General features: G+C 42.0%; 2 protein-coding genes and 1 long non-coding RNA gene across 5 annotated transcripts; 1 reads left to right on the top strand and 2 right to left on the bottom strand.

The window, feature by feature from the left end:
* The first annotated feature begins 18,993 nt into the window (after positions 1-18,993).
* Positions 18,994-64,143, top strand: LOC6538399 (ABC transporter G family member 20). The gene is made up of 9 exons (XM_002098887.3): positions 18,994-19,628; positions 32,674-32,921; positions 50,590-50,749; positions 51,294-51,556; positions 51,780-51,873; positions 57,740-58,167; positions 58,347-58,566; positions 62,718-62,895; positions 62,963-64,143. Exons 2-9 carry the CDS (start codon positions 32,686-32,688, stop codon positions 63,715-63,717), a joined length of 2,334 nt encoding a protein of 777 aa, XP_002098923.1. The 5' UTR covers positions 18,994-19,628; positions 32,674-32,685; the 3' UTR covers positions 63,718-64,143.
* LOC26536272 lies at positions 22,771-32,696 on the bottom strand. Of its 3 annotated transcripts, none has more exons than XR_005561423.1 (3): positions 32,607-32,696; positions 30,906-32,539; positions 22,771-30,835 (listed from the first exon to the last, which is right to left on the bottom strand). It is a non-coding gene; the product is annotated as an uncharacterized LOC26536272 (long non-coding RNA). The 3 variants fall into 3 exon arrangements; XR_005561424.1 differs by having other exon boundaries at positions 22,771-25,809; positions 26,025-30,835; positions 30,906-32,666; XR_005561422.1 differs by having other exon boundaries at positions 30,906-32,666.
* On the bottom strand, positions 45,775-47,540 carry LOC6538400 (protein phosphatase 1A). Its single transcript, XM_002098888.4, has one exon. The coding sequence runs from the start codon at positions 47,085-47,087 to the stop codon at positions 45,828-45,830; it is 1,260 nt and encodes a 419-aa protein (XP_002098924.2). The 5' UTR covers positions 47,088-47,540; the 3' UTR covers positions 45,775-45,827.
* Positions 64,144-72,089: the final 7,946 nt, after the last annotated feature.

Below are 72,089 nucleotides of genomic sequence, written 5' to 3'. Positions count from 1 at the left end.
AAAACACTCACACAAATGATTTCCTAAACTATTAAATAAGTAATTATTTTCTTTATTCATTCATTTTTAACCCATTTCTTAAGTGAAACATTTAAATTTTAAGTGGTTTTTTGATATGATTAAGGCATATATATGCTAGCTGTACTAAAGAGCATTAAATAGTCGCTTCAGACAATGCCCATCCGTTGCACTGTTCGCTTGGTCCACAGGCACTTAGTCGGCTGTCTGGGCTGCGTCTTCAAAGGCATTATATTCAATCATGGGGGTTAATCATTAGACAACGCTCTGCACAATCTCACTGACAGGCTGGAAAACTAACTGACTAACTGACAGATGGACGGACTGTGTGTCGGATAGCCAGTTAGCTAGTCCGTCAGTGGTTGTTTTGCTTTGCGAATTATGCATAAGAAATGCAGCAGTTGAGCCATTAGATTGAGTGGTCCACGCGGCGTATGATTGATATTTCAACAGGCGGATTTGCTTTGTTCGCCGATGGCGAGGAATTTGCTCGGCTCACGCTAATGACTAACACGGCTAATTATAATGGCCTTAATACCACCTACGCACACACACGGTGCTCCTTAATTGGGTGCTGAAAAACGCTAATTATTTCGTTCAGTGAATGCGCCTTTTGATAAACACCTTGTAGGTCCTTTTTGTGCTCACTCATCCTAATTAGTTGGCTGTGTTTTAGCCATACGTTCTTTATAAATAATACAAAAGTCAACGACCAAGGCGACGCCTGATTATCAGGAAAATGTCTTTTTTTGCCAAAAGGCGAGAATAAAACACATTTAGACCTACTTTGTCATAGTCAAGGGTTGGGAAAATCATTACTTGCTCGTTTAGAAGGACAACTCTAAGTACTTTTGTTTGTATAAAACTAATCAGGCTTAGCATTATACTTAAGCTCAACTTACTGCACTTTTAGTGCATTATGTGGGTGCCTGGAAAAGAATAGTGTAGTGAAAATAGAGGATTTGAACTGCAACGACTAAAAACACATGCTGTCTGATTTCAGTTACCTTTTTGGCTTGGTTGTTCATTTCTATTTGCTTAATTAGCGGTCCGCATGACAATGAGTCAACCCACTCAACCTGCTAGAGAAACCCACAAGTTTCAAAAAAGTGGTAGCTAAAAAGCTTATACGGAAAATGTTTTCCCTTTTGATATCCATTAGTTGACTAATGACATGGAGTGTAGAATAATGTTATGCATATGTACTTTTTTACTACGACAAATAGTTACATTACATGTAAGTGTAAGTCACTTTAATACAATCGTCATACATGTGCAGGAAAATTGTAGTATGGAAATATTAGTATAATAGAATAGGTTAATAGCAAACTGAAAGCTAGAACTAAGAAATTATATAAATAATATTATTCTTTTTCGTTTAAATTATATAAGAGGATACTTTTAAAGTTGAGTTTATTTGCCCACACATTTATAGATGTTTATGCTCTGCCATTTCTAGCCATAGTTGGCATTTGGTGCTCGCAATGCCGTTGTTGTTCTGCCATTTTTGCGGCTTTCGGCCAACACACATGCAACAAACAGGCAAACAGGCAAGCAAAACACAAAGAAAACCAAACAAAACAAAAAAGTGGCCCAAGGACTGATGGAGGATGCGACTGCTGCAGCCCATTGGATGCGACTGTGAGAATTTCTCTTGGCATTTTATTTAAGCGGATTATTTGGCACATTTGCGCTTGGGTTTTATTTTTTTTGTATTTTTTTGTTGCTCCATTATTTTGCTTGGGTGTATGTATGTGTTTTTGTTGGGGCTTTCTGGTTGGCATTGGAATGCCTAATGAAAGCATACTCGTCGTAGCTGCCGGGCATGTGTGTGTACGTAAATTCACCTAAATGATGTGCACCCCAAATATGAGGCTTATTTGGCATTGTGACAAAAGTTATTTAATTATGATTATGCCGGGTCCTTGGTTCTTAGCCCGGCACCTAACTGCTCGTCCGTGTTCACCCGACTGCCCATTTGCACTAAAATTTACTTAGTTCCGTACGAACGCTGCACAGGCTCAGCAAATGTAGACATAAAACTTAAACACGCACAACCAACTGCATACAGTTGCGGTCAAGACAATAGTGGTGAACATATTCTTTCGCGCTTTAATGCTGCCAAAACCTTTAGTTATAAATAAATGTGCATGCTTATGAACAAAAAGCTCAGCTAGTTTATGATTAACAAAGGCACCCACTTCATTATAAGCATGGTTAGTTTCAACCCCAACTGTTCAAAGGAAGAACTAAGGCAACTCTCGGCCTGTTGAGAGTGCTTATTTTGGCCCGAATCTAGTTACATGTTAACTTTGGCGCCAATGTCAAACGCTGGGCTCATGTCGCACGCAAACTCCTACCCTCAACTCAACTTCATCATTTCATCCGAATGTCCTTGCTCTTGTGATGTGCTCGGTGTAAGGACCATAATTATTTCCAAAATGAAGTAACAACTGAGTCAGTCGATTAAGATTTCTGAACCAAAGTTCTCTTGTCCTTGCCAAATATTATTTCTGTTAACACGATATTGGAATTCCTCACACAAGTTGTATTACCTTAAAAATCAACACATGCGTGCACTCAAGATCTCCTTCTAATTAAATGCCAATTAACCTAATTTTTTGTGGATTATGTTTATGTTTATAATATAGGTATGATTATAAATTGTTCAGTTAAGGCGGTTCATAGTATTCAATTGAAAATTACCTTTATTAAATTCCAGTAATATGACAACTCATTTCAGAAGAGAGTGGCCGAGGACTCTGTGGCTGGCAAGTTTATCCTCCATTCATATATTTATGTATAATTCAGGCGGACAGTTATTAAGCCTCCGGTCCGAGTTGCAGATATCTGAATGGCCATTGTCGACGATTCTCTGACGGTGGCTAAAACACTAGTGTTTCTGTGCTTATCCACCTAATGAAAATTAATGCTTGATTTTCTAGCATTCTAGCATTCTCTTTGCGAGGCCGTCAGGTTGATAATCCCTGGCAGGACGATATTCTGCACAGAACGACCATTTGATTCATTTTAGGTTAAGCCCCACATTTAATTAAGTAAGCAATACTGCATGCCCAAGTATTTCCCTCCCTAATGCAGCAGAAGTGCGTGTGAAATGAGTGTTAAGCCGATTGAAGTACACAATTAATTAAAGAGCCATTTTCTCGTGAGAACAAGAGCGATTTGGTATGCTTGTGGGTTACAGCTAATAGCTTTATGGGATTATAAATTAACAAAATGCCATAAATGGGGCGTCTATTTTTTTTACTATGGTATGGAGCTTATGGGATATATATTTTTTCATTGTGCCAAATTCATTTTATGACAATTGAAAGCCTCCGCTGGGCTTAGTTCAATTATAACAGCTTTTGCCAACTGCCAAGAGAGAAAGGGCGAACTGCGAGAAGCGTAAACAAATTAAACTCTGACAAGTCGAGAGCAACGGGGAATGGGGAATGGGAATGGGAAATAGGATGCAATTGGAGTTCCCTGAACAAATTGCACTTTGACTGCAAAAGGCAAGTTTTAGTGCCCCGCTGGAGGGAAAGGACGATGCCGACAAAAGTGCCCTCCAATGCATTTGACGGTCGTCCCGGGCGACCAACTGACAACGCTCTCTCTCTGACCTTCTCTATAACTCCATTCTCTATCCCTATCTACTTCGATACAGTGAAAACACAATCCTTCATATCCTAGCATATGGCGAAATTTGAATCAATAGTATATATGATCTTCATACACATATATTTCAGGGGAATATTATGTTTATTTATTTTTTATTAACTTATAACCTCTTTTGGTTTGTTGAAAAAATATTTGTTCTCCGATATTTTGCGCAGTGTGTCCCCCTAGATTTCACCAGTTTTCGGAGCAGTCTAAGGCCAAGAACCGAAAATGCTAAACCAACCTGAAGACGGGAGATGGATGAGTGGTAGCCATTTTATGGGCAAAGCAACAGAAACAGCCATAACAAAAGTCAAGAAAATGAAAACAGAGCTGAAGATGGAAGATGGAACAAGAGGGGGGCGTGGAATAAATAGGGGTAAGTCGTGGGAAAGACAGTAGAAATGAATTTCAAGTAAAACGAAATGAAATGAAACAAGGGAAATTACAAAGTTTTAATTCAAACATTCGCATTCGTTGAAAATACTTAAGCTGCTGCTTTTCCGAGAGATGGATGAGGGGCGGCAAAGGAGCTGAGGGGCGTGGCACTGCTGCTGCACTGAGACTAAACGGAATGTTTTCCTTTCCAGATGCAACCGCCACCTTGGCTTTCTCCATCGACCGCACCTATACCTTTCTCTCAAAAACAGAGACACACTCACCTGGTTTTTCCACTCACTCCCCATTTTGGTGCTATCCCTGGCCTCTGTGTTTTTGGCCCCCCTGGTTGGCATTTTGATGCAAAGCTGCTTGTGGGCTGCATTTAATTGCAAATTAAAATTCTGCGCACAAGACTTTGTATGTAAAAGACTGGCAGACGCAAAGGATCCAAGTCCTTTGGGGTCTTCCACGGCAGTAGCAAAATAAATAAATGTTGCCGGCTGTTTTTTGGGTTCAGCAGAAGGCCCTTTTTCCCCAGCATTTACCCAGCACTTGCCGCTTTTGTTTTTCTTTTGCCGAGCGCTCGACAAAAACTTAACACAACTTTACTCTTAACTCGTTTGCCCGAATTAAATGTTGAGCGTTAAAATTTGCCAAACCCAGAAAAAAATACAGAAATAAAAGGCAAAGAGGGCGGCCCGAAGGAAACATGTCAGCTGCGCCAGCAACAGCCGCAGGACTCCAAAAAACGCAGGATGAGCAGCGCAGGACGAGAGACCCAGTTGCACATGGGCAAATTAAATGGTTTCCGACTTCCGGCTGACGACAACAGCAACAATAACAATAACAGCCGGAGAAACGGCTATTTTTTATTTTTTTCATTTTGCTCGTTCATTTTGGCGAATATATGCAACTTTATGCTTTTATGGCCTGTATTTTTTTTTCAGCATGTTCGCTGAATATGGAATTATTGCTGACTGAGCGCAAGGAGCGACCCACAAGCGACACATAAACTGTCACCAAGTTATAAATTAGCCGCCACATAGACAAATGCCTAGAGGAATTTCCCGACGTCTGCATTAAGGAAGGGGGATCATTCCGAGGTCGGAGTCCCGGCGGGAAAATCCATAAAAAATTAAAAGATATATTTTGGAGCATGCAGAACACTTCCAATTAGTGTAATTCAAAGGAATAATTAAGTGGCTTTAAAAATACAGATGCTGTAAAATAATCCACTTACTAATTGTGCTCATGTTTTGCTTCTTAGATCATTTAAATTCCTGAAATTGTTCAAAACATTTGGCATATTATCTAACATAGAAATTTGAACGGTTTTCTTGACCTCATTTAATTTAATAGATTTAATTCGCTCTTATTGTCTGAGAAAATCAAACTCATATTTTTGTTGTTTGCTTTGAACTTTGCCCCTTTGTATATGGGTTTATTATATTTCACTGTTCACAGCTTTGAACCCTTTCAGTGTTTCAGGTTAAGCCCCAATAGAGTAGCAACCAATGAATTTTGTCAAACTTTCAGGGAATATTTCAAATGTCACAAACATTTAATTGTTGACCTAATGCTCTTATAGAAGTATATTTGAACGGAAACCAAATTGAGTTTATTAAAAGAAGATTCGTTTCATTGTTACTATTATACATTCAAAATTGAGCTCCAAATTGGTAAGGGGACATGCAAATTGTTTTAGTCCCGTCATTGATGGACAAATTGAATAAAATATTTTGCGGTATTGTATATTTTCCATTAAAATCCTTTGGCAAATTGTTGCCACATCTCCACCTAGCTGACTGAGCTCCAAAAAAAAGGCCACTGAAAGTCAACTAAAACCGCGGCTAGAACTAAAGCCACGTTTGCATATTGTAAAAAACTGGACAATAAAAAATTGGTGCTTCGTGGTGGGCAAAACTAGCTTAGAACTGCATTTATGCGCTGACAAACTGACCAAACTGCAACTCCATGATGGGAAAAATTGCTGTCACAACACAAAAACTGGCGCCCACCTGCGAATTTGTAGGGCGAGTATGTGTGGCTGAATAAAACCGCTTAAGTTTTCACTCAGCGAACTGTAAAACTGCATTTGAATGGGACAAAAGAAGGGGTTCAGCGCTACCCATTCTAGAAAGAAAAAATAAGGTACCATGAACTTGGTCTGCAGTTGGCTTCAATGTTTATAATAAAAGTGCGCGACTTGTCACACATTCAGGATGTAGCTCGTTTAGATTTTTTCCATAGATTATGTTTTGATGGAACGCCAGCTGCAACGGCAGCATCTGCCGCCGCCTGATGATGATTTTAGTGGCTGCCAGATGTTGTCGAGCCGCAAAAGAGAAAATACAAAAAAAAAAGAAACTCAAAGAAAGATTAAAAAAAAGTTGCAAAAATAGAAAAAACATCAAGCCAACGACGGGAACTGCTGACAGCGGGAAACGAACGTGTAGCTGCGGCAATAAAAAAATAAAAACCCCAAAATCCGAATAAAAATGCTGCCAGTGACGTGACGCCGCCGCAGCGCAACTCTCAATTTTGATGGCCACCGCCGAGAACAACTAAAATCCTCGAGCTGGCGCTCTAGTTAGTTAGTCGAGCCACTGCCGGGCAAGAAATTCTAAATCAAAATTCCATCCAGCCAGCCAGAGGGATCCAGGTGGGTTAGTGGGCCGAATCAGTGCTGTGCGCTGTGCCAAAGTATAACCTGGCATAGAAAACGTTAGAAAATAGCACAGAAGTATAACCAGAAATATTTATTGAATTCAAAATAGAAAAATAGGAAATACGGTATAGGAGTTAAATTGCTAACAAATGGAGCACAAATTGTAAGAGGCATTCAGGTACTTAACTAGACGTCGTTTCCACTATTTTTATCCGCAGCTGCTTTATAATCCCCAGTGGGCAGCACTGGTAAGTTGGTTAGTGGGTTTCTGGTGCTTTGCAACGGTGCGGGCTGCCTGGCTAGCCATTCAGTTTGTAAACCGCGCAGCGCGTATAAATAAATATTTACAACTCGTTTGCCGCAGCCAAAGGTAAACGCAGGAGCACGGGAACGATGCGTCCGGAGACGGAGGTCTCCGGAGCCGCTCCTTTAGGTGTTGAAGCGTTCAAGGACCTGCCCACCTGGCCACCTGCCGCCTGGCCACCAGGTAAAGCTCCGAGCTGCGGGCTTGAACACCTTTTGCGACTGACGCAGCCGTTGCCGCGTTAACAATGCAAACTCATTGTCAGTTGTGTTTTCTTATTTTCGTGGCTGCAGGATGAAAACGGTTTTCTTTGGCAGTGGATTTCAATGAATTTCGGCGACTTGTTTAGCGGTCAGATGAGAGTTTTGGGGGCGACCGGGGGATTTGCCAGGGAATGAAGCTAACTTTTAAAGCAATCAGGAAGACTCGGGATTATTAAACCAAATTAAGTACTGCAGTAGGGCTTGACTTTAAGTGCAAGGAAGCTGCAAGCTAGAGTAATAAAATATTCTTTACGACTACTTTTATTACACTCCATTTTAATTTCGTACGGCATTTTCATAACTAAAGTAACGTGCAAGGGGTTCACTTTTATATAAAGAAAATATTTCACAAGCCGGAAAAAATAGCTATGATAAAAATAGCGTTGGGTTCTTTATTTGTTTGGTTATTTAAAAAATAAATTTTGATTATTATCCGATAGAAAAGGGTCGTTTTCTTGCAGCAAGCATTTGGACTAAAACAAAGTTATTCAGCTACAAATAGGTTTCCTACACCAATGAGCTCTGCTGAAATGTAAGCTTTTAAATCATATAGAGTGAACGCGTCGACGAAAAACGGAAGCGGAATGCATGAAGCAAAACAAAAAACTGGGCTTCATGAATTAAAGATGACTTTGCCACGCGTAGTGCCAGGAAAGGGGGCGTGGCATTCGGCACCACTGACAAGGACATCGACTCTGCGAACAAAGCGAGGTGCAAGTGGAGGAGTTGTATCCCCGGAGTGAGTCCTTCAAAGGGTCCTGGGACGGAGGGATGGAAGGGGGGCTGAAAGCAGCTATGGGAGATACCTAGGCAACCGAGCGTGACCAAGAACGCCCAAACCCTGTTTAATGTAAGGAAAAACGCAATCAAAATGCGACACTTTTTCAAACACTTGGGGCGCGGGAAACAATGAAAATTTCATTTCTTCATTTCAACGCATGCTCCTTAGTCCTCACTCGCAGTCTCAGTTTTCTTGTCTCTGCAGAGCCAGCCCCTCGCCGTTTTTTCATTTGTTCGTCAGCCAAGAACAATGCTTAAATAAACTATTTATTGTGCTCGCTGCTGGCAAGGACAACGCAAACGAAAGGACACAGCTCCTGGCATCTGAGCAAACGCAATTAAATTTGTGTGTAGCGCATAAATAAATTTTAAGTGCCAGTTTGGGGACCTGCACTAGCTGGGCTTAGCCAAATTCCACACAGATTGCATAAATCCACGAAATCCACACGAAAGAGCAAATCGAACAAATCAATAGTCCGCAGGGAGCCTGGCCAGTTTTCTAACCAACCTATTTAAATGTTTATGCAGTTTTTAATATTTTGGCATTTCCTGCACGCCAGTTAAGCCAGTCGGACGAGGATTGTTTTTCGCCATTTGACATTTTAAATTATTTACCGGACTTTTATGCCAGGCAATAAATATTGAAATATTTGTGTGTGCTTTGCGTGTACTGTCGAGGTTCTTTTTGCTTGAATTTAAATAAATTTCTGCCGCAAACACCCATGCCAAGCAGTTTAAATAGTTTATGTGCAGCATTTGTGCACTTCTATTAGGTAAAATGCATAAATTTCGTTTTCATTGCATACTTTGCAGCGCCCGTGCAGAACAAAACCTGAAAAAAGGAAAACAAGTTCGCATAAGTCCCAGCCCATATGTAAATGTGACAGCCCGCATGGCACAACCTTGGCTGGGGATCTGTGAAATCAGTGCGTGATGAGGGGTCTTGGGGTCTGGGGGTCTAGAGGTCTCGAGACTTGGGGCTGAATTATAAGCCCAAAGTAGGCGCGCTGCTTTACGAGCCCATAAACAAGATGAGTCGGAGTGAAGAGGGTTTGGGTGGCAGCGTTACGAGCTTTGCAGAGGATGGGCCGCCCTTGGGAGCCTTGTCATAGATTGCTAAAGTTGTTCCCAACTCCGGATTCTCGAGTTTCTCAAGGAGGACTTCAAATGAAAGAAAACGTGTGCAATGCTAGCAGGCGATTCAGAAAAATTTCAACTTGGCAGGCTTATTAAATGCAATGCTGTGTATATGTGTATACTTTTAGTCAGCATAGTAATTAGCTATTTTAAAAAATCCCTCATTTCGTATATGAAATATATTATAAAGAAATCCGGAACAAGGAAAATGTGTGTTTCGTATTTGCACTCAAGCTAAATTTATTAAAGTCCCAGCAAATGAAATTTGATGCCTATGCTAGAGCTTGGACCAAAGGCGAAGCTAACACCAAAACTAAAGCTGCTGTATTGCATGTATAAGTCAGGACAGCTCGGCACTAATCAAAAACATAAATTCACATAAAAATATCAAGGAGCAGCATCCACATGGACGTTGATGTAAGGACACCTGCATAATGTCCTTGCCGATGCTAAAGTTGAAGGTTTATGAGCTGCACACAAAAATGGAAATTGTCTACCGTCGCTGTCACTGTAGATGTACCCAGTTGTGCATTCATCTACACAGAGAAAGTTAAGATATTTTAATTTTAGGTACGTATTTTCCTGTTCAAAGCTAGTTTATCTTATTGAGTGTTATAATTACGAATATGCACCACATTTTCATAACAAATCAAGGATCTGCGAGTATAAATGCTCGGAGAACCACGTTGTAGCGTGTTCCTTGCTAAGAATTTGGTGACGCAGAGTCCTACATTTCTTATATATTATTTTCCATTTTAAAGATATTTTTTTCCTGAGTGTACCAGCTGTAATAGTTTGGCGCAGACACCTCAGCACTTAAGCAGACTGCTCAGAAATGGGCCTAACTGCCGGAGACACCAGACACGACTGTTGACTTCTCGTCTGGTCTCTGGTCTCGTTGTTGTGAGTTCCCTTGAGTGTGTGCACATGTAATAAGCATAACAACACTAAATGGCTACTTATGCATGCAAAGGCAAAACACTCGGTGCAGTGACAAAAATTGAGTGCATACGAGCACCACAATTACCCACTGCACGATCCCAAGTGCAGTTGTCTGAGCCAATTTCCCCATTTCCCAAGAAGACTGGCGGTTTCAGCCAATGGTCGCGTTATGGCTCATTCCCTAAATGGTCTGCAGCAGCAGTTAGCTGCGGTTTCCGGCCTATCAAGTGCCAAACTAGTTTCGGAAAAGGTGAAAACGACACAGCACTAGTGCGCCATTATTGTACCTGATTCCTTTATTTATATATAATTATTCTAGAGTTGAACCAGATCATACCAGATCAATGAATGTGTCTTGTTTTAAATATAATAGAAAATATTTTGGGCCTACCTAATTTAGCTAGAAAATTCCTTTTAAAGTAATTTTTTGCCAAATATTTTATGCAACATGAAAGTCAGCAAGAAAAAGCTGGGTCCTCAATTTGGCCCGCAATCATCCGAAATATCCTTGTCGCACTGCCCGCTTATCTTGCAGCTGTAACTCTCTGACAGAGCAATTATAACCACATCTCGCCTTGTGTGTGCTGTCCCTTTGGTCGCGGTAATCGCTGGAGGAGATCTGCAACAGTTTTTGGCAGCATTCCGGCTGCAATGGCCATGAAATGGAGCCGGGTTACGGGTCGTTTAGTTCGGTCAATGCGTGTGTAATTCCAACCCATTGGCTCTGCGGCCTGACATCTATGCGATTATACGGCGGTACTCGCAATTCGGGTAGTAGAAAGTAGCAAAATCGGAACGGGGTTGCATGTGTCATCTGAGCCCATTGTGCAATTGACAGTCGGTCAGATGAGGGGCAAAGCAGCCCGGCGGGCATTGGAAGCGGGGTGGCAAGTGACGGTGCCCCATTTGCTCTGAATTGCTGTTCTTGTTTTCGATCGCGAACACACATTGCGCATTTCAATTCAATGTTGCTGACTGATGGCCAAAAGGAGGCGTCGCTGCTTTTGTGGCCAAATGGCCCACGTGCCACATGGCCCCCATTCGGCGATGCTTTGACTGAATGCTCCACATTGTTTGGTTCCCCGAGTGGCAAGTGAAACAAGCTGGAGCTGTCACGTCGGAGCTGCGTTCTAGACACTCTGATCCACGGAGGTGCAGTTAAATGCAGTGGGGCAAACTAATAATTTTAAGAAGACTCTTTAGATTATGAATGTCGATACTGAAGGCCAAAAATTCATTCTAGTTATCGTATCTGCATTCATCTTGAATGATGAAATGAATGATATTTTTTATATCGACATCACTGCAGCCGAGCTAGTTATTTCGAAAGTGATAGAAATGAGTTCCATTCTGCACCCAATGGCACTGAAATGAGCAAAAATTAAATTTGCTTTCTCTAGCAGAAATGAATACTTTCCTTGAAGGTATTTGCTGAAAAGTCCCTCGCTGCGTTGCGTAACGTTTCGCTTTTCTTTAGATATCTTCAACCCCCATTCGCAGCAGTTATCTCATTTGTGCCGTTAACTTTCTGAATGCATCCTCTTGCCAGACAGCTAGCTGCCCTTTTAGCATATTGCCAAGCACTTGGCTACCTGCCCAAAGTACGAGTATCACTTGACACGGGATGACCTCCCTTTCGACCCCAAAACAACACCTTATCTCGCACAAAAACACACACATGACAGGTGCACGTCTTCTGGATTCGAGGAATGCTAAAATGAATTGCCGCTTTTGTTAAGATTTCTTGTATGCTGCTCCTTGGAAGCGTTGCAAATGCAGTTGCCGAGTGTTCGTCTTCCTTCGCCTTTGGCAGGAGTTCTTGTGTAACAAGTTTCACGTGCATGTTCTCAACAATGTCGCCATTGCCAGTTGCATTCGTCGTCGTCGTCGTCGTCGTCGTCGCCATCGCTGTAGCCATTGCCGTTTCCGTTTCCGCTTTCGTCCTTGGCATCAGAGAACGCTCGGACGCGCTTCCATGGAGAATGTCATGCAAAAACATTAATGCTACCTTTCAACTGCTCCGCACTTGCTGCCTTTATCCGGTAGATAAATTGTTGCTCACACCCCGAGACATTTGGCTACAAATTTTTCCCATTTCTTCACCTGCCAAGCGTTTGTGCATCGCATTAGCCCAGATAAGTGTGGTCTAGCGTTTTTATTTATTAATTCGGTTTGTTTAAGGATATTTATGATATGCTGTGGATTTTCCCAAGAATTTATGATATTACACGATTTACCAATGGTGAGGATAGTACATAAACATCACGTGAGATCTTATTTTCTTCTAATGAAGAAGTGGAAAACGCTGAAATCGAAGTGCTGTCAATATCGTTATCCGACCCTCAACCCAATTGCGGTTTAGCTTTTCCCCTTTCCTCGGCGAATGCATTTTAAAAATAAATTTTGCCCAACGGTGCAATTTCCGTGCTAACAAATTTATATGCTCAACAATTGATTTTCCAGTGCAGCAAAGGTAGCAGCCATTTTATACAGGTGAAATAAAAGGCGTCAAATTGGGAGGCGGGGCAGCCGCAAACGGTGCGGCACTTCATAAAATATGAAATTAGATTTGCAAGCAGCTCAAACCGTAGTCCACTGGCCATCGCCCATTGCCCATCGCCCCATCGTCCATTTTTGCTCCCGAGGATGTCGATGGCCATATATACATATATATACTTATATACATATATCCGGATGCTGGTCGAAAAAAAGCTTAATGCTCGCGCGCGGCCAAAGAATGAAGGAAATTGCTGGAAAGGAGGGGACAAGCTGAAAAGGATGGGGTGTCCAAGTGGAAGTGGATGCGGAATGGTCATGGCAGAGTCAACCAAGCGACCGACATTGACTTGAATGACTTAACATTCGATCAAAAAGTTCGACGGCGAGCACCACGAACAGAGGCGGAATCAGCAGCCGCGTCGTAGAAAAAAGGAGCAGAAAAAATTGCCTGGATTGGGTAACAGAGAATACTGAGTCACCCTGAAGTCAATATATTTTTACAAGATTTTTAATAAGCTGAATTGCACTTTATACAGCACGCAAATGGACTTAGGGAAGAAAAATTATTTAATTAAAATTATATTTATGAATGAATGCAGAAATTCAAATGGTTGTTGTTTTATTTATTATTTTGGGTTTATTTATTTTGCTATTTTTCTCCAAACATTTAGTCAGCTGCGTGCAAGTTGAAAACGAGTAACTGGTGGAGTCGACAATGCCTGACACTGTGTCCGTGATTTGTAGCGCATTGAATCCGGTTAAAGGGGATTCCCAATTCTGAGGGAAATATATATTTATATATACGAGTATATCTAGAAAAAAGTAAAAGGAGAAGCGGCGATGGGGCGTTGGAAAATACAAAGCGCAACGCGCGGCTAATGCCGCTTAATAGTTTTTACATTTTTTGCCCTGGTCTTTGTTCGCTCGCTTGGCCAGAGACCCAGAGACATGCTGACTTAACTGGTTTGCCCCCAATCCTGCCGCCCAGGACTGAAACTCCGTCTACCATCCGATGCTTTAAGAGCCAGCCACCGTGTTCAATAGCTGGAAAATGTAAATCTCATTGAGTTGGTCGCTGGTTTTTTGTACTTCCCTTTTAGCCCACTGCTTTTTCCATTTTAGCCAGACTGAGGGGTTAAATGCTGAGGCTAATGCAACAAAAGGGGGCGTGGTCAAATGTCTTCATCGGTTTGATTTTCAATTTGATTGCATTTAAGCGACATCCGGCATAAGCTTCAAGTCGTCCTTTGTCCTCCTTATATATGAGAGAGTATCGTAAAAATTTATCACCAGTCCAAAGAGTCCTGCATTTGCTATTCTTGCCTCGTCCCGGTTTGACGATTTATGCGATGATTGATGATTGTCGCCGACACATCTTGAATGCAATTTACTCGCTTATCACTCGACATAACCATATATGAATAATAGCCACAGCCGAGCATGGATTAAGCAGTGCAGAACAGGTAGAAGAGAGGCATTTATTCCGTATTCGAGCTGTCTGGTACATTGTCCAAGCTAATAAACATAAATTTGCAGCTTTTCCCTTCCATTTGTTATTGCCGCTGCGAAAGCCACAATTGTTGACATCCCAGACAGCTGCACGGGGAATAAAAAAGTTACAGGTTCTTAAAAGCTTATTGATTTGTGAGTCATAAGGCGGAAGTATTCAATATTCATACCACTAATATTCAATCCACTTTAAATTACGTAAGTATTTATATGTAACATTCAAGTGTAGCATTCACAAAATTGGGAATCACATTTTCCCGCTGTGTACCATTCACAAGGTAAACGAGTCGGCAATGGGGACAACTCTGCTGCTTGACAACAATCGATCAATATTTATGTCCTTAGGCTGGTTTGTAGGTAGCTGTCAAAACTTGCCACACTCTTTATATAGACGTAGGTATATCTGGAAGATGCTTTTCCCCCCAAACCAGCAGCTGTGATTGTTGGTGGCTGTTGTGGCACTCTAATGATAATGACAATGGCAATAATAGTCAGAACAACAAGGGCGGCCAAGGACGCGAAATCTCCAGCAACCTCCTGCCAAAGGGGAGCGTCTTGTTCCCGAACTTTTGTCATTTACACTTTGCAGATTTATGTTTATCCGCTCGACGGGCTTTGGCATCTGCACCCCCTCTCCACCTCCTTTCGTCCTTTGAAAAATCCTTTGATTGATGTCCAGACTAAGCTAATTACGTGACTCAAAAAGTGCCCGGCAACTGAGACGAACTTAAGCTGAGGTGCTCAAAAACTTTCGCCCTGGCTAGTGGCGCGATTAATTGATTATTTTCAAGGGTGCCAAACAAAGCACTCAGCTCGAGGGTATAATAACGATAATAGCAAAAATAATAGTCTTGAGGTGCTGTCATCATAATGTTCCTAACATTTCCCTCTTCTTCTCTCGCCTGGCAGGCGTTGGCAGAGATTACGCATTAAATAAATCATCGGCCTACGGAGCGCGTTGATGTTCCTAACACTTCACTTTGGCCCGGATACTGCTGAACGGAGCGCCGGAGTCGAGATTTATTGTAAATAAGCATGATTATCATAGCATCACGTATACGCCATGTTGCGCGCGGCACCATCAGACAAACAATTGAGATGCTGATGGCAAGGCCAGCATTTCAAGTATAATTAGCAGTGGCCAAACAGAGGTCTTTGTGGGGGCTTTACTTCTTATATATCTGCAAATATATCGTTCTGCAAAGAATTTCTTATAAATTCTAGTTTGCTTTGATTAGGTGGCTACTATTCAAAGCCTGAATCTTCAGCTACGAATGTGGTTACTCGCTTATTCGTATTGGTTTGCAATACTACGTAAATTCGCTTTAAATTAGTAGTATTTTGTAGTTTATGTGTCTCAACATTGCATCGGAATATGCGGCATTGCGCTAAACCCAATATCACAGTCAGTCGCTGTCACAACTCGACTTGGCTTGAATCTGAGCTAGATACTGCTGTCTGGCTGTCTCCATTCGCTTCGCGTAACCTCAATGTGTTGCCAGAGCCCATCAGAGTCAGCATCCGCATCGTGTCCTTGGCATCCTGCGTCCTACTTCTGTGCGACCAGCACCCACCGCCCACCGAACCCAACCCACCGCCCAAAGGCCCTTTGCCACTCCTTTAACCACCCGAAACGGCAGCTTTGGTCGCATTACTGTGGCGCTTAAAAGGTTAAAACGTTTTTGACTTTGAGCGTCGACGTCTGCAGCCAGCAAATCGTCTAATGAAAGCGACTTTCGCAAATGAAATAATTCCGCAGCCATTTTTTCCGCGGTTGTTGTGCTTTTCGCTTTCCATTGCTGAATGTGGCAGGGTTGTGCCATTTTAATTGAGCCAGTTTGTTTAATTAAACATTGAAATTAGAAAATTATAAAGTCAAATATTTCAAGCCACCGCGTTGGCGTTGAAATTGAATGTGGCGGCAAGGTGAGAGTTTCTGTATCAAGGTGCACAATTTTTATACACTTCGGCTTAAAGGTTTTAGCATTTTAGTTAAACAAATATCCATCTATCGGGTTTTAGAAATACATCTTCCGAACAATGGTTAAAATAAATAACGGCATTTGTGTTCCTTTCACATCAGAAATATTATGGCGTTTTGGACTATGAAAAATGCGGCAAATGTTGTGCAAAAGCTCATCATACGCAAATTAAGCGCATTATAAGGCTCATCGCTGGCCAAATGGCCTAGACAAGGACTCAAACTGCTCGTTAGATGAACCCAGTGAACTTTGTGGTTGGGAAGAGAGTGCCAAGTGAAGCAAACTCCTCTCAAACTTGACCCAGTCCGTGGCCGAGTTTTCCGGTAGCATCTAGGCAGTGATACCTGTTGCCAGAGCGAGAGGGACAATGGACTTTAAGTCATTTGCAACTCGCTTTTCTATGGTTTTCCCGTTTTCCATTTCACTTTTCGCTTTTCCTTTCCTTTCGTCTCTCTTAAATCTGGGCAAACGACATTCATAATTTTTATTTACTTTCCTTCTCTCATTTTCGTTTCGCCCTTCGGTTTTTCTTATTGCATTTTAATGCCCTCTCCCTCGGCGACATGGCGCGTACCACATTTCGTATACTTAATGAGATTTTTCGCAGACATATTTGCAATTTGGTAAGACCAGTGTGTAAAAGTTGGGACCGCAAAATATTCCATCCCTTTGCCGGCGTCTTTGGTTCAATTTGAAAGTTTCCCTCCAGTTAAACCCAGAAGCAACAAAAACTAATTACAATCTCAAGTTGTTTTTTCAACACTCGGCCTTAAAGCTAAATGTTGCTGCGGCTACAAAAAGTATAAAATGGAAATTATATCAAATAGTGCTGCATAGTGTGCAGTTGCAGGGACAGTTTAATTTTAGTTTTTCCAACTATTTCCCCTCTTTTCTGCTTATTCGTATCCTTATTGCTGTTTTGTTTGTGCTTTTAACTTGGCACTTTGTGCGCGAATTTATTCCTTCTTTAGCTCGCTGCAAATTGCACCTCTGTGATTATGGCCACTTGGCATCGTCTTCGCCGGGGCTTTGCTACGGCATTTGGCCATTTAAGAGGTGTGCCCGGGATGGTGGCTCTAATGACATTCTTTCCCCCAGCGAAATGCACTAGACACTGTTCATTAGGAGCCATGCCCGCTCGTTGGGCACGAACCCAAGACAACTTCAGCCAATTCGCAATTGGCCGGAGAAAGAGCAGTTGGAAGCAGCTGGGAGCAGCCGGGATTCCAGATGGATCCTTCGCGTAAAACGGCACCGGAACATCCTTCAAAACTTGCAGCTAATCTCTGCCAGCAGTCTGCCGAGCTTCTCCCACTGGGCAGTCCAATTGGAAACTCCGTTGGTGGCCTGTGTCCTGGGAAAACTGTCAATACACAACTAAAAATTAACTGCTCATCAAGGATAAACCTTCAATATTTTGAAGTATATTCAAAAAGATTCTAAATGAAAAAGGTACTAAGTTATTTAGAATTCCCTATAAACATATCTAATTATGTTTGCCTAATACACAGATTAAAATAAACCACTTAATTTTTAGTCGTGCAGCTCCCATTCAAATAGTGTTGCGTCATTATTCAAAATGTCAATGTCATTTCAGTCTCTTGTGCTCTTGCGCGGGCTCCTTTCTCATTCAGTGACACTGCAGACTCGTTTTTTGGTGGCTGAAGTCTCAACTCACTGCACTGACAGCTGATGATTTCGGAAGGATAATGGAGTGGGGTGTCCTCCCGAGATTCCCCGGCGTTTTGTCATGCTTAACTGCCGCTGCTTTTGAGGCCTTCTGACAGCCCTCCAGTTTAAAGTTTCAGCCAAACTGCGAACAACGGTCGCTGGCCTCCAGATTCCAGTGCCATTTTCGGGCCTGCCTTAAATCATAGGCTCAATATTAGCTTTTCCGGATATTTCAGCCACTTGTGTCCCTTTTCGTATTTCGTATATACTTGCTATTTGCCAAGCGGTCCGCAATGGCCATCAATTTATTTAACAAATGACAAACGCTTTGCAAATCAAACAGCAATAACTAATAGACAGTTTGTTTGCCGCTCGTACGGCTGCTTATTTTTTGTTGTTCCAGTTATTTAGTACAAATGAGCCCGGGGGCCGCTTATCTTTGAGTCCAGGCAACAAACAAAGGGGCCGTGGGTGGGATCGGGCGTTACAATCAGACAACCGCAGTAATGCACCATCGAAAATGTGCGATATAAATGTGTGTGTGTGTATAAAATACGTATGCATTATGGCTAATAACCGATTTGCGTGCCCAACGCACATAAGCCAACTCTGAGGTCGGAGGTCGCATTTGGCCGACGGCATTGTTGCTATTATCGTGTGTTTTTGTTACGGCACAATGCACTATGAATGATAATCTTTTATTAAGTTTTCGTATGAGCCAGACCTTTCAACAGGCTAGCTGCATTAGTGAAATGGTAATATAAGTTATAAAAGTTACTCAACGCAATATATTTAAATGTACCGATTTGGCTCAATAATCTGGACAAATAGTAAAAATACATATATGTTAGTCAGGACAGGAACCACTTAGCACGATCAAAGCTCAGTTGCCAAATGATCGGCTCTAAGCTTAGCTTAGCAAAGACTACCACCCTGACTCAGATCTGTTCCCACCTGTGCTAGTCAAGTGAGAAGAGAGTTGCGGCCACAGAAGTCGAAGCACTCCACTTACTATTTTTGATCTTTTAGACGCGTCGTTTAGACGGCTTCATAAACGCGGCTTTAAACAAGAGACGTCGCTGCCGACGACGACGTCGCCGTCGATAAGGCCGATGCTATTTTCGAATTGGGCGATCTGTCAGCGCTACGAAGTCGGTTGGGTTGAGAGTTGTGATCAGTTGAATTCACGTCGTCGGCGAGTCGAGAAGCAAAACGCGGAAACGCTTGAGCAAACAAAGCCGAGAACCTGAGCTGAGTGTTAAGATACTTTAAGTGTGGTTTTGCGCGCGAGTTTTTCGCTTTGACATAAATCAGAGCAATTTGCAGATAGTAGTGTTTTTGCAAGCCAATTGTGAATGAGCCAACTTTAGCGGCGATTATTGTGCAGTGCAGCTTTCAAATCCATCTCAGTGTGGTAATTTTTCAGTTGGCTAATTGTGCAAGTAAAACAAAAATTCAAAACAACAACCACGCTTCGTCTAGTCAGCGGTATCTGTGTGTGTACTTCGGTGTATCTGTATCTGTATCTGTATTTGTATCTGTGTCCGCTCAATCTTTGCTCAATCGCAATCTTTGGGCATTGCCAAAACAGGTTAACTAAAAGCAAACGTGTTCTTTACGTTTCTGTTGACTTTTGCCAGCCGCAAAGCCAAAAGTTAGTCAGCAAAAAATAACAAAACAACAAAAATATAGGGGGAAATACAAATTACAAGGAAAATCAATAACAGACTGTTGCCACAGTTCCTGCAATCCGTGGTTTCTCGTCGGAATAAAAGCAGCTGCGGTCCGTTGAAGAACTTCAAGGAGCACAGGTAACCGCAGGCCATTGGCCTCCTTCACATTAAAATGCCAAATGGCTAAAGTAGATGCTGTGGGGATTTCCCACTCAACCAGCTCAAGGATGCCCAGATAATGCAGGGCTTCGCATTCCCAAAAGAAAAAACCATTCAGTAAAAAAAAAAACACCAGCTTCGTCAACGACCTGCTCCAATTCGATTTATGCAGTCCAAGGTCAACAGCAACGGCTTTAAAATGCAAACGCAGGCAAAGTTGAATCTCCAAATGAATGCTTCTGCTTTTGCTGCTTGCTGCTGCCTTTGTTGCCGCAACTTTTGTCTCACGTTTTTTGAACTTTTGGGTTTCGGCCGACTTTTGCCGAACCGATGTAAAGATGTAGCGAATGGCTTTAGTTTGTAGCGCAGAAAACCATGTTTAAAGAAGTAATTTTTAAGAGGGATTATTAAATTAACTGTTGCAGTTTAACAAAACATTAACTGATACTTCATTTGTGTAAACTACTAAAATAATATTTATGAGCCATATAAATGGAAAAACTGCATGGTTGAAAATAAAGAAAGATTCAAGTGCTTTTTACAGTGCACTTTTAGAGTACTGGGGAAGTGTCTTCTGCTCAAAAGTTGTGCATATCAGCTGTCCTTCTGCAAAGGGCCCATAACTCCGGCTTTTTAACAGCCGCTTATAATTATTTAATTTGCTGTCTGTAACCGGGTACTTAACCTTTCTAAAATTTACCCACAAACCGCAACAATGAGAGTTGCCGCAAGAACAACAACTATAATCGAGGTGGCCGCGTTACTTGGCACAATTAAAACCGCAAAACTCGACTCGTTAGTTAACTTTGACCTGCTCGGCAAAAAAATAGCGGTTTTAAACAACTAAAAGCATAAAGGTTACGATGCGCCCACTAAGTTTAGCAATTAAATTTAAAGAGGTGTGCCCTAAGAGGAAAACCATTAAACTCTGACTAATTTTTAGATAATGGTTTACCTAATGAAGAATTATGAAATTTATGTTGGTCAAGGCGTGTGCTCTTGGATCTGCTTACATTAATTATTTCACATGAGTTGCACAAAACTGGAAATCAAGTGACTCACACTTAATAAAGCATTACACATTACTTCCTTTTTTTTTAATTTTTTCCATTTTTGCCAGGAGAGCCATAAAGCCGATGAGAAATATGTAGAGCCGTGCAAAAGGTTCTTAAGATCTTGCAAGTCAGAATGATTTTCGCGTATTATTAAAAGTAAACTTGGTCCACAGCAACTCAATGAATGCCCAATGGCTTTTTGGGGAGCATGAGTAATAAATTTCGCATTCATCGGCTGCCAATTCTATCAGCGGAAATTAAATACAACTTTTCGGGTAATTTTTTTCGCTAAATTGAAATAATTCTGCTTAAATTGCTAATTGTTTTGACCAAAAATTCTAATTAGTGCATCCGTGTTCAATTTGAAGCACTCGTTAGCTGCCAATTGCCGACGGCAATAAATTGCATTTACCATTTCGGCACTTGTTTGGGACTTTTTAAAGTGCAATTAACGCCAAGCCGCTGCACAATTATTTATTTATACATTCAATGTTTTTGTTTTACTTTTCCATTTGTCGAGCTTTGACAACTCTTAACTGTGGGAAGTGGGCCTTTATTGAGTTTGTCAAGGCGCATCGTCGTTTTGGCCATTTGTTACATTTGCATGCCAGCCAGCGGATGCGATGCACATGTAATGGCAATTGATTTACAAGCTATGCGAATCAATACGAGCCGAGTAGCAAAAAAATTATAGGCATATACGTGGGTATGTGTATATATAATTATTCAATTAAACGACCACACAGCGCGCCAAAGGTAACCGCCAATAAAAGTATTCGTTCAAATGCAAATACATATATTTTCCCTTTTTATGCGATTTTCCGGCGTGAGACATGGTGCCACGAATGCAATCAAAGTCGGACTTTATGGAAACGACAAAAAAATATACAAAAAACGACAGCCAAAAGTCTGTGGCAAATTTAATTTATCTGTTTGATTTTATTTGCAAAAAGTGTCAGATAACTGAAAAACATCATAATAAATGAGCAGCGCGTGAGAAGCCAAAGAATGTGATATAAAAAAGGTATATTTATTTTTGGGGTCAAAAATGAATTGCTAAAGGGTGTTATAATTGTTTTTTAAATATTGATACAATAATTTTCAATTAATTTTCCCTATTTAGCTACAATAACAAGCATTTAAAAGCGTATACTTGAGGTCAAACGATTTGTAAAGCGGCCTTTATAAAATATTTGTTGCCCTAATTTTTCACCGTCTTGGCCCATTAATAAGTATCAATAAAATCAATTTTCAAGTTTGTGGGTTCAAAATAATGAATTGCTGCAGGGTGTTATAACTGCACTTAAATTAAATTGTCAATTTAATTTCCCATTTGTCTACAATAACAAACATTCAAAAGATTATATTCGAGTTTAAACGATACGCAATGCGGCTATTATAAAATATTTGTTGCCCTAATTTTTCGCTATCTTGGCCCATTAATAAATATCAATAAAATCAATTTGCAAGTTTCCACACTGACAATTCAGTCAAGTTTAATTATTGTAAATAGCATTTGAGAAGGAAGTAAAATCAATTATGCAAATACCCCTAACAAAGTTATGAAATACGTTGGGCAAATGGCCGGAATAAAATTGACTTTGATGCGAAATCAATGGATTCAATTTGTCGATAAACATAAACAGTCTCCAACGGCGAAAGTGAAGAAAGATTTTCCAACTCATAGCTTTTTTATGCCGCCAAAAATGTTCATGAGAATATGCAAAGTTTCTTTTCTCGTCATATTTGCAACGTTTATCCCACTTCCTTCTGACAGCCGACAAACACTAACTGTAATAAGCCACTTGTAAGGCAGCAATAATGTAGATCTATGGGCCAGATATCTGTGTAGATGGTAAGATGTGAGGGGAGAGCGGTCCTCCTTTCGACACATTTGCATAATCTCAGGAAAATCTTTGGTAACAAGTAATCGAAAATAAATTTGCATAACAAATGCCAGCTTAGTGAGCCCAGTGTCAGTTGGAAAAATGAGACATAATCTGCGAGGCTGCTGCGACCAACAATCAATAAAATGTATACAGATGCAAAAAATATAGACGACTTGCTGCATTGAAGCGCACAGAAATTTAATCAGAATTTAAATTGAAATTCCCCAGAAGCAAAACGAGACGAAAGGTCGCCGCCATTCGGCTATGTGTGTATATGTTACGAGCGTGTATTTTTGCATACTTTGTATATGAGCAAATAGAACAAACAGCGGCCTCCAGGCAGCAAAAAAAATAAAAGAAACAAAGACACCGCTCCGGTGCCGAGTAATTGCCAAATGTTTACGCACATATGTACGATATGTAATATTTGCATATAAACAGGCATATGTAGCCGCTTTTCATTCCGACATTGCAACGCTTTTTTAGGGCTCCCCATTTGCATTTCATTTCAAAGCTGGTTTTTTCAGATACTCCTCCTCCCAATTTTTTTTTTCGGCGGTTGGAATTGGTCTCCTAGGGGCACACCGAATATGAAGTGCCAAACGATGGGCCGTGATTTCATTTGGCGAACGGAATTCGGTGTTGTTTTATGAATGAAATGGACGGAAAGTGCGATGACATGATTTTCAAGGGTTTACAGATCGGTGACACTGAGAGAACGCTTTATGGATGGCATTGCGATTCGCAAATCGCAGCACTTAATTGAATTTCCTTTTGTCACCGTCTTAATTGAAAACTCTACTATTCGCCTTTCCACCGCTCATCAACGTGCCCCGAGGCGACTCCTTAAGTCACTCTCGACAGATTATTCCGGGTTAATGACTCTTTCAAGTGACACTTGAACGCTTCTCCCTGCTAAAAGCCGCTTACAGTCTGGCCTTTTCGGTTGGTGGTCTTGCCCAAGCAAGGAAAAAAACCAAAAACACAGAAGTAAAGCAAGTAAAGTAGAATTCAGTTTCAGCGATTACTCACCCAGCAAAGTTGACTAAGCAACTAAGCTCAGCTGGGAGCTGAATGCTGAAAGCCGTGGCTTGGAATTGGATCACAGCTCTACTTCACCCTCTTCTAGTTTCCATTTTTTGGGAAGTGTTTGTTTTTGACTGAAAGCGCTCAACTGTTAAACCGAATAAAATGCAATGCCAGCGCATTTTTAATTGTTATTGCCACTGTTGTTGGTTTACTGGTTTGTTGGTCTGTTGGCCGTTGGTGTTGACTAAATATAGTTGAAAATACAGTTGAACCTTGAAAATGAGCGTGGAAATCTGTGCATAATTGTTTGGAAAATGTTTGCACAATTCACACATCAAAACGTTAACTGAAATTATAGTCTCTGCAGCTCGCATGAGGTCGTCTGTGAATTATTACAATGCGAACTCTATAAAAGAATGCTAATTGAATACTGAATGCCAGGCAAAGTAATTACTGCAGAATTATTAAAGTCCCAAACGAATGACCCTCTTTTTTCGGTTAGTTAAATCATAGCCAAACAATTCCAGGCTATAGTCATTGCAAACACTTGAATAAAAGAGAAATACAAAGCATTTGTCACCGATATTTATTTATACCTCTATCCAGAAAACACAGCTGTGTTCAACAAAGTAAAAGCGCTGCCAAAAGATTGGATTTTTAAATATGAGTGGTTTTCACTACCTCACTGAATTAAATAAATTTAATTTTATGGTCTGAGACGTTGTAGATAATTTATTAATAGTAATGAAACGATTTTAAATTAACGTATAATAAACATTTGCCTATTATTTCGTATACAACTGTATGTATGAATATGGAGACGGAGCGTTGTGTATAAAAATGCAATCAAATAAATTTGTATTTTCATTTTTATGGTAAAACAAAATGGCTTTTGACTTGTGCATTTCATGTGCATTTGACGCTCGTTTTGCTGCCCTTTATTTATTTCCTTATTTTACTGTTTCAGGAGACCCCGGAGACCTTTTGTCGTGAATATTTATTTTAGCCAATTAATTGTCGTTTCGATTGAACAACTTTCTTGCCCTTCTCCCCTGGGGGCGAAGAGCCTTAAAAGGCCTTTAAAGCTTTGAAGAGGCCATAATTTGCCCAGTGTCTGCTATTGCCATTCACGAATATGAATGAAATTTTTTGGCCCCGCCAGGAGGAAAGCAATAAAAGCTTTTAAATATTTACACACTCAGCCAGAAAAGAGCAAACAAGCGGGCGCGCAATCTTCTTCTTGTATGCAAATAAATGCTAAACAGTTGAGGTCCTTGAATCCCTTCGTATTTTTTTTTCTGTTGGCTTTTGGGGGCGAGTGCGTTTGCCAGGATTTTGACTTCAAGCTTACCACACGGCGTATACGATTTTCATATATCGATTTGCCAAATGTTGAATGTGAGCCGCGCTTGCCGCATTGTTTGTTTGCTTATGTGAACTGCTGGGCTGAAAAGTGATTGTCGGTGTCACACAGATTTGTTCTAGACTCCCTGCGCATTTCCCCTACGGCTGTGTGTTGCGTTTGCCGTACATATAACAGCAACACTTTGTGTGCAGCTGCATCTGCAGTTGCATCTGGCATGTTATTTGCTGTCTGATGATACCTAAACCCAGCCCCCAGCCCCAAGTTTTCGCTCCCCCGATAAGCGCCCAGACGCAATGCACTTTATGTCTTGATGCTGCTGACGGCGGCGCCAGTTTCTCGGGGGTTTGCTTCTGAAACTGCTTCGTAGCACTGAGATAAAAGGGAAAACTAGGGAGTATTTGTAAGATTCCGTGCTTTGAAAGATTTAAGTTAAAGTCATAGCTAAGAAATATCCATGAGATCTACAATCTTTCCTCCTTTATTTCTTGATTTTTCACATTGATTTTAATTCTGTATTGCTTTAAAGTGCGCATTCAGTTTTATGCGCATTCTGTTAATTTAGTTTTAAACCTTTTATGGATGAGTTAGATATTATTTGTGGCTTTTGTTCTCTGTGCAGCTAGGCTGCTATGCATCTTTCCCTCTTTTGCACTGATTGTCACCAGCAACAGCAGTACAATATCATCATCATCATCATCGTCGCCGTCGTCGTCGTAGTCGTCATCCCAGTCCTCGTTGTCCTTGTAGTCCTGGTCGTCATCCCCTCCACGCTAATCCTTGTCATGCACCGACGACCTAGCGACTGCTTCGCTTGTTCCTCCCTGTTGTTATTGTCAAGTGCAAATGTGTCGGTGAAATATGCAAAGACATAAATATTTCAACGTGTTTGAGGGCTCAATGGTGCGGGTGTGGCAAAAACTACTGGGAATGTGTGAAAATCACCGAGTGGGAACTAAGAATCACGATGCAATCCTTTGCCCTTGTGACATTGCACATCGGACATTGGACATTGTCTTGTACAACGGCCGTAACTGACCTTAGCCAATTTCCCGGACATTGCGCACATGCGATTCAATTGAAAGCTGGAAAATTTATGAACCCAGACACACACAGCTCGTGTGCTCATAAATAGAAATCACATTCGCATGCTTGAAGCTTCTAGATTTCCATGGATATATCACAGTGTTTATATTTAATTTAATGGGTAGTGTTCAAATTGCATACACTTTGCAATCATTTGCATTTCATATAAGCCGGCACCGCATGCGAAGTATTCAGACGTCATTGCACTGAAAGAAAATGTTTAGAAAACAGCTCAGCTTCCCTAAAAGATAATGCGAAAAGTGTGAAACTGAGAAATAGAGTATTGCTTATAGTTGATAACTGTCTTTATCTGCTTTCATCTTAAAATGTAAGCCATCTGTTAGTTAAAGAATTGTGCATAGGTTTTAGAGTATGCCTGGTCAATCGAGTCTCCATTTGGGCAAACAACGGGCCATATTCATTGCCAAGTGCAGGCCTCAAGTGCTGGGTCGTAAGTCAAAGATACGGAAACTTTACCGCACGAGCTGCCGGTTATGGGTACTTGCGAAACGGCAATGGCTATAAGACGATAGCCAGCCAAAGGGCAACCTTTGCTGACCCCCATTTCATGACAGATCTGTCATAGGCGTGTTGGCTAACAAGTCCGAATCCGGTTTTTTCACACCAAACTGTGGCTGAGTGAACGGCTAGAAGTGACTGTTGATATATTGGGTCTCAGTTGGCCAAGTCCCAGCCCCTTTTTCGAATTCGCGATGATGACTTCATTGTTTGCTACTTGGGGATGCACATTCCTCGAGATGCACCCAGGTTCTAGATAATTCGGAGGTCAAGAGCGTGATGGTTTTAGGTAGTTCTATAGGGTAGTTGTATAAGCTATTAGCGGGCCTAATCATTGCACACGGCAGGTAATTGCCCGGCAATTGCTAATTTCCCCCGGTTCAAAGTGCACAGATCAGGCAGTGCATATTTCGAGAAAGTTCACGTAAAAGGTGGTCGGCAATTAGGAAGGATAACCATTATTTAATATTAGCTCAGCCCGATTGGCTGAAAATACTCCACAATAGCAATTAATTTCCCTCTTAATTTGCACTGTAATTAGAGAGCAATCAGTTTAGAACTATTTGTAGAGTTGTTAATGGAAATACATACGCGTGTGTAGCTGTTGAGGTTGCCAGGCTGATTGCATTGAAATCGGATCACTGGTTTAGCTCGTAATTATTATGCGATTCAGTTCAAACAAAAGACAGCCGTTCATATTTCTTGGCCCCTTAAATTTTATCATTCATACCGATTGGAACACGTTTTAATTGCAATCGGCAACCCATTCTGCTGCTGCAGCGATTCGCTTGCCTGATCAGTTATTTGTCAAAGCTGATTTCGTGGCCGTCTGCCTCGTATTTCGACGTTATTTCATTGCATCGTACATGGCTTTTTCGGCCAGGCCAGCTGTAAACTAGAATTTTGAATTCACAAATTTCAATTAACATCGCTGGCCAAATACGCTGACTCAGGCCAGTGGGAAATTGCGAATACCCATTGAACACCCATGGTTGCAAAAATACGACACTGGTAAAATCGTTCATAACTGGGTGGCGCACGGTTTTCCACCGACATTGTGACAGCTTAATTGGGCCAGATGTGGGTTGAGTGGGCACCGGTTTGCCTCAGTGTATGCACATGTCTTATGCAACAGCTGGAAACTCACAAATGTATGCTACTCGAAATAGGACAGGCCTAAACAACTGCACAATGGCCTTCAAATAGCCGACATCATATCGATTGAGTAACTTACTTATTAAGCTTGTTTTTGATCCATGTTCACATACAAACTATACAAGTTTTCGTTTAATAAAGTAATGTGGATCACTTTTAAGTGATCTAATCAAATGAATAAATATTATTTCCTATTTTCTTAACTTTGCTCTAAAAGGTGAATATTTTTGTTTATAAAAAATGGAATTTCCAAAATATTTTGGACTACTTCCGAATTCCCACTGTTAGCGCTACTGTCTGTTGTGCTATGGAGCAGGAACTTCTAACAGGAAAACAGGCAACTAATGACTCGTAATAATTGCGGCTCATGTTCGGTAAGAAAAATAGGCTTCATTAAATACAAAAGCGCTTAGCTGATGGCAAAAGGCCCCCACATGCACATACAAATCCCTGGCAAAGTATAGTAGCAACATTGGGAAAACCAAACCAACGAGCATAACAAACGATCTATGAACATTTCTGGCCATTTCAACAAGCTCGAACATTTTGCGGTTACACCCAGGAAATTGTTTGTTGGATTTCTGAATTATATTTTGCCATCCAAGCAGGCTGGATGCAAAATTTAAGCCGGCAAACAAATATGCCAGCATGTGTGTGTGCGCCAGTTTGTCTCGAGTGTGTTAAAGTCGGTTGATTAAGTTGTGCGGCAGCCTTTCAATTTTTAGGAGCTTGAAAATTATGTGAAAATGGAATTTAAATGCAAACAATTTGTTATTAGCCATTTAAGCCTGTTTCCCGCAATGCAATTTTCCTCCTCTATGGCCGAGTCCACGAGGCGTATACACAATGTGGCCAAGGGAAATTATGTTAAACGGTTTAAGGCCTACAGCCGAGCTGCCCTGAAGAGGAATCCGCCTTTGACTTGTGCCAAATTATTTGCCCATTTGCAGCTCACCGAATGGAGAATGGGCTGCACCGAATTATTTGCTAACTATTTGGTAAAACATTTTACTCCTCCACGAAATGTGCGGCCATTACTAACACATGAGCGCATTTTTCGGCTTCGGGGCTGTCCGGCGAAATTTTTGTTGTGCAAATTTATTGAGCGTAAAATTTTGTGGAAATTCGCATTTTTTTTGCTCCTCTTCGCATGTGCAAAACTAAAAATAAACATAAATATTTATCAGTCTGCAAAGAGTTGTCCCATCGCTTTGGATATACATGTATATGTCTGTATGCAAATGACAGTGCGGCGATCTGGGGCCTGTCATTGACCCATTTCCGGATGGCCTCAAACTCGTGGCAAAGCACATAGTTAATGTGCTGGAAGCTTAGGGCCAGCACTCAAATGATTCACTCAGGCAGATTCAAGTGTCATAGTTTTCAAAATCAAAACCGATAGAAATGGAATTCCAATTAACGAATATAACACGCGCATATTTTGAAGCTGTATGATCTAGAAGGTTACTACGACTTCTTGCTATGATAGCTCACATACTTGGATTACTTCATACCATGCGTAGACCGTATCTGTAGCTGAATGGTTAGTTAACTCTAAACACACCCCATAAATGCGGCAAAAATCAAGCCGCACATTGTGCGCACAAATAAAAACGAACTAAAGCAAATGCTCGGAAGAGATGTGACTCGCATTCCGTTGGGGGTTAAACATTTCGGTTATTTACCTGCCTAAAAACAAATCGCCGTATAGAGAGATACGTGTATCTATGGCTAGACAAGTGTCAGGCACCAGATAATCATTTCAGTTTACAACTTTTTCCCTGTTCCCCGTGTTGTTGCTGCTTCTGCTGTTGTTTTTGTTTGTTTTGGCAACAAAGTTTTTGGCATCCCCTCGACTCATTGTCGCGCCTGCTTTATGGGCGTAGCTATTGCCATTGAAGTCGTCGTGGCCGTTGTTCCTTTTTATTGCGGCGTTTATATTTGTTGGCAGGAAATAGCTTTCGTGTGCTCACATTCGATAGATACAATCGCAGCACGCAACAATTTGCACTTCTTTATGTTGCTGAACTTCAAACTTTGTTTGGGATCTTTACCCCACACCAACTCACACCACCAAGCACCTCCAATACTTCGGTCCTTTATTTATATAAACATATTTTACCTTTCATGCATGTGCGCACCTGTTCCCCCCTGTTCCCATCCGTCGGCTTATCCGGTGCTATGTGTGATTTTATTTATTTCCGACTGCCTGCCAACTCTTACAAAAAGCCCATAAAGATTTCCAGAATGCGGATACAAATCTGTGCAGGCACACGTACCTACTATCCGAGAGATACACCCTGGGCAAGGGCAAGTTTAAAGATTCGTCCGGCGGCAAAACAGTTTCCCTTTCGACTCCGCATTCCGCATTCGGATCGTGCAGGCTTTATTACATTAAAGGATACTCGTAACGGGTTTGGGACTTTGCCACTAACACCTTCCTCTTCGTGCCTTGAAAAATGACTGCAGCAAAGTTTTATTGTTTGTTTGTAACTTTCAGGCAATCTCCGCTTTAGCAGCACAGGCTAACATTAGAGCCCCCAAAATCTATGAATTCGAAGAAGGAATTTTGTTATATTTACATATATACATTAAAGAGCATGTATAGCCACCGAATTTATTTTCAAATAATAGATATACGGTGTATTTTAAGTCCATCCTTTTTAGCATAATAATAGACAAAATACAACACGATAGCTTGTGATTATCTCAAATTTCTATTCCTTATTGTTAATTACTATTTTTTGCCGCAAGACTTTTATAATATGTGAAGGGAGTAAGAAAGGTAGTTATGTGGGTTTCTGGCCCTACGGTTCTTAGAAATGAAATTCTCTGGGATGGATCAAAAGTTTTAATTAGAGTCCAAGACTCATTCAAAGTCCCTTTGGTCAATGGTCTTGTGCTGTGCATATTAATTGGATTAAAAACAAGTTAATTAACATTGAAGTCTGTGAGCGGTTGACCGAACCGCAGGGCGGATGAGCAATAAGTTCCGCAGCTGTGGCTCCCGGAGTGAATCCACTTGCAGTTATAATCAGCTTAGCACTAAAGTTGCATCATCATCAGTATCTGAAGCATCAGCATCAGCATCTGTAGTTGTAGTATCAGTATCAGTATGAGTATCAAAAGGATGATTGCTGCAACACATCTGGCTACTTACATGTTTAAACAATATTTCTTAATTGAAATGCCGGAGGGCAAACCCACTAACATTAGCAGTGACAGCATATAGCTCATGAGTCTGAGGTTGCCGCAAAACACCAGGATACCAGGATACCAGATCCTGCCGTACCAGGGAATTGTCTGGCCCTGCCATCCTGCCCATCCATTTTTTGGCTGCAAGCGAGAGAGCTGAGCAGAAATTAATTACATTGAAGTCATTTATCAAGAAAGTTTATTTCTTGCAGTCAGAGCTGGCCAAAAAAGCCAAAACTAAACCAAACCAAGCAAAGCAAGTCGAAACGAAACGAAACGAACTGAACTGAACTGAAATACAACAGAGTAGAACCGAAAGCCAGGCCAACTCAACCACATCCCGTCAGTTGTTGTTTCCGTTACTTGGTTGGTTATTGGTTGTTGTTATGCTTATTTTTATTTTTATTTATTTGCCCTGGCCCTGCCTATTGTTAGTGAGAAGTAAATCAATAAATGGCATCGGGCTTTGGATTTTGTTTCGGTTTCTTTAGCATTTTTTCTTTTTTTTTTGGTTTTTTTTTTTTTGCCTTGGAAAACCCCAGATTCAGCCCCATTGTTTTTTCCGTTGAGCTGTGCAAAATAATTGCAAAAGTTTTGCCCAAGCTGGCAAATTGTTTGCTGCATTTTCGATTAGCAAAATGTCAATTTCGAATGAAAATGAAAATAAAAAGCAACTACCAAAGCACTTGGCCAAATTGTCGTTAACTGGCAAATGCCACTACACAGGCGATTCGCTGGCAGTTGGGGCTGGGCTGGCAAATAGTGGATCCTGGACACAGGACACAGGACACTGGTTATCCGGACATCGGGCTCTCTCTCACTGGCGACGAGGGGATCCATTTTCAAAATTTGATTTCGTTCGACCCAAAAATGGGCAGTGGCCAAACGCCATCCGCAGCACCATCCACCACCATCCGCACGAGAAATGGTGCAAGGATGCGGGGTCGCATCTACATGACAGCAATATCCATCACGAGGCTAAACCTTCCACTATGCTCCGCTCTGGCTTGACGATATACAAAAATTGGTTTAATCAACTGTGAAACAACTGCAGCAACGACACTAGCTAAAATAGCCAGCAACAACAAAGGCAGCAGCAGCAGCAACAGCAGCAGAAGCGACAAATGTTGCAACTTGGCTGCGTTATAGTGACACAAATGGGCAGAACCAACGGCTGCATTTAAATGAAGCGAATGGTTGAAGAAGGACTCTAAATGCCCTATTCAAGGATAAAATGCATCCTTCTAGAGCGAAATATATGGAGACAGAAAAAGGTCAAAGATTGAGATAGGAAGAAAGGAGGTATTTGACTTTAAGTGCTAAATTATCTGCTTATATTTTGTTTACAAATAATTTATATAAAAAATATAGGACAAAGTAGTTCAGTTACATTCAGTAGTGTTAAACCAATATTTTCTGAGAATTATCTAAAATGGAAGACTGATTGAGAAGGCTGTTTCACATATTAGATCCTTGATATTCAGTGTGTGCTGATGTCGTTGCGTGGGTCATGTCGGGGTATCACTATCGATATTCACTTTCCTTGTCAATGCACAACAGCAACACCAATAGTAGCAGATGCAGCAGCTGCAGCGGGAGCTGCAAGAGCAGAAACGGGAGCAATATCAACTCCAGTGGCCAAGAGCTGTGCCAATTTTAGTTTTACGTATTCCAACTGCTGTCTATATCCATGTAAGGACCAACACTAATATCGATTTATGGGCTATTTGCAGAACTGCCGCGAAATGGACGCCGCTGCCGACGGAGTACCGCCAACGGCGCCAGCTGCGACGGCGACGACGGCCAACAGCGATCTGGACTTGGCGGCACGTCGGCGTCTCTTCATCTCACAGCCCTCGACGCTGGCGACGCGCCGCCAGCAGGCGGTTTGTGTGCGGCGGGCCCACAAAATGTATGGCAGCAGCAAGAACCCCAACGTTGTCCTCGACGGCCTGAACATGACAGTGCCCAAGGGTTCCATGTGAGTACTCCATTCGAATGGATTAAGATATACGTACGTACGGTCTAGTTCTCAGTTGCATGCAGACTGTGCGGCTTAGATGGTTGCACACATGCTGAAAGTGTCTCTGGCTGGAGGTGCTGCATGTGCAGCAGGAGCAATTATGCTTAAGTGTTAAAGTGCCTTAAAATCAGTTAAATCTGTTAGTAACTTTATGAATGCAGTTACCTTTGATTTGGTATCTTTTTGAAATAATAACAACTCCCAAACTTAACCTTACAAACAGCTGGCATACGTGATCCGTGAGCGCAGCTACTACCAGTTTTCCAAGCCAAATGTTTTCATTTTCTAATTAAGCGCGGCAATATGATTTGTATAATGCCAGCATATGCAAATGTGGTGTTTTTCTATCCCAAACTAAGCTCATTAGACGCCGGCCAATGATTAAAAGCAATGTGTGGGTACCAAACAGAAAAAGCGGAAATCATATGCAGCTCCCCACACGCGAACCGCACAGAACCGTGATGACCAAAATCCGAATCCCAATACGAAATCGAATATGCAAATTTTTGGACTGTGGGCATGGGGATATTGGAATTACGATTGGGATTTCGGTGGGGGGGAAATGGCCGCTAACGAAATGCAAATGCAGTTTCCGCGAGATGCATTGAGCAGTTGGGATTGCCATTGTTTGAGTTTGAGTCCGAGCCGTTGAGTGTTGTGTGAATGGCCGCGAAATGTTACTGACCGCAATTAGCACTCAACAACCGACGAACGAATACACTCGCACACTCAAATGAGGCAGCAAAGTGGCCAAGACGATGAGCCGCAGTCGACAGACTGAAAGTGGGTCAATGTCAGCGCGGCGCTTGAAAAACTGTCAAATTAACAGCGGCAACAACAAATGTGGGCTATTGTCGAGTCGCAGCATCCATTCAGATAAAAACCAGTTTTTAAGCCAAGACCAAAACCCGTCTAAGCAATCTTCAGAGTTGCCCCAGCGCACAGAGATTGTACCTAGGAAATTGATGTCAGTTTTAAGTACCACAGATTATTTGAATTTTCAAACATTACTTTAAAAACTTAATTTAATTGCAAATTGATGCACGATGATTGATAAGTAATAAGGAAACTGTAATTTGTTTCTTAAACGACCGCCTTTAACGACGCTAATTGGCATTTAATGATTGCTAATCTGTAAGCTAACTTCATGTTAATAATGCTATAACGATAATTTTAGCTGTGTGCTTTTACAAGTTTAAGTTACTTGCAACCTCTTTAATAAAAAACCAGAAGATACTTGTTCTAGGAACGCCAGTTTAAGTCATCTTTCCCTAATTCTTATTCAGAAATTTGAACCGTGCCCAGGTAAAAACATTTCCGTCAGTGCCAGCCACAAAGTTGAGTAAGATGCAGGGGTATGGCGTTGGCCTGGCCATGATATAACCATTGCCTTGATGTGGGTGTTTGTTTTGGTCATTTAGCGAGATATTTCACACTGCTCAGGCAGCAGCCCAACAGACTGACTGACTGACTGACTGTCACACTTGAAAATCTGTGAGAAACCAACAACAACAACCACACACAAAAGAGGCGCAGCTGGAAAAAAATCACAAAACCGAAACACCAAAATGAAGAAAGAAAAACTGTCAGCGGCGCGTTAGTGTGAACAAGAAGATTTAGCACAAAATATGTCGCCCGGACTCACACTCCGGACGGGGACTACGGCCTCAGGACTCCGGGTCTCGGCACTCCGGACTCCGGACTCCGGACCCGCTTCCACTTCCTCATCCGATTCCCTGAGCTTTTGGGCCCACGCTGTCAGTCACCGCACCCGAAATGCCTGAGCCTTTTACACTTCGAAATATAAATAATATGTGATTCAATAATTCGATATGATCAAACACTAAAATGTCTAAAATACAAACTGGAGAAAAAATGATATAGTTCCCACATTAGTTAATTGTGAATAATTTGATCACCAACTATTTTAGTTATTGCTAAATATTTTCTTCAGTGCACAAAAAAATTGGGGGAAAAAATTTGAGAAGATTTGTGTTTTTGTTGTCGCCCAAAACTTTGAGCCGCTTTTGTAGGCGCGGCACAGACAGTCTTCCCCATTCTTTTTTTTTGTTTTTTTTTTGTCTGTGGACTGACTGACATTTGTTTTGTTGAATTCTTTGTCCGTGTCCGTGGAAAAGCGTAGGAAGTGGGTGGAAGGTGGGCGGTGTGGGTGGAAGGTGGGTGGCTGTGAGCCTGTGGCCATCATTCGGATGTCTGAATGTCTGACTGCTTCATGATAAATAATTGTGTTTTTTCTTGCTTTATTTGCAATGAATTATAGTTATTTTTTTACCCAGCCACCGAGAGCAGAAATCATATATACACTCGTACGGATAGGCAGACAAGACAAGTGTAGACAACAATGAACACTTGAAGTGATGTTTGTGGTCTGGGCCAGAGTGTTTGCAAATAAATCACGCCATTGATGCATAAATAAAGCGCAGAAATTACGCGGTCTCTGCAGCGGCTGAATTTATGGCCATCGGAGTGTGTTTGATTTGGCGGATTGAAAAGTCGCGCATCGGCTGAATAAATTGAATTGCGAAAATGGCTTTTGCAAATGGCAGGCAAATAAAAGCAAGACAGCCACAAAACTCCACTGACCCACGCTTTCAGCTGCCAGACCGACAAATTAATTGTGACCATCAATTGGATGGGAAAGCTCTTAAGATCTATTTACACTTCCTGTCAATTTTTGTAGTAGGTATTTTTGGAGAAAAGTTAAAGGCCGTTTCACATTTTCAAGGGCTGGAAATTAACTAAATTAAGAACCATAACCAAAATCAGACCAGAACCGAACAGTAAGTTGCTCGTGGTTTTCCAGCTCAGTTCACTGGAGTGGTTAATTTGCTGACGATTTCATAATCGACTTCCATGCCCATCCGTTTCCGCAGTCAATTACTTAAAGACAAAGTGGTTTTCTTTAAGGCGTCGCTGCCAACAAATTGATCAACTAATTGCTGTCCTGTCGGATGTCTCGTGCGAGTAATTAAATGTTTTATTTCACTGACCCCAAAAACGAAGTGTCCCGCAATGACAGCAAATAAAACCGCAACACTCGAAACTTCTCCTCAAACTTCAACTTTTATCCCCTGCCATCCCGTCCCACTGCAAACTTGTTGCTCTTGACCACAGGTCGAAGGTTTTCTTGGCCCGAACAGAAGGACATCTTGTGTCTTGTCTTGTGGTCATCGCCGTTTCTGCCTGCTACTCGTATATTGCAAATTGTATTTACCGTATACGAAGTCTTTGCACTTTTACTGCCAAGTTCTTTTTTACTTAAATTCTGAAGCGAGAAGCCGAGAGAGTTGTTTTCGTTTAAATTATTTAATTGGAATGATTGAATGCACTGTTTGGGATTTTGAATTTATTTAACTGCAGGAAAATAAATTAATTAATTTTTCTCTCTGTTTCTAATTGCGATTTAATGCTAAATATCCATTTATTTTTCAAATATACATTTTGGAAGATTTATATGGGCAGCAGATATGTACGTGTGTAGTTACTGAAAACATTGCGAATAGTTCAGACTTTGAAATTCGCTCTACCAAAACCATTTGGGCATACCGAGAAGCAGGAATGCAGCAGCATTTTTGGGTGTGCAGTCACCATCGGGTTTTTCGGATGATAATGATGATGATGACGTGACCGCCATCCTTTGGCATCCTTTGCCAGGTGAAACAACCAGGACCATAACAATGACTGCCCGTTGCCGCCATTATTTTGACATACGAGCACCCGAGCCCACTGGGCGGCTGAAAAGCAGGAGACCAGACCAGACCAGTTTGGAACAATGGAGAACACGGCGATGTTTTGGGGCGGGAACCCTGCCCCCAGGACCAAGAGGCATTACAATGCTAAAAGCTCAGGGGAAAGGGGTGTTCCGAGCACGCAGAGGATGGGGAAACATGGGCAACACGAAGAAACATAATGGCTGCTTACAATTTGTGAACGAGCATAATGCGAACATTACATCCGCGCCATTGTTCTTGGCCAAGAGGAGGAGGGATCGGGTCAACAGGGTGGATGGGTTGGATGGGTTGGATGGGCTGGATGGGCTGGATGGGGGGCAGTGGGCCTGGTTGGTAGGTAGGCTGGGTGGCTCAAATTAAATTAAAGCTGTTTAGTTGTAATTGGTCGTTGAGAGGGGTCCAGACAGTTGCCGGGTTGCCATTTGCTTGGTCCCTCCTCTCGACTGGAAGTGACCCTTTTTCTGGGTCCTTGACAGCGTCGACTTTTGGTTGTGTTTCGCTCGGTCTCTGGCTTTGCTTTTTTTTGTTTGCACTTTATTGCACCTACCATGAAAATGGCGAATTAATGGACCATGAGTAACGCTAAATTGAGTTCAGGCACACATAATAAACTTGGCCAATGTCTGAGATTTTTAATCTCCGCTAGCCGCCAGCCGCTTTTAATTGATTGTAAATTGTTATTGAATTATTCAATACAAAGTCAGGGCCAAGGTTAAGGTTAAGTGCAAGCCGTTTTGCAGAGCAGTTTAATGGGGTTATAATTATTTTGTGATAGATTACGTACACGTAACTGTCATTTTCTTTCTTAACTACTTGTGTTTCAATTACAGGTTTTATTTGTGCGTAATAGAAGCTCCATTTCAGAGCTGTAAATCACATCGTTGGAACGACTCGGCCTTAACAATTAATATGTTGTTAACCGTAAATTGATTGTGCAAAAGTATAGCACACTCTGAAAAAATTGCCTAAGTCATACAAGTGTTACAAATGAACTCGCTAACTAACCATTGGTGGAAAATTAAAAGCATTTCACCATTTAGGCAATATACAAATAGTTTTATATTACTTTTGCCACGAATAAACTAATAAACGGAGTATGGACTCAACTTCAACAGAATTCAGCTTTTACTGATTTTATGTTATTTATTGAAAAAATTTATTTACACGATATCATAAACTTAACACTGCAATTGACTTCACGTGTGTAGGCTATGTGTAATTTATCCGGACTCGAGTCTGTAGTTATTTGAGGTCAATAGCAAAATCATTATCTACTAATTACAGACCGATTTATGCATAAACAAATCTACATTTAATGCACCGGACTCAATAGTATTGACCATCAGGGCATGTGGTCATTAGGCCGCACAAAACCTGCCAATCAATAGTTTGTTTAACCTCATACTGTTGATGTCGGTGTTACGCCTTTTGAATTCGACCTGTATTTGCGTAAGAAATTGCTAGCCCGGGCAATAATCGGTCCTGTATCTGAGGTAGTGCGTCAATCGAATTATTATTTCAGTGTCGGCTGTTGATGAGGTTTGATTTCCCTCAGTCACAGCCCGGCAATCGCAGTCCGGAGTACAGGAGTTAATACATTATTGAATGGCTTTCAACAGCAACTCAAACGCCTTGTTGGACTGTCAATCGATGACCACCCAGGTGACTTTGAGCAGTTACTACTATAATACTGCTAGTTGCCTTCCAATTTTCGTGTGTGCCTACGATTTATCCAGCACAAATAAACCAGCACCCAGTGATGCACTGAAAATAATAAATAATGTTATAGAACGATAGAGTTTAATAGTACCAACACCTACTATTTGTTAAAAGACTTCTTTCATTTCTTTCTGTGTGCATCTAATTGGAAGTTCGAGTGGCTGATGGTATGTCAAATCGTTTAGTCTCACCACTTTGCCTTGCTGCAATCATATCACTTTTGGTCATTTGTGTCGTTCACACGTGGCCTTGAGATATTCTCTTGTTAAACGAACCTAATTAATGAAATTCTATAGGAGAGTGGAGATTGGAATAACCCTTTTCGAAGGAAATCTTAATCGTGACTGACAGCTTCTGGCTGCTGGCAAACCAATTAAGGTCTCGCTTAATTCTTGAAAAATATTCAAAAGGCAAACAGAAAGCCCAAAGAGTGTTGCAAGGATTAGTCCCTTCAGCCCAGACCACAGCAATAGACTTATTTCCTATTAAAAAGCGGAAATTAAAATCTTTATGGCAAATGATTAATCAATAAGGAAGAACCAACAGAAAAGGGCCACTCAAAGGGAAATCAGCAGGAGAACTTGAAATTTGGTGCTGGCTTGAAGCTATCACTTAAGAAAAAGTCTATTGTTTTTTGGAATAAATATAAAGGTTACCAAAAACAGCATACATTTAAGCCGGCTTAAAATAATAATATTTAGTTTATATCAATAAGGCATGAATTGAAATGTATTCCACTTTCTTTTTCCGGCCTTAAATCCCATTTAGTGGCATCTAATATTTTTTTGTGTGGAGGCCAACTGCCGCTTCAACGCCGCTGAACTGTTTTGGCATATAATTACCGAAAGTGGCCGAAGGCTTAGCCACCCAGCCACATCCCCGTCGCGCCGGAAGTTCAACAGCCGTTGCAATGGCCAGCTTATTAGTCAAATTAGGCATCCAACGGTTGGCAAGGGCCAAGGACTGGTAACTGGGGGCTGGTGGCTGGGGGAGGGGGGAAAAGGACATTGCGCCACGTCGAGAGTTTGTTTGCCCATTTAGAGAGGGCCAATTGAAGCGTCAAGTGAGTGACGAGCGAGAGGGTAAGACGAAAAACGTAGACAGGACCGGGGCCAACGAGTCCGTAATGAAAATCGATTAAAAATGGCAGAGGGCAATCCGCAGTTCCCTGGCCTCAAGATTCCGGCGTAATGGCAAATTAATTGTAAAGTATGCGTCCATTTTGCTTTGGTTTTTGCCTTCGCCTAAGGACACTCCTTGTGTTTTCTTCCTACTTTGCCCGTTTGTGTTTTTTCTCCCACTTTGCCTGCCCTTGGTCCTTTTGAGCGATTGAAAGCGGCATAAAACAATAATTAATTGATTGAAAGAGGACTGAAGTACTGGTCGCGCCAGAAGGCAAAACGTCGTCGAACTTTATAGCCGTCGTCATCGAATTCCCTGCACAAGTGGCATAGAAAATTAGTTCAGCCTGAGAGGTAAAATGTTAATTTTCCGCATATACTTGTCTACTATTGAGCATTGCAGCTACTTTGCTAGCCTGGACTAGAACTTTATATAAAAATATCAGAAAATTCCTATATGGTTTAAAGCCTTCAACGGATGACAACATATTTACAGATCAGATTTATATCTCTAGTCCGGAAACACTTTTATTCGCTTATGGTTTCGTAAGTTGAGCTGAAATGCAGCACTAGGATATCTTGCTGGCGGCTTTCGCCCCAATTTGGTTCGCTGGAAATTCAATTTGCATTGAGGCTGTGACAAGTGCAGGATAACCGAGAGCATTCAGCAGCGTTTTAAGGCAACCACCACCCCCTTGCCAAGCAGCCGTTCGAATTGAAATTCAAGCAGCAATTATCCAGAAATGAAACGAATTTCGGGCGGTGAAGGGGAGGAAACCCGTACGGGACTCGGCGTATCCTGGTCCAGGACTTTACATGGTGGGTGGCGAGGACGCGGCATTTGAGTGTTGGCCGCAATTAGGAGCATGCGACGAATTCAATTTGCTTAAGCCCAGTGGCCGCTGTTGCTGCTGCTGCTGCTGCTGCTGCTATGGCTGTTACTGGGAAATGTTTAAATAATTGCATAATGCTCTCAAGTCTGAATCTGGAGATCTGATGCGCCCTCCTTGGCTTCTGTTTGCCCATCCATTTGCTGTCAGTGCTGTGATTTTGCGCTTAATTTGCTTAAGCTGCGCTTCATTCTTGGCTTTCCGCACTCCCTCGACCTTTCTCCCCGACCATTCAAGTGCACTGAGGCAAATTTCGGGGGTATTTAAGACTGCTTTCACAGCTGTTGGTTTATTTGAAGGGAGAGATGTTGTAGCTCAGATTGTTGACGGTACAAATTTCCGTAATCATAATAAATTAACTGCGAACTGTTATCTCTTCTGGCATGCAAAGACGTACGATTAATTCGGGAAAGAGCCTTTAATTTTTTTCCGTGAGTGCTGCGGTTGATGCGGAATGGTCGGCTGCTGTCAATGTTTATCCGTGTTAACGCTTTTCCTCTTTGCGGCCACGCACTTAAAATGCTGGTAATTTGCAGTGCACAGCAATATCAAAATGTCAGGCTTTCTTTCTTGTGATGCCGATGCATCCGTCAGTCAGTTGTTCAGTCCCTCCGTTCATCAGTCCTTCAGTGCATCAGTGCTTCAGGCAGTCAGTCACTCAGTCAGTCAGTCGTTCATTGCGGCATAGTATGCGCTGTTGAAAATTAACAATTACGCACCGCAAAAGGAGGCGGCGGCAGTGGAAGTCCCGTGTTGCGGGTTATAAAAATAAACTATGCCGCAGGCATTACAGCGGAAACGGAAGTGCGCATTAAAATTGTGCTCGGCTGGCATGTGTGTGTGTGTGTATGGGCCCGCAATTAGCAACTCACACGTGCACACACGGTTATGTGTGTGAGTAATTAAAACGGAGTGTGCGCATTTAATAAGTTAAGCGTTCCCTCACCAAAAGCGGCTTGTACACTGCACCAATACCTATCATTATGAAACCGAAATCAATATTAAATCGAAAATGGAAAAGCATAAAGTATATGTTATCTTTTAAATACTTTCTAAATGAGCAATAGCTTTCTTGCAATCTAAAGCTTTGAGCCACTTCTTGCGGTTTAAGTCCCCCTTTTTCCAAGTGTAGATCGCTGGCCAAACATTACTGGGCAGTCAGATACATAGTTGCTCTCCGATTTTGTATGTCCATTTTCCAGTCAAGTGGGCTTCGTGTATAAATCAGGTGTTGCCATACTTTATGTCCTTTGATAAGGAAGGGGCTTACCTCGAAAGGATTATGGGTGCGGAGAATTTACAACTATTTGGGGCGAAATAAATATTTAAAGTGTAGCAGCTGGGCAAATAAAATAGCGCAGGCTGTCAGGCATGATAAAACTTTAACTAGCTGGCTTCTTGCGATGCCACGTATGTGAGCACCCCTTTTATTTCCACCATTAGAATACGTTCCCCACATAACTGGCGGCGGTTTTTTGTTTTTTTTTTAGTTTTTTTCGTTTGACCTTCCTTCAACATGGCGTATGCGCAACTTCCGGCAGAAATATTACATAAATGCGAAACTATGGAAGCCTGCATGGCCATAATGGCAAAATAAGCAATTAAATTACGTTGGCCAGCACCTTTATTTATATGCTGCATCGCCTCAGGCGAGCCGCAAAAATAACAACGCCAGTGCTAAGTAGAAAATTTCCATTAAAATGGAATTATGTGCGTCAAAACTGAATTTGCATTATTTAGCAAATGCATTTTATTCGCTCATTGTTATGCACCCCTGACAAAATGGCTGCCATTGCAATCGCTAAATTGTTAATTACATGGAATCTACGCGTCCAAATTGCATGGGAATTTTGCAATTGGCTTCGCATCCGCACGCACAACTCAGTGCGATAAATTTAAATAAATACCCACACGGACCTAACTCCGATCCGTTTAGCTTGTCAATAGAACGGCAACGAATCGAGGCTTACGACATCAAAAAACAGTAATTGGCATATGTATATACATATGTATATAGATACTCGTTCAACCGATGTTTGAAGCTGCACTCCGATGGTGCTGCGTGTTCTGTGTAATTTGTCCCTCAGCTGATTCTGTTGATTCACGCTACATTGTCATGATTTCATTTAGCCTGTAAACAAATGGCCAAACAAAAGGTCTACACTGTGATTTATTTTGCGCCATAGAAATGGCTAAACATTTCCGCGCACAAAGAAAGGAGGCCTAAAACCCATACCGTAATTAAGTGGTTTCAACTGATTTAATTTTGAAAATGGCCAGCTGAAACAACGATAAAGTTCACTTTAAATACGCTTAGAGCTGGACTACACAATGTGTGTTCATTTAGATAATAAATTAACTTTTATTCATTTAGGGAAAAAATATAAATTAACTCTCATAAAAACTACGACGCTTTTTATTCTTTAACGTATTTAATAGAAAATAGGTGATTTCATTTACATGCAGGCCTTTGATATAAAGCCATTTGTCGAGAGTGTTAACGTGGAAATATGCTCGGTTTAACAATTTATGAACCAATTTAATGTATTCTATTTGAAGGAGGGAAATATATATATATTAATAAAGTCAAAGTCGAATGGGAAAGCAAGCTCAGCACTTTTGATTAATTTGCTCATCTTTGCAGCTGACTTTCGAATGTATTTCTTCCTTCCGGATGACTTACGGATATTTCGTGTAATTTATATAGACTTGGCCCCAGAAGTTAGCGCGAAATTAATGTCTGTCCTTGAATTTTTCATAAACTGCCAATTCAACAGAAAGTTAGCGGGCTCTCGGAAACACACAGATACAGGGAAAACGCGAAAAGTTGGCGTGAAAGTTCATTTGACCAGAGTGGGCAGTGAATTCCTTTGAAAAGCATCTTAATCAGCAGTAAATTCAGAACTAATCAGTGGCCCCATTGTTTGGCCCCACTTCTGCTACTTACAAATTCGCAATTGAAGTGCCTGATCACATACTTGCAACCAGCGCATTAACAAAAGCCGCACTCCGAGACCGGGCCAACTTATTGCAACATAATTACAACTTACACGAGCTTCGCTGCATATTAAGTTCGTGCTACAGGGAGCATGGAATCGCAGATAACCAATTTGAGAATAATTTAAAAATAAAGTGACTTCAGTAAGTTAGTTTTTCATAAAGCCTTCTATCTTCTAATAAGTTGAGAGCTGTCATTAATAATTTATTTACCCTCCGTTTTATCACTCTCTAGAGTGTTTGAGAATTTGCGCCCATTTTTCACAACCTCTCCTTTGACCGCAATTCAATTATATTTCGTTTTCTTGTTGCTGCAGCTTACCAAATGAAATGTAATTATTTCCTAAACTGTATTATCTCTTGCAATAATTGTGTTTGAATGCAAATTAAATTGCAAATATTTGAAATTTCTCTGCTCATCTCTAGTCGAGATTCTTGACTATCCCCGTTGTCTGGAGCAGCGCATTGAACTTACTTTTAATTATGCTGGCCACATGGACACGGACATTGTTTGCGCTTTGCTTGGCTCTTGGCTTAATAAATTGCAATTGTTTGCAAGCCAAACTTTGCTTGTCCCTCTGATGGCCCAGTTCTGTTTGGTTCCCTGGCTGGCTGTGTGGATTTTGTAATTGGTTTGGTCTGCGTTTGACAAAAGGAATGAAATAAAAGAGTCCGGCTAACAGCAAAAAAATGGATTTGAACGCAAGAAAGTTTAGCATTATGGCCAGCGACGGGCGGCAAACAAAGTTTTCGCAAACATTCAGTCGCAGGAAGACCACGTTTTTTTTTTCGTGTGCGGTTAACGAAGCAAATAGAAAAATGTTGCAAATATTGTCGACCGGCCCCAGCCAAAGTCAAATATTTGGCCAAAGTTCCATAAACCAAATGCCCAGACAGTCCGAAGTTGGAACAAACTCTCTGTCTGATTTTGCCATTTAATAAGCAATTGTCGTGCATCCAAGAACAGTTGATTAAAATGGCAAAAGCCAGTCCGTCCAAAAATGGAAACAAAAACGCAAGAGAAACTATTTGAATATGCGAACCCTTCTGAAAATTGTCTAAATTATAGGAAAATAACGATATGCTGGTCACTGATATGCAACAGACAGGCAGCCAGACAGAGTACGAGAACAAACAAACAAACTGGACATGAGTGCATCCAGCCAGGGTGAAGGGTCTTCTCAGAACCAGATACCAAACCGGAGGAGTTTGATGCGGGACGAGCGGAGGATCGGGGCCACATGTTATTGTTTTCATTTGTTTTTTCGTGCCAGAGCACCCGCAATCTACACTCAAAAAAAGTGTCATACAAACTTGTAATGCTTAATTAAAATGGATATTGAAAACAATCAGCGAATATTGCTCTTTCAAGTTCAATAATCGATTCCTTAAATCCCGAATGCAAATTCAGCAACTTATTTTCTATGTGTACTCCCACAAAACGGACGCACTTGACTAGCAAAAATATTTGGTTTGAAGACGAAACAAGAGGAGCAAATAAGAAACATGGCAAGGAACAAAGAAAGCTAAACAAATGCTGACTCGGCAACCGCAAGTAATAGGCCAAGTCTGGACGGGAGTCGAGGTAACAAATAATAACCGAGCACTTTCCTCTTCCGCTCCGCAGTTCCTTTTAGCCTTATTCCTGTCGGACTGGACATGGAATTGTTTAAATTATTTACACAAGCTGGAAAATTAAAATGGACAGCTGCTGTTCAGGGGCTGAAAACGAAAAGCAGAAAACAGTGGAGCAGTGGAACAGTGGAGTAGCAGTAGCAGTGGCAGTAGCAGTCATTGTTATGACTGTTGCAACTGCTTGGGTCAAGTGTTGTGTGTATGGCGGCACGTACTGTACATGGGTGTGGATTTTGTGGAGTGGACTGGACTGAACTGAACCGAACTGGACCAGTAACTGCCGAGGCTGTAGTTCATAACTTTTCATTTTGGCCCCTCTGTGCCACTCCTTCACTTTGTCTTTTGGGGCTTATCCTTTGTGGCAGGCAAATTTTAATTATTACCAGGCAGTCGAGAAAAGGTCCGATTGCGAATCTGTTGCCAAGTCTGAGTTTTATGAGTTTGATTGTTCTTCGGTCCGTACGCATTGCGTATGCGTAATGCGTGCGTCTGTATCTAATTGAAAAAATCAAGTATACGCCATGTTGTGCCACTGCTTTTGACGAAGCACAAGCACAAGCTGGCAATTGGATGGCCATAACTCACAGCTGTTGCTACATAGTAGCACACTTCCTTTGGCCAACAAAATGAGAGGATTTCTTGGGAATAAACAAATGAAGCCAAGAATACACTGGGGAAAAATAGAAAATAACTTTAATAAACTATAACAATTTACTCTAGTTATGTTTTATTTTCCAATCATCAAATATTCTACATAGAAAAATAGTCATATATTTCAGCCGGAGTATCAGGGAATTTCTCGTGAAAAGCTTGCTCAATAATATAATATTTTGCATAAAGACCACCTCCAGGTGGTAGATTTGGAATGTTGATGGCCATTCTTTTCATCAGTCGAATGAGTGTTTCAAAGTCGTGTATTTCGTGCTTCTCAATCACTTCTCTGGTTATCTGAACAATAGTTTGATCAAGGCTCCTCTCGGCCTTGACGGCATCCATATCTACTTTCGGTGCTCCAGGCAAAAGTAGAAGGAGCAGAGTCATATTGTCCCTGCTGCCTTTATGCAGGCAAATATCCAATACGCTGTTGACAATCATCGGCAGGTCATAGGTCACCAAAAGGCGTGAGCTAATAAATTCACAAACCTCGTTGCTAGTCATCACATCCCAAATGCCATCGCAAGCTATAACTATAAATTCATCTTGTTCGGAACGATTGCAAACAGTTATATCCGGTTCCGGTGAAACCATCTGATCGACCTGAGACTTGGAGATATCATTTTTGAAATCATAGTCTCCCAATGCCCGGGAAACGGCCAAAATGCCATTTACCCGTTTAATCATTACACTGCCTCCGGCATTCTGAATTCGTTCTTGCTCTTTGGGAGTAAATGGCTTGTGATCAATTGTGCTGACGACAGCTGTTCCATTTCGCGATATCACAGCTCGCGAATCGCCACAATTGGCCAGATATATTTTATCGGGAGATACGAAAACACAAATGGCCGTGGAGCCACCCTGCTTGTCCTGATACTGCTTTCTCATATCGTCATCCAACTGCAGGAAGCCCTCTCGTATTCCAGCCTCGTATTTCTCCCTTAAAAATGAGTCGGTTTCCAATATAGTACTCAATAGGTGTTCAGCGCAGTGCTGTGATATTTGACTGCCAGCGTGACCATCGAATACCGCGAAATAGGACCACTTCGCATAGGGATCCTTAACTCGACAAGAAGCCGCGTGGCTATCCTCCATTTCCAATCGCCAACCTTGCATGGAACTCACGCAGTAACGCAGACCATTTCCGTGACCCTCCTGAGCATGCTTTTCCGTTTCCGGTTTTTCCAAAAAGCCACCCATTTTATGATCCAGCTGATTTTTACGCAGCACTCGAAATTTTTTTGGCTGTAGCTGTACTCGTATATCAATAATTTGAGATTTGAGGCAGGGCATTTCAGAATGAGTTTTTCTCTGTGTAGGCTTCTCGTTCTCGTTTTCTGAAGCATCTATATCCATCTACACTCGTGACGACTGGAAGTTATTGCCTTTGCAGTATCGAACAATTTTTGGCCAGGCTCAATTAATCAATGACAATTCAATTAGCATCGAGTCCATAAACACACAGAAAATTTCCCCACTCACTCACGGATAACTTTCATCCCGAGTACCCCGAAAACTTTCGATTACGGACATCTTTCGACGACGAACTAACTACCAAATAACTGAACAGATCGGTGTGGGAATTGAATGGCCATAAGAAAAGTTTACCGTTTAATTAGACAGGCAAATAGGCAGCAGGGAGCGTTACCGAGTCGTTGAGAGTCTAAATGTCAGTTAGCTCGTTCCCCCGACACGGCCAACTGCTACTACTGCTACTACTGCTGCTGCTGTTGGTGCTATTCGGTCGCATTCGCATCGCATTCTGGCACTCTGGCATTCTGGCGAACAATGAGCTAAATTTTCCATGGAAAACTACTAAGTAAGCTTGTTAATTAAATACGCATTACCGCCCCTGTAATTGCCTGTGACGCGCTGCTTAGCAACAACTACACCTACTAATGAAATGGGGTGGCACAAGGTGCGGAATGGGCTGAAGCATCTACGGAATTCCCACTCCGCCATTGGATGGGGGAGGACACAAACTAATTGTTAAAGTCAAGTGCAAAGTTTCAGCGCCCTAACCATCTCAGTTTCTATGCCAGATTTTTACCCCTGCTGCACTTGTCAATGTGTCACGGCAAGGTAAATGAAATGATATGGGTGCCAAGTAACATACATATAGCCCAGCTCTATTGAGTAGGCAACTTCTTATTAAAAATTTAATTAAAAATGTTTTTGCTCATAATAAAACCCCAAAAAAGCAGAGAAGCAAACTTTGATTAATGGTAAAATTAGCAAAATGGTAACTTTATTTACTCAATGTGGCAGAGACATATCTGTCGCTAAAAAGTAGTTTCAAAACGAAATACAAAGTAATGATCCTTGCCAATCACGCGACTTGGCAATGGCAGTCTTCAATTAATAAGCGCATAATTCATTCCCAGCGAAATGCATGCCAGGCGACCTAATTGCACACACTAATGAACTAATGTACGTTGAAATCATCAATCACGGCCATCCAGAAATGAGTTGCGGAATGCATCGGGTTCAGACTAAATGCCGTCGCAGCAGAACAGCAAAATCACAGAACAGCACAGCACAGCACAGCTAAAAAAAAAAAAGGTTAATGGGTTGAAATATCAACATCAACTGGGGTCGTCAACGTCAACGTCTGCATCGCTGCTTATTGTTTGTTTGCACTGTTTTTCCTGCGGGCAAAACAGCAGACCCAACTGTGAAGGTGGACAAAAACAGTGCTTACTAAGGGGCTGAAATATGCGCACACCGCAGGTAAATGTTGGTAATTTGCGACTTGGAATTCAGTTTTTCAGTTTTCAGCGTCTGCTTTAGAGTCCCTGCATAGTTTAACGGCAGCGACCTCTTCTAACACGACACTTGCCCATTTAACGCTTTATGGCATTGCATTTATGCTATGCGATATGCAAAAAGGCAATTGCATGCAAAGTAGCGAAATTCGCCACAGGAAACTGAAATAAAACTGGGCGGGAATACTCAATTGGCCTGCGGACGATGAAATCGCGACAACCACAACAAAACAGGGAAAAAAATCACACAAAAACATAACAGGTGAATTCAATTAGCCTGCCAAGAGCTGTGACCATTGGAGCATATAGCTAAAAATGCTTATAACAATTTAAAATCTATTTTATGTTGTTAAATCTCTATATATCCTTTATCGATTAATTCACCTAGCAAGGATAAAGAGTTAATTTTTTAGACTCAATAAAAGTTAACAACATAACTTTGAGCCTAATTAAGTTTGAACATATTGAAATTTTCTACCACATTCTTCCTTTTCTCTTTGCACATAAATGTATTTCATTGGGTTTCGTGAGTTGCAGTTTAATTTTGCATATATTTTTGAAACTAGTCTGACAAAAAGTTCATTTGATGTGAAACACTTAATTAAAGCCAACAAATTATCCACTTTTCGTTAGTTTTATCTCAGTGCTTCAGTTTAGTGGAGTGTTTAATCATATCTGGCTTCATTGTCCAACCCGATGCTTGTTTTTTGCCCACTCGCCGGTTTTAACCAACCATCCAACAACCTTTTTGGCCAACTCGGGTGTCCTTAAGCTGGACGGAGCAGGGCAGTGCTTTTATTTACCCCTTTGGCTTTTGCTTTGGCTTTGGCTTATACAAGTGTGGCTCTTTCTCTTTCTCTGGCTCCCCCACCTGCAATCGACCTGCATGTTATTCATGGCTAAACACACACCTGCACACCCGCACACCCGCCTGCACACCTTAACCGACCTCAAACCGCGACCCCCGTACCGCTCGACCCCCGACCTCTGCGCCATCTAACTGCCAACTGCCAGACCAACAATTTTCTAAACTCGCGCGCTGCGCACGTAATAAAAAATACGCCAACTTGGGTAAGGTCGTCTAGGGGGGTGGTAAGTGGGCGGTGGGCGGTGGGCGGTGGGCGTTAAGCGGCGAGTGGTGGGCGGAGTCTGACTGGCGCGCTAAGCTGTGCTAAACATTCCCTAAATATATTTTGCAACAGCTCCTCCACACACGAGATAAGCGGCGCACATACCACACCGACCTGAACCTGAACATGAAGATAGTGCGGGTGGAAAATGTGGGGTGTACGACAAGAGCGCTCGGAAAATGGGGTGGAAAATGGGCTCTGGAAACTGGGCGAAGGGAAACGGAGGGGTTTTGGGCACTAAGAGAGCGCTCAGAGAATACCGTGCACCGAGCAATGAAACTTTTTGCGCCTGAATATTTTTGCGAAACTATTCACAGTTGATTTTTCACCTGATGCTTTTCATCCTTGTGCCTCGGAAAGTGCGGGTGTGTGTGTGTGAGTATGAGTGTGAGTCTGTTGGCTTGTATCTGTGTTGGCAAGTGCACCTGCCGCCGAGTCTTTGTGTGAGTGCTTAAAATATTTGAGCGGCATGCACACACGGGCGACTCCTTGCCCGAAAAATATCCGACTATCTGACCAGCAGAGTTCTGGCCTCCTTTTGGGCCCAGCTCAAATGCAGCTCCAATGCCAGTTGAATTTTTCCGATAGGTTTGCCCATTTTCCAGTGGTCCCACTGCCGGAATTTACAGATATACTTGTAATTATCTTTGCTCACAATCCAAAGGAATTTAGCCAGGGAACACCAAGGGGACTGTGAATTTAAATGGGTGTAAAGGGACATGGGAAAGACTTCACTTCTACAACATATTAAATGCATCGAAATATAACTAAGGAACTAATGTTTAAAGTATAACTAACATTTAATTTAATTTTAAGGGACTAGAATTTTAAGGTACTAAGACTATTCTTTGGGAATTCCTGCAAAAGCGCCGCTCCTGCAGGAAACCATCTGCATACGTGTACACTTAAGCTCATTATATAGTAAAAACGACTTTAAGCTCAACTAACCGTGTGCAATTGCAGATACGGTCTCCTGGGCGCCTCTGGATGCGGGAAAACAACGCTGCTCAGCTGCATCGTCGGACGACGTCGCCTCAATTCTGGCGAGATTTGGGTGCTCGGCGGACGACCCGGATCTCGGGGTTCCGGAGTGCCGGGTCCCCGGATTGGCTATATGCCACAGGTGAGTTGACCTCCGCCATACTGCGCCGGCTGCCTTCCACTTTCCAGTTTCCACCGGGAAACTGCTACATTTTTCATGTGCTTTTTATTATCCCATGCCAGAGCCGACTAAATTAAATCAACGCAATAAAATGGTGAAAGCACAAAAGAAAACGTATATCCACTCACACAGAAAAAGAGGAAAACTTTTCATTTTCACAATCCATAAGAATAACTCAAATGCACTTTGTCTGAGCAAAAGCGGTGCTAATTTTAAAGAAAAATTTATGTATTTTAGATAAGTAAAAAAAACCTAAAATATTATCTTGTCAAGCTATACAAATATTTAATATAAATTATTTATGAAAATTGTAGAGTTCTTAAGTTTAAAGCATATTATACTTGTGGTCTTGAAAAAGCCAATTTGCCATTCATCACTAAAGTCTGCTGGGAAAAGTGGAGTCATAAACCAGCGAAGCCGAAAAGTGGGCTGTGTTTTTAAGAGGAAACCGCATTCCGCTGGTGAAAATTTATAACATCCGTATTCCAATTTTGGTTTATTGCAGGAGATAGCCCTTTACGGCGAGTTCACGATGCGTGAGACCCTAATCTACTTCGGCATCATTTCGGCCATGTCCAAAAGCGACATCGAGGATCGCACAGAATTCCTCCTCAAATTGCTCAATTTGCCAAATGCCTCCAAATTTGTCAAGAACTTGAGTGGCGGCCAGCAGCGGCGAGTGAGTCTGGCGGTGGCTCTGCTCCATGAGCCGGAGCTGCTCATCCTGGATGAGCCCACTGTGGGTGTGGACCCCGTTTTGCGTCAGAGGTGAGTGCAGCACTAATGCTTGGTACACCGGGACTAAATCAATATATTTCAATATTTTCTCAATACCAATCAATATTTTCCTTTTTTTTAACTTTATTATATGATGACGTATTTGACAATACGTTGTTTTACTTCAGCTGCATATATATTAAAACTTAATAGACACTGTGCACACTTTACATGTCGATGACAACTGATTAACTCTTCATTCTCATGATTGCAGCATCTGGGATCATTTGGTGGACATTACGAAAAATGGTCACACGACTGTGATAATCACCACGCATTACATCGACGAGTGTGCCCAGGCACATATGGTAAGTAGTCAGAGGATTTCCGGTGAAGTGATAAGCGGGCAGGGACGAAGGGACAAAGGGATTCGGGATGCTCTGTGGCAAGCGAGTGTCAATGGCTCTTGGCGCCCACGCATTGTTCGTCCGGGTGATTTATGATCAGCCAGCACATCCATGTGTAATATGCGGCGTATGAGCAATATTATGCTGCCACTGCCAAGGTGAAAGTTCAGCTATCAGCTCCGGCAAGCGCTGTCAACATGCGGCGCTAAGTGCTTCCGCCTGCCCCTTGGCAAATTTGTATCCTGCGGACGGCTGCAACAAATCCGTGTCCTGTACGAAAATGAAAAAAAAATAAATAAATGAATGGCCAAAAGAGGAAAGCCAAGGAGTACAACATTACTGACGGCTGTCTTCTGTGTTGACCCATGGCCGTGACGCGATTTACGAGGCATTTCCGAGCGAGACACATTGCAAAAATTTACTTCAGATTTATTTATGCCACCAGCGAAACAGATGAGATCTGTATAGGGAAATATAACTGCGCTAGTCATTTAATGCGTGCAGCAAACAATGAACTCAGGCGCTTTCAGGCGTAGAAAAAATACAAGAATAAATCGTGACAAGGCTCGCAAACAAACGCCCATCACAATGGACAGTCGGATAGACAGATAGATACACGGCCAAAGCGACAGGCTGAGATACAGATACTTGGCAACACGCACGGGATATGCACACATAAAACAAACAGAATCCTTACCCAGAAACACACACACGCAAGCTCAAGTGGAGTGTGAGATGCATGAATATATCAATGACAACACTCTGCAAAAGATTGATGTGGGGAGCGGCGAAGAAAGTGTGAATTGGGCCCAGGATCGACACTTGAGACACTCTACAAGGGGGCCCATTTAATTTGATTGATCGGGTGCACGAAGATATTCATTAAAAAAGATGGCTTAAAGGAGCATTTTTTACTACAAAATATATTACAATTTTTATCATTATCGAATCATAATTTTAAATGCTAACCCTTCGCGGGTAATGCAAAGAGAAGACTTAATGACATGATATCAAATAAATTGATGCCTCTTTGAAAAACGTTCAAGCTAAGGCTATTTTCTAATAATTTGGTTATGCTTGCATGCTTTAAAGTTAAGCTAATCACTTGGCAAGCGAATCAATATATCGATTCGTTAGAAATGATTGATTGAGTCAAGAAGATATTAATCAGAAATGTGTGCACGGAATATTTATTAGTTTGAAAATAACTTTGCCAAAATACCTATTTAAACATTAAACGCTCTTTATTGCACATAATTCAAATCACAGCCTTTTGGGTCCGAGTCCCCGTCCCCGATTATGGAAACAATCAGACAGTTTTGGGGCTTGATCTCCCTAACACCACTTGACCCCCAAGGACACTCACGGTGTTAAATGGCTCACATGCTGTGCCGCTGCCAGCAATTGTCAACACGTTTACACCACCACACCCACCCCCACCCCCACCCCAAATACCACCACAACCCTTTCGTAAGTAAGCACCACGCCACATGTGATGTGCCGGATGGGAATCCGTTGTCATGCCGCTCTGCCGCCAAAAGTCATTGCGGTAAAGAGTTATGGCCAATAAACAAAATCACTGGCAGGAATAGAAGACTCGCCTTTGTTTGCGGGCAATCGGCATTCAGCATTTGGCACTTGGGAATCGCCCTGGGATTGGAATTGGTATTGGGATTGGGTGTCAAGCAAAACAATCGACTGAGCCGCAGTCCAAGTCCATAAAACAAGGCGCAGGGATCGACAACGAGGTATTCTGGCCAAGTTAATCCGAGCGTCAGGCGTTGAAATGTGAATTTAATGCGAATTGTTGGACCAAATTTATGGTTTATGGGTTCTATAAAAAACAAACTTGCGGAAGAAGTTCCCATTCTACGTTCCTAACATATATGCAAAGCCCCTGGGACCAGAGACCACACGCAGCGGAATGAGAAGTTGTTGTGTCTGTGTAACTTCTGGTGACAGTGTTTAATTGCTCATATTGAACACGTGTTGGCCTCGTAGCTCAGCTCAAATGGAACAGCAAGCGGGTCTCAGCTTAGATTGTGCACGCCTGAGCTGGCTCACAGGAAGAAAACACTGGAAAAAAAACTAACCTTATTAAAGCTACTCACATACTTCGATTGCTATCTTAATACCTTAGTTTTTGACTAGTTGAAAGGATTTTTCTAAATATTTCAAGAATATTAAAAGGCCTTCTAACGATTTTTAAGGTTAACCACTTGCCTGATATTTCTTTGCGGTGTACGAGTATTATGGCCGGCAGCAAATTGCTTTTTCAGCTTTGTCACTTTTTCGTGGCACGCTTTGGCTTCGGCCAGCTCAAGTCGAGGAAGTCGGGACAGAAGAGGACAAGTCTTCAGTTCAACTTGGCCGAAGGTAGTTATCTGCACATATTTTTCGCCAATTCTGCACGTCACGTGGAGTTCGCCGTAGTGTTTTTCTGCTGGATTTCCTTGTGTACTCTGTACTCTCTGTTTTCTTGCTGCCTTTGTTTTGGGCCAATTTTTTCTGTTGAGTCAACAGAATTGCGTGCCCGAAATGGGATTCCCCTTAGCCAATATCTGGTAAAGTAGAGCTCAATGCTCAATGCAGCACAGACAGACACATAAATTTAACTGCCCTGGAGCCTGATTGAGTGAACCACTTCAATGGGAACGAACGAGTACATGGCACTTGATCTATTTCCCACCCCAAATGCCAGAAGCACCTTAAAAACAGGGGCTTTAAAGTGATTATTGCCTGCTGGCAATTTATAAGCTGAAAATTCATGTGGCAATAAAAATTATATGCACCATGGTGGCAAAAACAGCTATTAGTTTTTTGATTCTACTGCTGCAGCGGGGATGCACTCAAACAAAAGCAGGGGCATTAAACATAATCGTAAAATTTACGACTGCATCCCAGAGTGTTGTTAAAACTTTGCCGTGCTTAAATTCGGTTATTGTTATTTGTATGATGCGCAGATTAAAAGTTTTATTTTAATTGAAAAATATTTATGGACATTAAAAATTTGTACGTGTTTGCCGGTGTGTGGTGTGATTGGGTGGGTATTCTGCACATATGTGGCATAAACCGTTTCTGCGGCATCGTCTTCACATTGGGCCACACATTTTATTATAAAAGTTTAATGTGTGAATGATGTGTAATATTGACGTATTTATAACAAAAATATAAAATACTTAATAGCAGCCGAATAGCAATCCTGTAAGCTAGTAAAATGGGCCACGGAAGGATTTGCTTTTTGTGGTGAATGTAACTTTGCTCTTTAATGCAGCTTGCTCTTAAAATAATGTGGTGTATACATATGTAGGCAAATATTGAACAATAACAACTTCGTGTTGGCATACAACTTTCTGCCCCGTAAATAATCCTATTAAACGAATTTCAATACAAATGTGGACACTTTATTGTTCTTTATTTTTAATAAAGTATCTCTGCAGGAATTACTTGTTTCTAAATGGCAGGATGCAATTTAAAACTAGCATTCCATAGGAGAATATTTTTCGGCTTCTATTTAACAAAAGTGTAACACCTACGGTGACATTGGAACCCACATCAAAGTTGGGTCCGCATTATGACAAGCCTCAACGCCTGCAGTTCCGTCAGTATGTGCCCACAAGCACCCACTCATCCTTACCACCCACCCACTAAACCACGAGGTCAATCAACTCGTCCCACACAACAGAATCTGAAATGGCTTCTAGTCTCTCGCTCCTAACAAAGTGCAGCGCTTCACTTTTTTTGACAGACATTGCTCCCCAAATTTAATGTCAGCACTGCTGCCTTTGCCTGTGCCTTTGGCTCTGGGGAAATTGTTGGTTGGCCCACAAAAAAAAGAAAATAACAGCGTAGAAAAAAGGAAAGCAGTTGAAACAAAAAGAGGAAAGTCAGGACAGAAAAAAAAGAGCAGAGAATCGCGTATACGCCACATGGCCACACAGCAAAGACACAGGGGCGTGTCTTCGCCTCCGACTGTCCCCAGTTGTACATGCAGCACTTTCTGCTCTAATAAATGAAATCAGGGAGCGTAACATTATGTGATGGATATATTGTTACGAGTGCTCTACTTCAGCGTTTACTGGGCGAGGGGAGCCCCCGAATTCCCTCGCCTGGTGCGCCTTTAATAGTTGATATTGTTGCATTTCCTCTTGTATTGCTGCCGTTTTTCCCGTTTTTATCCTTATTGTTTGTCGCGTAATTTTCCGCATGTTGCTTTTGAGCAGCCAACTCAACAAAAAAAAAATAAAAGACACAACCGAAATGCAAATGGACAGTTGAATAATTGCTAAAGCTGATGAGTGACGGGAGATACACAATAACCAAGAAAAAATATCATTACCAACTGGTTTTCCGTTCGCTGATGAAGTGTTGATGTGATTCAACCACTTTGATTGCCACTTTAATGCTACGTTGCACGTAGCGTGCTATTAAGCATTAAGCTGCAAGAACTGTAGCACAAAAAAACGGCTTACGGATTTTATCAAGAGTTTTGTATATATTTTTGTATAAAACGTGAACGATTTGCGGATTAACTATCGTCATATTATACTGTTGTTAAGGCTTACGAAGTTTTAAAAAAAACTTATAGCAATATAATAACGTAAGTAAGCAAATGTGGCTTATGTAGATTACAATTTTAATATAACACAAATAGAGCACTAATGAAAATGCTTTGAGCATCCTTATGCTTGTAAAATTCAGATCCTATGTAAATTTAGGGAATTTCAGATGAACATCCAAGATTTATTTTGCCAGCTGCATACTATATATTCTAGAATAAATTTCAAGCTCCCTCACATCCAGTGAGTGCCACCTACGAACCCAGCCATAAATATCATGTGCATTTTTCAATTTCCTCTGCGTGCCGGGCACGAGGCAAACGGAAAATTATTTATGGCATGCAAAATTGCCGGCCATAATAATGCATATCACATAGTTGGCCAATAAAATTACAATTGGCTGCCTCGCCAGGAGGTCCGTAATTTAGTTTGCCATTGCAATTCAATTAAGACGTTAATTGGCCCTGAGAAGTCGAAAAGACAGTCGCCACTAGCCAGTAGCCAGTCGAATTGCCCAAACACACAACATGCTCTGGGGGAAATGGGTGATTTCCTTCCTTGCTGGCCAAAATCAGGAGCCGAACGAAGCCAAATCAAGTGGCAAAACTTTGTTAGCTATGTGTGCAAGTGTGGTTTATTTAGCATAGAATTTTCCTGTGCACTGGGAAAAATCCGGGGGCAAAATCGGAATCGGTACAAAAGGGGTTCTGCAGTAGCCAGCCCACTCATGTGCATGCCTAATGAAGCCATCCATTTGATGTGTGGAACTGATGAACAAGCAGCGTCGTCTTCATGGCTAACTTTTCCGCCCGCAGAGAGGCCAAGGGGATGACGGCTGGTCATGTACGGACACAGAAATCAATTAAGTTAATTTCCGCACGTTGCGTGAGCAAGGGATTACGTCGAACAGTGGTAGTCGATAAAACTTCATCGACACATCCACAACAACAACGCCAGGAACAGGAACAGGAATAGGATGTGCATAGGGGGCGCAAACTTGGACAAAGATTCTGGGACGCGGACTTGGAGGAGGACAAGGACAAGGACGACTGGCAAGTCGCATCAAAGTCGAAAAGTTAAATTGGCTTGACGACACTTTGCGGAGCACGCTCCAAATCAATTGACTGACAAAACAGGGATGTTACACAAATCTATTTCAACTTAATTTCGAGGACACTCGGATGTGTTTGTCAGGGCAGCCAGGCTATTAGCTGGGGGATATTTTCAATACATATATATATTATATATAATTTTTATTACATTTTCAGATCGGTCTATTGCGTGGCGGAAAAATGCTGGCTGAGGAATCGCCGGATTATCTGCGTCAGCAGTACAATGCCGACTCGCTGGAGGATGTCTTTCTGAAACTCTCCGTTTTGCAGAACATGGGAAAACGCCGTCGATCGTCAATAGCTCAGGAAATTGTGGAGCAGGTTACGGTGCCGGCGATCTCTAATCCCGCCTTGGACATGTCCGATGAGCAGCATGCCGCCGAAATATCCGGCGAATTCGGCGATAATATTTCAATGTCGTCCGCGGCTCGGGATCCGATCAGTACCACCGCTCCCGCAGCTCCACCGTTGCCACCGCCCCAGGAAATACCCACATCCTTCTGGTATAATCTCCATGTGATGCAGTCGCATCACCTGCACGCCCTCATCTGGAAAAACTTCTTGTGGATGATGCGCAACGTGGGGTGAGTCATGAGTAGCTTAGAAAATCATGCAAAATCAATGAACTATTCATTTAAAGTAATATTACTGATTTATTTACTTTAAGCTAGTTCCAATCTCATGCTACTTGTGCTGCATAATAATAGGACGAGCTTACTAGTGCTCATCAATTGCTAACCAACTCTGGGTGATTTTTCCACAGGGTGATGCTGTTCATCGTGGGCCTGCCCGTGGTGCAGATACTGCTCTTCTGCTACGCCATCGGCCATGATCCCACTGGCCTCAAATTGGCCGTGGCGAATCACGAGATGTCGGGGGAAATGATTATGGAACAATTCTGTCCAGTGCACACCGGATGCAATCAGACGATGCTGAGCTGCCGTTATCTCGATATGCTGGTCAAGAACAAGAGCATGGTTGTGGTGAGTGCAATGCAAATTACCTACCCGACTTACCCAACACCAACGCCCCTATTTCGCAATCCCCTGGGAGCAGAAGGACATGAACTGAACAGTGGGCTGAATGAAACAGAGGATGAGGATGAGGCAGTGGCAGTGGCAGTGGCAAGTGCAGATGAAGATGCAGCCAGCCCAGCCCGGGGGTGCAATATCAACTGTCATTGGCTTTTTGGTTAAATTGTGCAGTGCGAACTTTACAATAACCACTCATGTGGCTTATATTCAGAGCCCCCCGATTCGAATACGTTCGCCCTGCCGTCCGCTCCTGTAATTTATTTCAATTTGTGTGGACAGCCAAGTGGCTCCCCCTGTTGGGTCCGAGTGGAGGCTGGGACTGAAGCTGAAGCTAAGGCTGCCGGGTCTTCAATCTACTGCACACATCATTTCGCCCTGCCGCACTCCTAAATCACCCCCTCGATATACTTGGCTTTGTCTTGGCCAAGTCGCCTAGACAGTGCTGCTTACTTGGCCAATTTCTAGTTAACATATGAGTCTAAAGGCCCTAAGTTCTATTTCCTATATAATAAAATGTTAAACGACTTATTTATCGTTGAGTAGAAAATTCCGGACATTTTTCGTAACTTACATAAATAATAATTTAAATTCAAGAAACCTTAGTAGCTATATATCTTTACGAATTTCATTGCATGCATGTACACATATACTTCTTAATTATTTTTTTTAAAATAATGTAGCAGTTATTTCTCCACCAAACGAACAACTCTGCTCCTGGTCCACTCGTGCTCCTTCTTCGATGCAAAATGAAGAGGATGCTTCCATTGGCATTGCCTCTGCCTCTGCCTCTGCCTGTGCCTCCGATGTGGCCGTTGCCCTTGGTGTTGGCGAACACAAATTACAGCTGCTTATCTTTGGCACAGCAACAACAGGCCAGTCGGTCGAGATCATCAATAAATTTGCTGAACTGCCATGGGCGGCGATGGCCAGAAATAGTGGGCCCTCGCAGAGCAGAACCGTATTACCGAGGCCAAGAAAAGCCGCTTGTGGCAATTTATTGCAAATTACGCTTCAAAAACAAAGTCGCTTTTTGCTGCCTAATTTGAGTTTCGTTTCGTTCGAGGGCTCGAGTCCTGGCTTACGATTTCATGCATTTTACATTAGACACTATAATAAGCATAATAACAGTAAAGAGAGTCGTTGAGAGTGTGGGTATTTTTACGATTAGTTTGCACAGCATTCATGTAAAATTGAAACTTGTTAGCTGGTTTGTTGTAAATTTCAGGGAAATCTGTGGATACTCTTCTAAACAGTCCTTTCGCGGAATCGGTTTCGACAGTCAATCGCGTTCCGATGAAAGAAAATAAAACAAATTCAGCATTGAGACCTCAATGTCCCATCAAATTATCCAGCTAACAGACCGTGACCTCCTAAACTTTTAGAAAATTTTCAAATAACAATATAATAAAGACCGCAATAATAAGGCCAGCAGCAACCGTCCGCATGCCTCAACTGTCAATTTGTGAAGAAAACTTTTTACCTTTGGAAATTGAAAAGCATCCCCAAACCGCTGGCTATCAGACTAAATTTGTATAACTTCGGACAAAAATAAAGGAAAAATGGAGAAAAAATAATACGCGAACGTGTATCTTAAGGCCGCATCAAAAAGACCCACAGCGAACAAAGGGGGAGCACGAAGGCCAAGTTAATTTTGGTCAATGAACAGCGTATCAACGTGCCATCAGCACTTGGCTAAAACCCTGCCCCAGCTTACCTTCCCAAAATCCTGTGGAGGATTTTGTGCTCCAGGCGGGCCTCAAGGGTGGGGTCAAGAAAATTTGAATTTTCCTCCTGTATTGAAGTCGGCGCGTTTTCTGTTTTTTCAATACCACTTTTCTAAGACGGCAACGGAGTGCAGTTGGGGTATGATGTATTTATCGGAAAGATAATAAAAACATTTTGGAATTGAAAATATCTCTTTTAACTCTGTAAAAAGTAATTTCTGTATCTTTTGCTCCTCGAGACTTTTGATTCGCATTCAGAAAACGAAAATAAAAGGGTGTAGCGACAGCACTCGTTGTCTCTAGAATTTTTTCAGCCTTTTTGGCTTGTGGTTATTTTTCACCAGATCAAAAGCATTTCCTTTACCCTTGTCTTAACGACACGAAAGTCGTCCTTTGTGTTGTTGGGCCAACCTCCCAATTTTCAGAGGCAGCTCCCTGAATGGTTGCAGTAATAATTTTATAAACTTCCCCCACGGCTAGGAGCCCGAAAAAAGAAGTCTTAATTTATGGGAAAATTGAAAAACATATTGTGGTCGACCGATGTCGTTGGCTGTTGTCCTTGCTTCTAATTAAAAGTTCATTAAGCATGAAAATGTAGCTCATTAGTGTAGAATCTGGCCAATTTCATGCTTTTCGATGTTGTGGAAAATCTATGAAATTCCGGTAGGAGGAGTTGTATTTTAGGGAAATGTATTTTTATCTTAACAGAATCATTCAATTTAATAATGGTAATTTTTACTTCAAAGGTCGCCAAATATTTTTGTTTAGCTGAAATCCCTTTTCTACTACGCTTCTGATGGTACTTGATTAGCGACAAGCTCCTACTCGAAGAAAGTGCTCGAAAGTGCATCCTTGGTTTTATTTTTTTCCCTAGCTACAGAGAGATTTTATGAGCGAAGTTAAGGCAAAGTCGAAACAAAAATTGCCAAGGTAGCTGGGGAAAGTTTTTCTCCCAGCTTCTTTCGAGCTCATTTGCGTCGAGCTTCTGACCAAGTTGACTTCATTTGCGCATAGTTTGCGGCTCAAGTTTGTCATAAACAATGTTGAAGTTGGGGTTAAATAGTAGCATAAAAGTTGTTCAGGACCAACAATTTGATTGTCTGTAGCCATGGCTCTTCGCATTATAATTTATTCCAGGTCCCTAGTGTAAACCTCACCCGACCCGAATCTCCAGTTCAGGTGAATTCAAATCCACCCTGCGCAACATAGTTTGGCCAGAATCCACACCCACGCACACATCCTTTTCTGGGCCATCAAATCTAATGAGGCCAATTAAGCCACACACTCCAGTGTTGGCCCCAAAATCGAGAAATGTGTGTGCAGCATTAGTACGGCAATTGCGTAAATTTCACGCCTGTTTGCGAGGCGTCTGTCCTTATGCCATTTTCGTTTAAATAACTGCAGATCGAAGCCGCAAAATTGCCCGAACTAAGCCCAAATACAAATGCCAATACACGCCGCCTGGGTTTTTGTGGCCAGGCCTTTCTCCCTCGGCTGTGATTGTGATTCCTGTGGCTGTTGTGGCACACATAAGTGACTGGCAAAAGTTTAGGCAAAGTTTTACGCCCCTCCAGTTCGATGGTGACTTAATAAATGTGCGAGCACTTCCCGCAACTAGCTCAAGATCCTTGGGACTGCTCCACTTTCTGGTGGCTGCCGCTGCCGCTGCTGATGCCGTAGTCGCTGCCAGTTCATTATTTATTTCACAGTGAAATGAAATTGTTACAGATAACACAAACAACATATTGTTGACAACAAGGAGAACAGGGTCCGCAAAAAAGTAGGCAACGAAACGCAACGCAACGAAAACGCCTCTCCTTTGTTGTTGATTTGTTTGCCTCGCTGAATTTATCGCCTGACGCAAAGTACGCACATTAATTACGGGGAGTTACTTTTATTGTTGCTACAACAGTACGCCCCACATGCAGCAAACAATGCGACAGGAAATGAAGCGGGACGCACAAAGAGACAGCTCACAAAGCTGCCAAGAAAGGAAGTGCCGTGGGCAGGAAACCCCCGAATCCTGTCCTGACTACCGCCGAGTCCTCGAATCGCGACATGCGTTGCTCAATAATTCAACGGCTCCGATTTTAATTGCACGGCAACGGCGAAAACAATACCCAGCCGTTTGGCATCTGTCTGGCAGGCAGGTGCAATGACTTTTTAAGCTAATTGAATGAGCTTTTGATTGACTGCTGGCATTTGCCCACACGACTGTTCATCTAAAGACCCGAAAACAGTTCGATGTGCTTAGATGAACAAGTCAGCGGTTTGAATAGTCCTAAGAAAGCCATAAAAGCTGTCCATATCATGATTTTAAAACATATTAACTTTGTAAGCATTTGATTGACACATTGTTTCTTAATTAATTTGCAGCAATATGTGACGGAAGATGAAATGGCTTACGAGGAAGTGAGGAAAGGCAGAGCCTGGGCCGCCCTGGTAATCCAACCTAACTATACCGCTTCTCTGATGGAACGCGTGGAGGATGGTCGGTATGCAGAGGATGGAACCATCGAGTCATCCGACCTGGCAGTGCGTATGGACTGGTCAAGTAAATATAAATGCTAACATATCAGCATGTATATAAGAGAAACTAATGATTTATATCTACTTTCTAGATCAACAAATCTCACAGTTGTTGTACCGCGATCTGCAGTACACATTCTTCAACTTTGTGGGCGACATGCTAAGCGACTGTGATGTGAATCCGAAACTAGGACGTGTGCCCGTGGACTTCCAGCATCCAGTGTATGGCTATCGCAATCCCAACTTCACGGACTTTGCCGCCCCCGGAGTTATCCTGACCATCATCTTTTTCCTGGCCGTGGCTGTTACCTCCGGAGCTATGTTAATCGATCGCAATGAGGGCATGTTGGAGCGTTGTTTGGTGGCTGGAATCACGGGTCCGGAGATCCTTCTCTCCCAGGTGGTCACCCAGTTCACCGTGATGCTGAGCCAGACGATCTTCGTGCTGATTGTCAGCTTCTATTTCTTCGAACTTACCTTGGTGGGCAACATATGGCTGGTGGTGGCACTGTGCATCCTGAATGGACTGTGCGGCATGAGCTTTGGATTCGTTATTTCCTGTGCTGTGGACACGGAGCGAACGGCGACTTATGTGGCCATGGGTTCCTTTTTGCCCATCGTTATGTTGTGCGGAATTATCTGGCCGATCGAGGGCATGTTCCCGCTTCTGCAATTCTTCACAGCCTTCCTGCCGCTCACCAAACCAACGGAATCAATGCGATCCATTCTGCAACGCGGCTGGGGCATCGACAATCCCGTCGTCTACAATGGCTTCATCTCCATTTCGTCCTGGGTTCTGGTATTCCTCGTACTCACCATCCTGCTGCTCAAGTTCAAGAAGGGTTAGGATCTTCGTTTGGGTCTATGCGACACAGGAAACAAATGTGATGTTATGTTGGAAGCTGAAATCTATCTGTCTATCCAAACTTAAAGTAGTGATTGCTTTTGGCATAAATTAAGGGACTTGTCATGACTTCTGGATTCGCATTATTTCCTGTGCCTATTTCTTATGATTTTACTAGGTTTTAAGGGTAGACTTACGCTCTCTTAGCCAGTAATTAGTCTTAGCCTTACTTCACTTGCAATAGGTTCCGGATCACCACGACTACTTAGTATGGAAATTGTTGTGCCTTGTAGAATAAGCCTTCCCATTTCATTGTACTTTCATGCCCATTCACCCACAAAACAAAATCGAAACATTCTATTTATGTTGTAAGCTCGTGAACAAAAATTTGAAAAGTTTGAATAAATTGATAGATAAACTTTGCCGAGATTTACCTCAGAAATTATTGCAGAAAAGCTTTGCTTTCGGTATTTGTGATTTATTCACATAGGAGAGAGTCCTGTAATTGCTCTGATTGCACTTGGTAAGTCGGTAAGCAAACTGGTCGAAATGTCCGGACTTCGGTCTTCGGACTTTGGAGTCCGGACTCCGGACAAACGGCTGACAAAGTTGCCGCATTGTCGAAGTTGGTGCCAAGTGGTCCTGTGGTCCTTTCAATCAGTCATTGGTTTTGCCAATATTTATTTACCAAGTATCTGCAATCAAAGACCTCAAAAAGAAAAGACCTCAGTTTGGGCCACCGCTCAGAGACCCTTTCGCCCAGGACATTATTCGAGCGCCTCCCGTAGAGAGATGGAATGTCAGGGGCGATGTCATGGTGGCTCGTTTTCGACACATTTCACATTTTGTGGCAAAATCAATTAAGCCGGAAATGCATGTAGACTACGACTGAGTGAGTGAGTGGGTGGTTGGGTGGTTGGGTTGGCACACAGCATCCGCTTAACACGAAAACTCAACTTAACAAGCGGACAAAGTGCCAAGGAAGCAAACGGATGGAGTTACTACCCAGGTGCACTTGAAATATGCCGAAACTGTAATCGAAAGGCTTTCAATTAGGGAGATCCTTAATCTGAAATGGTTAGTAATAAAAGGGGAATTGTACGTGGTATGCAATATCTAATACTCAATAACAGCTTGCCTAAAACCATGTTGAAAAGTACATAAACTATCACAAATTCTATTAATTATTTGTCTGAGTGTAAATAACAGGCAATAAAAAAACAGAGACGCGCACACACACATGCACACGACTTATGCTATTAGGTGTTACATATGCATATGTAGGTCAGCCAGCATGGGGCGTGGCTGGAACAACACTAACTGGATCCACATGTCGTCCGGTTCCGTGACTGCTGCTCTCTATCGAACTGCATTGAGCTGCCAGAACTGGGACTCAATTTATCCGTACGATGTGTCCAGTGGCACCCCATCCGCAATCCTCGCAAATCAGTCAGACATTGAGTTTTCACAGGACTCCAGTCCGGGTCCAGAATGGCGCCCGATACGTGTGTACTTACAATTAGATGACCGTCAGCAATCGATAACATTTCAAAGCATCAGCCAGCCACCAGGACATTCGAAGGAGCCACATTTGCCATTATTTTTCTGGCATTCCGCTTTCGATTGGCGGCGTCTGGGATTGCGATGCCGATCCTGATGCCTCGATGCCTCGCCCATCATTGATTACTCGAGTGTAGCTGACGGCGGCACTCGAGCACACAAATTGGAAAATACTCGTACAGCAGCCATGGCGAGGCTGGGAATCCGAATCTCATTTTCGATGGAGGTGGATTTCGTTCTCATTTACCCATCTCTGCTTGCTTCGACTTGGCGCTTTTCGCTTTCCACTTAATTGAAAGTTCAAAGTTTTCGTCTTGCCGCTGAATTAATTTTTCAACTTCATAATTTCACGTGCTCCGTGAAGCTTTAATAACCTCTCGGCCCATTTTGCATTTGCCATTTTCATCGCCATCGCCATCGTCATCTTCATCCGCCAGCCGCCAGAAGCCAGCTGCCTTCGATGGCTTTCTTTGTTTGCGGCTGAGTCGGAGGCAATCTGAGCCTTTTCCCGCCATCAAATGGAGGCCCTCTGCCTCTCCAACGGCGTGTTAATTAATTGCTCAATTAATTTAATGTGCAGACTCCTGGGATGCCTCGTTGTTTCTTCTGCCGAAGTCAATTGTCCGCTATCCTGGGTGGTTTTTGAATTTTACAAGAAATGTCAAGTTACCAGCTAGGACCGAAATCCCTCATCCCTTGTTTATCTTGGGTCAACATAAGCATGTTAATTAATAGCCCTTCTGGGCAGGTGAACCGAAGAGATTCCATCACACACTAGAGCCACAAAAGACCATCCATCCATTCCGGTTGAATTATTGCCATCCGTTTGGCCCTGCTCATTTTTGCATTATTGATGCTCCATAATTAACCATTGGCCAACCGTCAACGGCCAAGATATCTTCAATTATTCAATCGCAATTAAAACACGCTTACTTAAGGCACACTGCATACGGCTCTCATATGCACTTTATTATTTTAATGATTGGCATTAATTATTTGCGGTGCATAATGTGCAATTTGTTTGCCGGCAACAAACAGCATCAGCAATAGCATCTGAACTGAGCTGAGCTGAACGGAGCCGTTTGAGGTGACCCGCTCCATTATCCTTCGGTTTGCTTTGTCTGGCAAATTGTGTAATGAAAATGTCAATCAATTTTCCCATGATTTGCCATTAAAGTGGGCGGGAATTTTCCGGACACACATATCTACACCTTCGTGCACTCGCTCACTAGCACACACTCAATGCCAATTGCAAATTGAGTTCATCTGCTGGCGGCAAATATTGACATGACAGACACATTTTTATTTTATTTTATTTGCATTTTTATTTCACTCTCCGCCCGCTGGCAACCACTCTGGCCCGTTTCTGGTATATTTTTCGCCTTTTTTCAATTTCCCCCAGCATCAAGTTTTCTGTGTGTGTGTGAGAGGGGGGAAAACTCCTTGGCTCTCCTTTCTGGTGTGTCCTTCATCTCCTGGCTGAGTTTGAATAGTCTGTGTAGGTGGCAGAAATGACATATTAATTTCCAAAGGGGAAACGAAATAATATAAATGGAGTTGTCGCTTCGAGCTTAAGCGTGTAAGCCGCCTCTTATTTCTTTTGCCATGCTTTGCTTTCCTTGGGAGCACATTCATATGCAAATTGCCTGGCGAAATCTAAGTAAATATGATCAGGGAAATCAACACTTTGCGTTCGGCTTCCTAGGTAATTGTTTGAGCATTCCATTACGCATATGCCGCGTATTAAACCGTGTCGATATTCCGATATATTTCGGGGATATTTTTGGCGTTTTTGATGAAGTCGTTTGCTGTCAGCACGCCAGAATCCTCCATTAATCAACCTTCGATTATTTCACATACGTACATACATACCATATATGTAGCACCAAAAAGGAGAGTAAAGACTTGTCTTGGAGTCAGTTAGTCAGGCAGCCGCCTCTGTCCATACCTCAATTGAAAAGCACTTTGGAAAAGGATAATAACGATAAATTTTTTATTGTAATGTGCCTTGCAGTGTTTACATGCCGGCTGCGCCTTATGGCAGCTTGGGAGGGCGGATTCAAAAGTTCACTTTTATAAAAGTAGATATAAAAATGTTTAAGAAGCTTTAAGAAAGCAGTTAGCTGAAAGTAATTGTATTGATTAATGCCCCACCAGTCTATTTGATACAAGTTAAATAGTTAGTAGCCTATTTTATTAGATCTTTGTATTCCTGCTTATAGTAAACCTATTTGTGAAAAGTATTGTATTACAGTAAAAGCTTAAAGTTTAATTCACGTAAGTCAGACTTATCAAATGATCTGGCTTTATCCAAGATGAAAGGAAATAGTTGACTGGCAACCCTCGCTGAGCCATAACAACTGCCAAAATAGCGTGTATTGCCATTATTTTCCAAGCAGGATCTGATGTCTTCGCCGATGCTTTTCGTAGTCCTTCGTTGTCCTGGTGCTCGCCATTTCCCCCCTGTCCACACCCCACTCCCCTTCACCCGCACTCCTAATATGAGGACAATTTGCAGTCTCTGCCGCCTTCATGCTGTTGCGCGCGCTCACAGGCAACACTTAATCGGCTTCCGGGGATATTTGGGATTTGGGGCGGAAACCTATTTGTGTCAAGACGCAGCCAGCGTTCCACTCTGCTTATCCACATCCACCTCCACATCTACCTCCGCCAGCGCCTTCGCATTCGCCCTCATTTCCCTGCATTTCCTATCGTCCTTTTGTCGCCGCCCGCTTTTCTTTTTAGGCATTTTCCTTTGGCAGAAGCATATTTAGTCTTTTGTTTCGCCACAGTTTTAAGCTTGTTTTTTTACTTAGCCATACTTAAAATTTATAACAAAAGAGGCTTCCATCTTAAAATGAACTACTTAGTTTTTTTCCTTTTCTTTGCGCCGGCTTGAGGCGAAAACATTACCACAATGAAGCCAATTCCGTCAACAGCCCGCGGCCTGTTGTGTACATAAATACACATTTCTTTTGGCTTCTGGGATAGTACGTGATAATGGCCAGGGAGCGAATGACACCGAGCCAAAAGTCAGCCATGAGGAATCGGCAGTCAACCCCACCCAGAAATATGAGCACGAGAGTACGAATATTCCTTGTCCTGCCACGCCTTTTCTCTTCGACTAATAACAGCAGCCAGATGCTGCGGGACCATTGAAAAATGCTGAGCATCATGCCACATACACGTACGTATATTCGTACAGCATAGAGACTGGCTGGCTAAGCGTCGTCCTGCCATATACGTACGTCTCGCACTGTATGTGTCTGCCAATTCCCTGCTAATGGCTCTTTTGTGAGCATTCCCACAGCTTGGCTCAATGAAATGCCAGCGGCAGTTGTTCCATCCGTCGACTGGTCGCTCATTTTCAGTTATTTCCTTTTAAATATTTATGATTTTCGAAATGCCAGAGAGCCGTTCGGGAACTCTGAGTATTTATACACTCCCAGTGCAGCGAAAGTTACTGGACTTTGCCATGGAGAACGATTTATGCCCCGCATATAAACTATTTGTATTTACCTTCCAGACTAAAAGTATGCAGAGAGAATTAAATGGTTTTTCATATTATGTAAAATACGTAATATTTCCCCTAAAGCGCACCCTATGCAAATGAAAACTTAATTTCACTTCAGTTAAAGTAAAAACCAATCTTTTTGGCGGTAAATAATGGCTTTTATGATGGGCATAAATTAAAAAAGAATAAAAAATATAATATAATATAGAGTCATGAGGTATGGAATTGTTGATATGCAAATTTGTGTTGTGAATAGTTTTAAATAATCCATAACCACAGATACTATTCATTACGAAAAAAAGCAAATACCTTTAATGCATTCATGAAGCCCCACGTGAGTAGAGAAAAAAATATTCTTAAATTAAATAATACCTATCCGGTTTTGTATACTCAATTATTATTGATATTTTCCCGTCAATTTTGTTGTCAGAGTTTAGAGCCACATTAACCGAAAATATGCCTTCATTAATATTGCTTAAAGCATCTTAGTCTCTATCCGCCGTCTATTGTAATCATCGTTATCAGAAAAAAAGAGCAAATATGCAAAAACCATAGAAACGATGGCAGCGGCGTCTAAAAATCAATAAATGACACGTGCCTGACCGAATCACGCATCCGCCATGTGGCACGTTGGGCTGCGACATGATGCCTGGCCCTAGGCTGGGCTCATTTATTAGCCGGCACTCAAACACAGACACTTCTACGGACACGCAGCGATAAAGGCAAATAAAAATTAAATAAAAACGCATTGTGGCCGATTTTAAGTGTGTATTGAACATATTGGTATAATCAAATGTGCATTGGACATTATTCAATCGATGCAGCAGTGTGTAAAAGGATATGCGATAACCGAGATATCACATGCAGCCGATCAAGTACTTTATTTTGATTTATAGATAGGCAGTTAATTCTTTACTCTATAAATCTAAGTGACCTTTGCATTGGCATCACAACTTCCTTGAATATACTTACGCAGACTTAAATTCTATATTATCCGCATATACCCTTTCCTTGCGAACAGCTTATAAAACTGCCCTTGCTTCACATGCATTAATAACGATTTTAATGCCATTTTTAAATGCAATTTAATTGCCATCATTGGGCGGGGGGGATGAGGAAGAGGCTTATCGATGCACATGATGCGCGTGCAAAGCACTTTTAAATTATCAACACAATTTTATTAATAAAAAAAGCGCCGACAACAAGGAGCGCTGCGTGAATCAATGAATACCATGCATCAACGGACGATGAATGCAAGGGACGTGTGCCAGCCACTTACAAAACTTTTGATTATCAAAATGTAATCAAAAATTAACTTAATTAACGGTGCAGAAATGCGAACAACAATTTTTTATTGAATCGCTCAACAATGAGAGCAACAGGGAAGGGGAAAAAAAGCAGAGCAAACTGATAATAAAAATCAAAAATAACGCATACGCAACGTGTGCCACGAGCATGACAATGAAGACGGGCGCTCGTGAACGTGTGTCATGCATAAAAATTACATATTAAAAGATATTAGTGTGAAAATTGATATAAAAATCAATGAAGCAGCATCGAGAGCCGAGCTGACAGCCCGGCGACAATTTTAAAGGGTGTCAGTAGATGGGCTTCTTGTAAAGCGTCATGGCCGTGTACTGTAAGTGTTGACATAATCATTAAATTTTATTGTCCTTTTATAGTTGGTGGTGGATGTAGCTGTTGTTTTTTTTCTCCTTTCTCCAGGCATCTTTCCACATACTTTGCACTTTAGTTTTCATGCTTTTCATGCTGCGAATTAACGAGCAGGCTGCCCAGCCCTCCTTTACCACCACCCCCGCCCATATAAATTAGTTGCCCATCCGCTCCGCCCACAGGAACACACACGCATGACATTAAAGTGGCTTTGGCCAGGACATGTCTTGAGGCGCGTCCTGCTGGGCAATAAAACGTATTTTTACGAGTCCTCCCATTCGAGTGGCATACTTTGCATGCAAGCCAAGCCACTGAGATGCTCGGCCCAGCCCGTAAAGGGAGTCATATCAGCGACAAATAGCGGCACTAAATGGCCACGGATTATAATGATACAAAGGTTGGCCCGACTTCGCAGTCCTTGGTAGACGGCCTCTGCCTGGGCCATTAAAAGTATGCCAAACTAGCCGTGAACTAGGCACAGTCACAGCCAGAAAGTCATCAGCTATAAATGTTAGATTTTACGAGTCACTGCGACTGAGGCTGGCAGGCATCAGATACACATTGTAAGCACTACAAGAAATATTTGAAAAACTTAGCTTTTAAAGTGAACTAAACTGAATTAGTTTCAAATTACATATTTACTATTTTAAAGCTCTCGATTACAGATCTATGCGTTTCATTCGTAAAGGTAAAACCCCATTATTTCTCTCAGTGAGATGAAAAGCGACAGGTCCCAGCAAGGGGCATTGGAATAGTTTTTGGTCTGGCGAACATCAATGTCAATTGATTGCAACCCTTTCCAGGACCAGAGCGTCCTGCACCACTAAGTGTTTTGTATGCTGACCGATCCCATTGCCATTTTCCACCCGGCTATTTGAGAGCCAGTGGAGCATGTCGGTTGGATGCTGATTCCTCCATCGGATTTCTTTTTTCCCCAGCGCCACGGGATGCTTAAATAATTGAGCAGTTAATCGCACCAAATTGCTCGAATAGAATTCCCTGCACTCTCGACTTTTTGCTTATACTTTTGCCACTGCTTTTATTTTTTTGCACTGACCACGTGCATGATTATGTGGGCTGCCATTGATTGTATGCTCATTGAATTATGCAAATGTTGCATGGCCTTATAGCAAATTGTCAATGCAGATGGCCTGGCCTCGTTCATTTCGAGTCGAGTGTGAGCAAATTATACAAAGTGAGAGTAAATTGATTGCCCGTGTTCAGCTGACAATGTCTCGAACTTACGTGAGTGAATTTAGGTTCACTGAACCAACTTTTGCAGCCCTAAGCCGATTATCCAAAAATATATCGAGCTTGGTCATCTTTTGTAAGGTGAAACGACATAATTATCTTACAAAGTATTTGATAAGTTTTGTTATCCTTTGTTTTCTTCCGATTTCATGCTACATTTCCATGTTCCATGGTTGGATTTGGCGAGGGTATAAATCTTTGATTGGCTTTGAACGTTGCCCCCACTGTCAACACTGGATCTCCGCAATAATTCTCTTGTTTCTCCCCTGTGGCTGCCATTGTTGCAACTGCAACTTGCTACTTGCAACCGGCATACACAAATGCCAATCCCCCACCTGTCGTTTTCAGTTACGCACTCAGCAAAGCCAATCACGTT

This window comes from Drosophila yakuba, chromosome 3R (assembly GCF_016746365.2).
Source record: "Drosophila yakuba strain Tai18E2 chromosome 3R, Prin_Dyak_Tai18E2_2.1, whole genome shotgun sequence".
Classification (NCBI taxonomy): Eukaryota; Metazoa; Arthropoda; class Insecta; order Diptera; family Drosophilidae; genus Drosophila; species Drosophila yakuba.
Note: the sequence above shows the minus strand (reverse complement) of the source record. Positions and strands in the feature narration are given on the sequence as shown.

What these genes read in the sequence shown, in the direction of transcription:
- LOC6538400 (XM_002098888.4), bottom strand. Translation starts at nt 47,087, where the DNA reads ATGGATATAGATGCTTCAGAAAACGAGAACGAGAAGCCTACACAGAGA.
- LOC6538399 (XM_002098887.3), top strand. Translation starts at nt 32,686, where the DNA reads ATGGACGCCGCTGCCGACGGAGTACCGCCAACGGCGCCAGCTGCGACG. An exon ending in TGGATGATGCGCAACGTGGG is followed by an intron (nt 58,168 to 58,346) that starts GTGAGTCATGAG and finishes ATTTTTCCACAG; the next exon opens with GGTGATGCTGTTCATCGTGG. An exon ending in AGAACAAGAGCATGGTTGTG is followed by an intron (nt 58,567 to 62,717) that starts GTGAGTGCAATG and finishes ATTAATTTGCAG; the next exon opens with CAATATGTGACGGAAGATGA.